We start from the raw sequence: 71,301 nt of genomic DNA on the forward strand, positions 1-71,301 counted from the left end.
GAGCCAGCGTTTGTCTGCAGACAGTTTTTCCGGGTCATGTGGCCAGCATGACCAAGCCACTTCTGGCGCAATGGAACACTGAAACCAGAGCAGCGCATGGAAACGCCGTTTACCTTCCTGCCAGAGTGGTACCTGTTTATGTACTTGCACTTTTGGCGTGCTTTCGAACTGCTAGGTTGGCAGGAGCTGGGACCGAGCAATGGGAGTTCATCCCATCGCGGGGATTCAAACCGCCGATCTTCTGATCGGCAAGCCCAAGAGGCTCAATGGTTTAGATCACAGCGCCACCCGTGTCCCTTTATCAAGGAAAACTGAATAGTAAAATGGTTACACCCTATTTGATAACTAAACAAATGTTCTGTAGGATACATTAAAGTAACAGGACTGTTTCTTCAGATTAAGTGACATAGCTCAAGCTTGGCATGAAGTTTCCTCATTCCATTATGACCATTTCCTAACTGATATGCAACCTTCAATGGTCTAAAGACCTACATTTTGCCTATTTAATGTAAAGCTTTCCAGGTATCCATAGACCAAAGGCATAATCCACCCATACAGGTATGCAGCTGTTTATGTGCTGAAAGGTCAGCATTGGGTTGACCAGGGCCTTGTTTTCCTCATTTCCCTTCCCCTTGTAGAATATAGTCTTGCATAGGCAAGAGAGATAGCTGGATTGGCTTCCCATTCCTGGCAAGTGCCTATGTGCCTGTGCATACAAAAGGAGGAGAAACAGGGCTCTTACGTCAGCCCCACTGCAAGTGGATGGGCCTGATCTTCACATGCATAAGGGTGGTAAAATGGACTGCTCTACTTCAGACTGCGGGGGGTGGGGTGACATTTTCAGTGTTCGCTTGCTGCTGCTGTTTATTTCTACCCTGCCTTTTATGGAAAAACCAAGGCATATTAGAATTGAAACATTAAAAGCAATACAGTTGTGCCTTGGATTCCGAATGCCTTGCAAGTCGAACGTTTTGGCTCCCAAACACTGCAAACCCAGAAGTGTGTGTTCCAGTTTGTGAACGTTCTTTGGAACCCGTATGGCCGATGCCGCTTATGCGGCTTCTGATTGGCTGCAGGAGCTTCCTGCAGCCAATCGGAAGCCACACCTTGGTTTCCAAACGTTTTGGAAGTCAAATGGACTTCCAGAACGGATTCCGTTTGACTTCCGAGATACCACTGTACAAGTTTGGGGGACAAATCATCCTAGCAAAGGTCTGGAATCATGCACCTGGAGCATAGATAGACACACACACAACCTTAACATGCACTTAGCACAGAAACACATCTGATGCATAGACACTGACAGGCATGCACATACTTACACACAGGTTAATGAAATGGCAAAGTCCTCCGCTCAAAATGGTTTGTGTTTTTGTTCCTGACACCCACACACCAAGAAACAAGCATTCAGAGTATTCACCCGTTTTCCAATTGTCATTTAAATCCACCCATGGAAATGGGAAAATAGGAACAAAAGTACTGCCTGTAAAAAGCATTCTGTCTACCTTCCCTAGCTTGCCCATGCTTGAATTGTTTAATTCTGATTTATTATAAAAGCATTTCTATAAAAGCATAATATTTAAAATCTCTAAGCAGCATACTAAAACACAAACATAAAAACATTAAAATGGTATCATAAAGCACAGATAAATATATATATATTATAATGATAGGGTCTTGTGTGTCAGGGAAGGCCTTGACAAGAAAATAAATTTTAACAAATAGCTGAAGTGAATTACCGGTATGTTTCATGTATGGCAGAGGGAAAGGCATTCCAGAGTGCAGGGGCAATTGTGGAAAATACCCATTTTCAAGTGGTATTCTGTAGGTCATAGTACCATGAGTAAAATCTTCCCAGGTGATGTAAGTCATCTTTAGAAGTCTATACAGGCCTCATCTACAAACTGATTCTATACAGTCAGGTTAGATATTGCATCAAGCACCTCACCAGGCTATATGGGGTGACCAACTAGGACTCACAACAGATATGAGGAACCTGGCTTGCAGAGTCAGGAGAAGAATGAGTGAAGAGCTTCAAAATGCAGCTTTAAACAGCATCTCTTCCTGCTGACAATTGCTGCTTCCTGGCATCCCCAATTACTGCCAAGAGAAGGGGGCGTGAACATGAGGTCAGCAGAGTGCTTCCAGAATTGAACAAGTAGTTCTGATCACTAAATGTAAGCTCCAACTCCTAGGGGGCCAGGTCCCTTTGGCCCTCGCAGTAAAACATTTGAAGGGATCGGGGCCCCAGAGATTATAGGCATTGTTACCTTTCTTCTCCATGCTTGGACTTCGTTTCCCAACAAGCGAATTTGGCAAGAGAGCTGGGATTGGGCAAAAACCTCTGACATCGTTTCTTATGGCCCTAATGATTGGAGCAGGGAGACAGAGAAAGAGAGAGAATGCAAACTGCTTGCTCCGTGGGGCAGGTTCACAGAGCTCTGGTAGGATAAGAGAGGAAGCGGCTCCCGGTTACTTATCATTAAAAAAAATTAAACTAGGAGGGCCTGATTCAGATAACTTGGAAGTTAAAGCTCTCAACCTACTGTTGTTGTTACTGTTGTTGTTAATCCACCCTTTACCCCAAGGTCCCAGGATGGGTTACAACAATTAAAACACAGTATTTAAAAGCAATTTAAAACTTGCTGTCACAGAAGTAAGGTGGGTCCTAAAAATATGACTAAGCAGGCGAATGCATAATTTTGCAGCCAGCCCTCATTGATTTGGGGCAGGGAACGCAACCAGATACCTAAAAACTTGGTATTGGGGAGAGCTGGATTCAAGCCCCTTTTTAGCTTTAAGAATTCATAGTAGCCCTGGACCAGTTGCTGTTTCTGAGACCAGTCAGCCTCAAAGAGCTGTTGGGGGATAAAAAGTAAGGGTGGGAATAAACCGTTTCACGAGCACAAGGTACCTCCATTGTTGACAGCTGCTCACAACAACTTGCCATAATTTAAGCTGTGTTTCTAACAGTCATAGCAGTTTGTTTCTCTCTTCCACCCTGCATACCATCCTTCCTGCCATGCTTTCCTGCCAACTTTTCCACAGACTACAAAGCCACTGTTGTCCATATCTTTATATAGCGGGCTATATTCCAGCCAAATAAAGCACAAGCTGGTTACTGGGAGGTGGTGGTAGTGGGGAAGCTGTGGCCCTTTAGATCTTAGAATCTTAGAGTTGTAGAAGGGACCACAAGGGTCATCTGGTTCTACCCCCTTGCACTGCAGGAATAATTCACCCAAAGTGGTGCTGGAACCCAGAACCCTGAGATTAAGAGTCTCATGCTCCACCAACTGAGCTGTGTTGCAGCTTCAGCTCCCATCAGCCCGACGCCAAAGGTCAATGACGATGGCAGTTGTAGTCCAGTGACAGCTAGAGGCTCACAGGTTCCCCATCAACACTTTGCATGGATGTGCACTCATACTCACTTCCTCCAGGCAAGCAAAATAAGTTATCACAGTGCAAGGAAACATTCCGGCCAAGCAAAAGGACTCATGGAGGGTGTAGAGCAGGCCCTTCAGGAGGTGTTGCCTGGAGAAGATGCAGAGCTTGCAAAGAATCCTGAGAGACTTGGCCACATTTGGCCTGAGGTTCCAGAGCAACTTTACAGATCAATGAAAAACAATCTAAAATAGATGACATATAAGGAAAGGAGAATGGGGAGGGAGGAGGAAAGGAACAAGCTCGGGTACTAGTTCTTCCTATAATGACCACTTGGGATGGAAACAGTGCAGGGAGCTTGATGGAATGAGTGCTGCTAGATGACAGTTGCAGAAGAGCCAAAGGCAGCTCTGAGCAGCAATGATAGAATAACCCAGCTTCCTTTCTCTCTCTGCTCTGCAGTCTGGGGGAATCTTGGTGTTTGCTCAGTACCATGTATGTCTATTTCCAGCATGGCCTACTTTTAAAATGTTGCATTCTAAGCCCTGATGTTTCGCCCCTAGTTTCATTTAAAGCCACACTGTCTTCAAACAGCATTATTATACAAGCATCTTTTGCTCATTGTTTTTCTGCATTCTGACTGTGAATGCAAGAAAAATGTATTGGGGGCACAGCTTCCAGCCAGATCCTCCTAGGCACTGTGCGAGAGCATGTAATCACCTGCACGTTTGGTGCACAGTGGCGGCAGTACAGATAGGATTCATGTAGGGCTTACTCCTTAGCCTTTTCTTCTCCCAAAGATATCCTGAAAGGCTTAAGATTGGGGTTTTGCTTCTCCTGGATGGGCCCCATCTGCCCTTCGGCATGTGGGGAAGTTTGTGCACATTTCTTACAGTGCCTCTGTATTTAGCAGTCTGCTCCTTCTAGTCCTCCTGTATATGAAATACAATTCTACCAGTCCGGAGACGCTGGACTGTCCAGCCTTGTACTGTACTGTGCACAGAGATATCCAATGTTTGGGGATGTTCCATATCTGCAGCCTCATAGACTAGATGTTGCCAGCTTCCATGAACTCAATGACCACTATTCTCTAGGCAGGGAACCAAGAGTGGTCAGTTCAAGTATAACACAGAGGCACCATAAAAAAATGACAGCATTCAGAGAAAATGATGGTGGTTGTGGTAATGATGATGGCACCATCTACAAGAGCTTTGCAATTATGGAGTAATTAGGTTATAATTACATACAAATATGTACATTTGTATATTGCAAACAGAATGCTAAGGACAGGCTTAACGTTAAAGAGAGACTTATTAACAACAAAAACAAAAAACTATTTAGTATAGACACTAGGGAACAAATAAAATCGTTTTGTAGGTAATATCAATTTCAGGGGAACCCCACCACCACCACTGGCCATTCCCATGTGTGGGTGTAGTGACTGGAGTGTTAGCTTTGAACCTGGGACAGACCAGGGTTCAAATCCCAACTCTCCCATGAAGCTCACCGAAGAAGGACCATGGGCCAGTCACTGTCAGCCTAACATACTTCATAAAGTTGCTGTGAGGATAAAACGGGGACAAGACCTACAGTATGTACTCCACCTTGAGCTCCTTCAGGAAAGGAGGGATGTGCATGTAATAAATAGAAACACATAGAGTAGCTCCTTGATTTTGCCACTAACCTTTGCAGAGGTTTGGACTGCAGCCTCATTTTCATACGTCTTAGGCTATTTTGGAGCAATGATGCAACAAAAGATGATGTGAGTGGATATATTTCAGTTGGGACCTCCTGGGTCCAATTCCTCCCCTTTCTAACAAAAATGGGGGCAGGAATCACAGGGCAATATTATATACTTGATGCCCCACTCGATGGGGCTTACTGCCTGAAAAGTGTTTATAGAATTGCAGCCTAAATCCCTGATGAGGATTGCTCCATTTCACATTTCACATTTCTGCATTTTGTATTCTGTTATATGCTTAAATGTGTTTGAAATAGTATTAAGAAAATGAATAAACCCTCCCAGACTAGGGGAGTGGAGGAGGAGGAGGAGGAGGAGGAGGAGGAGGAAGAGGAGAGAGCTAGCATATGTTACAAGAGGCTTGAGCTTCTTCAACATATCAATTTGAAAACTCCTAAATGTATTATAGATTGGGGTTTTTATTTTTATTTTTTCAAAATCACTCTATAGGTATTATTAAGCTGCTTTGGCTTTTTTTCAGACTGGTAGAGTGTTACATAAGTAACCTGCAATAGTTTTAAATATGGAATATTTAAACAAGCTAAACTATGGAATTAGCTCCCACAAGATGCAGTGGTGGGTACTAATTTGGATGGCTTTAAAATATGATTAGATAAATTCCAGGATCATTAAGCTATCAATGACTAGCCATACAAGAATCTTAAACCTGACGCAATAGCATACGCTCAGTCAATGCAAGCTTTTGCACGCTGCAGTTGTGCTCTGGTGTCAGTCTGCCCTATCAATAGTCTGGCCACAGTGTTTTGCACCAGCTGGAGCCTCCAGATGAGACCCAAGGGCAGCCCCTCATGGAATGCATTGCAATAATCTAATCTTAAGGGTACCAATGCATGGATGTCAGGCACTGGCTGGACGAGGAATGATGGGAGACGTCAAGCCAAGGAACCCCCCCAAGGGAAAACACAGAAGGGGAAAGCTCAGAGCCCGGGAATTGGTGGTGGGACACCAAGGAGAGGATGGGGGGAAGATTGGGAGATGGTGCTGGATACTGACGGGACAACAGGTTTTGGTGAGCAGGAAGAACCTATGACAAGGAGCAGTTCAGACGCTAAGGCTGAAGCGGGGGTGGTAGTCAATAGACGGCTGAAAAATCCCAGGAGTCTGCCTCTCCTGCTGTGACGAGCTCCCCTCCTCCCTGGTCTCCAAAAACACACAGGATAATGAGGAGAGCAGAACAGAGGGGGAGATGAGCAGGTGTGGTTTGAGACTGCTTGGGAAACATCCAGGAGAGGAGTAGCCTTAGAAGGAGTGGGTGGCAGGGACCTTCAGTCCTGGCAACTGTGCTATAGGGGCAAGACCTACTGGGAAGTGTTGCTGCGTTGTATGCCATTTCCTTGACTAAAGGGTTAACTTCACTCACAACTGACTCTGCTTATTCTTGCTGACCTGTGTCTGACTCCTGCTCTGACAGCAAATCACCATGGCCAGGCTACCAATGTCCAAGGCTGGCTGTAGTTAGCACACCAGCTGTAGCTAGTAAAAGGCATTCCTAGCCATTACGGCTTCCTGAGTCTCCAGCAACAAGGTGCCACCCCCCCCCCCAATATAACAAATCTGATCTCAATCCAGAACAGGCAATTTGCCAATTTCCCAGACATGGGGAACGCCCCCCATCCACAGTACAGTGGTACCTCGGGTTAAGTACTTAATTCATTCCAGAGGTCCGTTCTTAACCTGAAACTGTTCTTAACCTGAGGTACCACTTTAGCTAATGGGGCCTCCTGCTGCTGCCACCGTGCAAATTCTGTTCTCATCTTGAAGCAAAGTTCTTAAGCTGAGGTACTATTTCTGGGTTAGCAGAGTCTGTAACCTGAAGCGTCTGTAACCCGAGGTACCACTGTATCTTTATGTTCAAACTCAGTTATGGCCCTCATCCACTCCACCACTGAACCTAGACAATGATCCAGATCTTGCACAGCTTCTCCTGATTCAGTTGTTATGGAGAATTAGAGCTGTGCGTCACTAGCATACTGATGACACTTTGCCCCCAAAGTCCTAATGAACACTCCCAACAGCTTCACAAAGATTGGGGGGGGGGGGACCATGCCCTGTGTCACACACACCATTGTGTGAAGACCATGTGGCTGTAGCACAATCTTCCTGTGCTGTACTCTGGGCACAACCCTGTGGGCTGAAGCAAACTGTGCCCCCAATATCCATCCCAAAGAGCAAGTCAAGGAGAACACCATAGTGATAAGTATCGAAATCTAAGTGACTGAGGAACATAAGCAGAACTGCAGTATCTCTGTACCACTCTTGGTACTAGTCATCCACCAGGGCAGACAAGGCTGGTTCCTCCCCAACACCACACCTGAGCCCAGATTGCAATGGATCCAGATAATCCATTTCCTGCAGAAACTCCTGCCAACATTCTCTTCGTCAACTTGTCCAAGAAGTGGATATCGTTGCAAGGGTCCTGTCCACATCATCCGGCTATATAAAGTGAAACCAGCCCTATAGAGTATGCCTTGGACACTGGTGTCCTTGACCTTGACCAACAACTATGGCATCCAATGCACAACAGAGCTGAGTGCCATTCAAATTGCTCACTGAGAATTGCCGCTGAATACCAGTTGCTGGGAATCACAGGAGAGGAAGTTGTTGCGCTTATGTCCAGCTTGCAGGTTTCCTATAGGCAGCTGGTTGACCAGTCTGAGAACAGAATGGTAAACTCAGTAGGCCTTTGGTTTGATCCAACATGATTTGTCTTATGTTCTTGTGCTCTTAATACCATGTTGCAACTTCCCTAAAGAAGAGTGCTGCAATTTTAGGGCTCCAGTCAGCCTGGAACAAGAGCCTTGTAGTCCTGTTCAGGCTTCTGAGGTAGGGCAGAGGGCAGTTTCAGCAGTAAAGAAAGGACTTAGGCCTCTGTTTTCTCTTCCTATCTCTGGAGGCCTTCTCTTGCTGTCCTATATAACACTGGAGTAGTGCCAGTCCCAAACCTGAGCATTTTATTTATATATTACAAGTGGAGACTTAGTTCTAGAAACTAAACCATCCCTGCATAGTTCACAGGAGGATTTTTTAAATTTCACAGCATGCAACCCTAATCCCTTCCCCCATAATACCATAAGCTGTCAGGGGCTTGAGGAGGCCCATTACCTCCTTCCCCCTGTCCTCCATGTTGCTGTGGGGGCTGGGAGTGCAGCACATTATTTTCCAGTGACATTCCATGTCTCAACTGCTCTTACACAAAATACATTTGATAACCTTTCCCCAACTCCATGCACACTCCGTTTAAGGCAGATTCCGCTGACCAGAAAATTAAGCAAAGGTTTAGAGTGGAGGGATTGCAAGTTCAAAACAGCAGAGAATAACATGAGCCAAATTCAAGAGTTTGCAAAGAGTCCTGTTAAGGGTTTTGCTCTTTAAAAACCACTGAACAAAATTGTCTTGCAAGTTCATTAGCTATACCTAAGGGTTTGCAAAACCACCACCATTTAAAAAAAGAAAAAAGGGCCCTGAAGCTTGTACAGTGGTACCTCAGGTCACATACGCTTCAGGTTACATACGCTTCAGGTTACAGACTCCGCTAACCCAGAAATAGTGCTTCAGGTTAAGAACTTTGCTTCAGGATGAGAACAGAAATTGTGCTCCAGCAACGCGGCGACAGCAGGAGGCCCCATTAGCTAAAGTGGTGCTTTAGGTTAAGAACAGTTTCAGGTTAAGAACGGACCTCCAGAATGAATTAAGTACTTAACCTGAGGTACCACTGTATTTCAAAAATAACATTTAGAAATTAGAAATGTTAGCTGCCTTTGAGATATAGGAGGTACATAGGTAGATAGGGAGTTAGGTTCTAGTAATAAGTGAAGTTTAGCCAGGGGTGTGAAGTTCAAAAGTGATTGCATTGCACAGCATACCAAAAAGCTAGAGATCCACAGGTGCAGTAGTGCTTGTGGGCCTCCCCTTTTCCTCCTGGTTGGACAGGTGACCAACACTGACTCCTCTTTCAGCAACAGAGAGTCTTCCTTGAATCCCTCTTCCCAAACTGGGAAGCTTGCTTCATCAGAGCCAAAACCATTTGTACGACGTCAACAAAATAGCTCCTTGTGTGGTAGAGTCCATCACTGTCTTAAATCCTGTTTCTGTCTATAAACTAGTCCTTGTGAGATTGAAGGTGTTGCAGCCCTTTGAAAAGCAAGTGAAGCAGCAGCTTGTGGCATCACAGTTGAAAACTGTGTCTCCAAAGTTGCAAATGAATTTTCATTGCTTAAAAAGAGAATGGAAGCAAAGTACCAACTGAGTCAACAGCCAGACATTAGTGAGAAACATGATCAACAAGTAATGACCAACTCTGATATTTCACAGCTAAATAACTCTAATAGCTAAATTACAATGTCGGTGTCTCACATGTATTCATTCACCAAAGTCTTCCCCAGTTCTTTCAAAAATGTCTTCTTTTTTCATTTTCATGCTGTTTGGTTGCTGTCCAAAATCAGGGACAAGAGCCTGGTGATCAAAATGAGCAAACTGGAAATTCCTTCTTCCTTTTAAAATTAAATTAACTCAAAATGTAGTCCTAAGCTTTCCAAACAATGCTGTTGCTATTTAAAAATCATAACTATTACCCAGACAATTCACAAAAAAATGCCTGTTTCCTACATGCAATCTCCAAGACGGTCCTTTGGACTCTTTTCCTTTAAGTATCCAGACTGATTGACTGTGGAAAACTGAGTGTTTTACTTTAGGAAAAGAGCTCTTGCCCCACAACCAACTCAAACAGGTGGAGCAAAACATGTGCTTGTTTTTCTAGGTGAAAGCTATATGGCTGTTTAACTCTTGTGAGCATTCCACACAAACACAAACAGAACCAACAGGGAGGACAGTGTTAAGTGTATGTCATCATAACACCAAACTGTAAAAAGAGCTTATCCCCAAATTTGCACTAAACCCTTCGGGTGTTGCTTGGAGAAAATTAAATTGCACAACGTGATTGGAAAAGGGCAAATCAATCAAAACAGAGCAGTCACCAGGCCATGTATGTATGTGCCCATCTGAGATAACCTGAGATGTCTGGCTGTTATATTTTGATTGATCTGTCCTTTTTCAATCACATTGTGTTATTGGTGGGCAATTAAATTTCACGAAGGTCTGAAAAGTCACTGGTGGACAGCACTTGTAGATGAGTCTGGAAATGGGTTGCCTTTCTGCACACAACAGGAATCACTTTTTAACACAGCAGATGGGTTGGTCCTCTGCAAAACATGCCCTGGAAGGCCACATTTGGAGCCAAATAAAAGATTGCTCATCTGTAGTCCAATGGAAAAGACTGCCATTTTTTATTATTAAAATGTTATTACTCTTTTGTAAGGGAAATAAACTCTCATGTAAACTGATAATTTACACTGATGTTTTATGAGGGTTTTGTTCACCTTACAAGTACAGATTAGAAAATTATGATTTAAAGTATTGATGGCATTCTTGCCAATTACCTAGTTTTCCCAATTCCATTGAAAGAAATAACTCTTTAAGGCAGTTAAACTCCTAAACAACATTGAAAAGAGAAACTAGCATTTGAGTTGGGTGCAATGCAATGCCACGCTGCTTATATTGTGCAAACCCATTTAAGCAAATGATCTGAAGAAAATGCAAAATTTCTGGATGATTGAAAGTTTGGATTAAGGTTTTCATGTGACTTTCTTTTCAGAAGAACATTTTTCTTAATTAAAGTCATAATCCATGAGAATGGGTTTTCCTATTGACTAATGTATCTTTGTAAGGTGTATTCTTTCATCATTCCGATTTATTTCAGTAGCACTTAATCAATGGGGTTACCTAGTACACTTGCCTTTAAAAGCCCCTAGACAACTTTTCTTGGAAAAATGTAAACTATGTGGCCTGTTTCAAGAATGTTTTTTTTAATATTTTCAGTGCCATCAGTTCTGAACTCCTTCACAGAAAATGTTTCCAGTAATAATCCTATTTAAAATCATGAAAAATAAGTTTTAGAAACAGGTCAATTGATTCCACCATTCCTACTATTTTAACAGAATTACATTGACATGGTGGTGGGTATGAATTTGGCTACTCAAAACTTAAACAGGAGGAATTCTGCTGTAAGCCTGTGAATATTATTGGCATCAAAGCTATAAATACATAAGCCGATTGTTTTCTTCTCCCTTGCAGAATATTGCCTAGAACAGAACATTTGAAATAAAAGCTACAGCATCAGTGAACGAAAGCTTACACACTGTTTCTCATCTGTGTGCCTAGAATGTACTATGCCTCAAGGCTATGTAGGATAACAGCAGATATAAAATGGAAAACACACAACAGGAGATGCACATTGCTGTGTCCAATATATATATATATATAATGGCATTTTCCAAGAAAATCAATGGCAAAAATCCCCCAAAATTAAATGGAAATGGGTTCAGTGTCACAAACAGATGCAAGAAACACTTAATGATGGTTAATAAGTGTCAGCCGGTAAACAAACGAACCGCTTGCCAAAATGTAAAAGTAGTACCAACGCACAGACTTTCTCCCATCGTGCTTTAAACCCTGAAAATTGTGCTGTGTCCAGTTAGATGCTTGGGTTGCTGCAGAATCTCACATGCCCCTGAGCCAGGAGCCAGGAACTGGCATGCGAGCTCAGGCATGTTGAGATGTTGCAGCCTCTCTCCCTGCCATCCCACTCCAGGCGATAGACCCCTGTCAGGATTCTAGACAAGAGTCCTCCAGCACAACGCTGCGTTCAGCTAGTGTTCTCTAACCCAAGATGCCCTGTGGCTGAGAGAACCGCAGCTTTTCCAGGCAGGCAGCGCTCAGGGGCTCAAGTGGCCTCTCTTCTGCCTAATGAGCAGTGAGCCAAGGACTCTTCCCAGCCTCTCTCCCTTTGACAAGGAAAAGGATCACCAGCCAGTGAGCCATAAATGCCTCCCTTGCTCTTAATAAACTCAGAGAATGTACTGCCACTCTGGTACATGATGGTTGTAGATTGTTCTTCAAATTATACCCCTGGACAAGGGACAAAGTATCAATAAAATAAAAAATTAGGTAATGCAGATAAGCCTTGTTACTGTACAGATCCAACCTGTAGGAGAAAACTGAATGCCTGCCTAGAGTAGAAAGAAGCAAAATTATTGGGGGACAAAGGAAAGAAGAAGAAGAAAGCCTTTGTCTTTGGCTCTTTTCACTAGCTCCTTTGGATGAAAGCACCAGGAAGGAGTTTCTTTGTAACTACAGTATAGGCAAGGATGCTGCCCCACTCAAGTTTTCTCTAACTTGAGCCCTGAAGTTATCTACTAAAGGTTTCTGATGACACGTTCTTAAGATCATTTAACATATGCTACCCATTAACACATTGTAATAACCTGTAATCAAGACGGTTTAAAACTTAGGATAGGTTTCCCCCCCTACACACACACACTTTCACTTTCTATTCAGATCTTCCATGCTGATGACTATAATCTGTTTTAGTGATGCTCTGAGTACAGAACCAGGAGGTGGTAGTTAGATTAATTAACCTGGAATAAAGAGTGTGATCTTGTGATGTGCAGTAGGACACGATTTGGCTCTCATGTTGCTGCAAACGAGGGGGAGTAAAAAAGTAGTTTAAAAATTGATCAAAATATTACTTAGGTTGAAAAGGGTATAGCTGTCTGATTTGGATAAGTGTGCGAGGGGTCAAATTCATGCCTATCTAATACGGATATTCATGTTAAGATTCGCACACTCAGTCATGTACAAGGAAGGGAATTCCTTGGTAGATGGCTGATCCACAGGAGAGATTATCTTGTGTTATGAAGAATCAAGTAAAGCAGAATTCTCCTCTAACCTCCTGCAGTTAATTGAGCTGTTTGTATAGGACTGATTTTCCTGATGCCTGCAATTACATGCATGTCATATTATTTTATGCATAAAATGCGTACTCTCTCTCTGAAAAAATATTTAAAATGATCAGCAGAAATAAATAGCTGACTTTTATGCAAAACATCTCTATTAGTTGTGATTCCTAGGTTGGGTTTTCCACATTATTATAGATATTTATATTTCAGAAAAGCCACCATGCTCATTTTAAACTCATGGGGGGGTGTTTGTGTGTTTTAATTAAAGCCATATTATTATAGGTTATGCTTTTCTGCATTTGTCACGAAAGAAAATTATGCATCTGGATGCTTTTATGGTATCAGCAAATTGTCGCAAAGCAGCCACAGTGTCTCCAACTTATAGGAAAGTAGTATTTGATTATGTTATGGCACACTGAACAGAAGAGAAATGTTATTCTCTGTCTTTTGTGAGTACAGCTTGTGGTGCTTTCTCTTTGATTCCAAATTCCCTGTGCTTTCATACATCATCAGATCTGTTTTTCCTTGCAACATTGCAAGTAACAGCTGGACCACAATGAACCTCCTCCATAGATGTGGGAATGTTTATATTTAGCTGCCAATGACTAAAGTCCTCCGGCTTTCACTAGCCAGTCACAATTTGCATTGTTCTTGCCTGTTTATTTTCCTTCTCTCTTTATTTCTTGACATGCACCTCTCCACCCTCGCCCACACTCATGCAAAGTGCATTGAAATATTAGCCAGGTTAGAAGTTCATTGGGAAATTACACTAAGAATGTGCTTTGAGAAGGCACATAGAGAGATCGTTTCCTCAGAGAGCTTATAATGCACCAGTTTAATCATTTAAAAGGAAAAAGTCTGAGGCTGCAATCTTGCAACCAAATATTCCAGTTTAATCCCATTTGATTTAACCTGGATTTATTTGAAGATAGATTGCTTTAGGACTGCTGCAGCACTGAAGTAAGTAGAAAATGTTAACCCTTTCTATAAATCCACATTTATGCAGCATAATTCAAAATGCAGACCTTCCTTAAAAGTTAGCTAGATTCCTCCCTATTAAACAACTCTTTCCTTGCATACACTTCTGTGCAACAGGATTTTTTTTTTTCCTTTTTATAGCTATTATAGAGAGACTTCCATATACAGCTCTGGTGTTCCAGCAATCTGTTAACTTTTCAGCTAAGATTCCAAACCAAGCTATAGAATATATTAAAGTGATTTCTTGAGGACCTCCAATATTTAAAAACAGAAAATAATGTCAAAATAAGATTTGTCTGTATAAAAAATATATATATTAAAACCTAACAAGGAAAAAAAATTGGCCACACCACACTATAAGGTTAAAAAGAAAATAGTATAATAAAGGAAATACAAAGGCTTTGGCATGGTTTTTACAATCAACAATGGTTAATTTTGATATGTCGTTGTGAACAACTTCAAAACACTTAAGTTTAAAACTCTTGCAAGCACTTTTAATTGATTAGGAATGAATTTTAGATGCACAAAAATGATTGGACTGTGAACAGTAGTACAACTTCAGCTAAGAACAATTAACTTTTGCTGACCAAAAAAGAAACGTTTGATGCATGAAAATGTGTATAAAACATCTATAGAATATTCTTGTCAAATATAAATGAAATTAACTTTATTATAGAAATCATTCTGGGAGATTTCTAGGGAAGACAAATACTTACATTTTGACATAAAACAAATTGGATTATATCGAAGACACAATCTATCCTTTTCCTATCAAACTTTTCTTCTTTGAAGTTCTCTCTTGATCCTTTGTTTGCACATAAGCATCATCTGTTAATAACCTTTGGAAATCCCAACAGATATTTTTCTTACAGAAATCTAATGCCGTATTGTTCCAGGTTGAATTATATGCAATGGAATGATACAAACTTGGAGCATCAGTCTGAAATCTATGAACAGATTGGTAGAAGTATTCGATATAGCTTGATAAAACTCTTAATTCGTGGCAAAGCTTGTTGATCATGGCTTCCTTTTTTAAAAATAAAATAAAAAACACAACTTCATGACCAACACAAAAGCAAACATCCATTCAGTCTACATTGTTCTTTTTTCATTATAACATACAAATGCCCATTTACAAATAATACATCAAAATGAATAAAAGTTTGGATACCAAAATGAAGATTTGTTCCAACTGATATAATGCCTTCATGTATACAAAGGTCCATGTTAAAGTCTTTCTCCATGTGTTATGTCGTAGGGCACAGTTGCAGTACAGACGTACTCTGAAAGCCGTTCTTCTTTTAGAAAACACAGCCAAACCTCCAACTGTTGTCCATAGAGCCATTTACAAAATCAACACATGGTTTACTGTAATCTTGGCCAATATTGAGACATATCAGGTTCACTGCCGGGAACTTGAACAGGAACTGACACTCCAGGGGAAATAAGACCTTAAAAGAAAAAGAAGAAAATTTCTGTAGAACCAAACACACATATATTCAGCTTCTCTGTGGCCCCTATTAAAAGGGGGCTTTCTTCTAAAGCTTCCAGAGCTCTGTTAAAGAAGTCAATAATATCTTTCCCCATTTGATCATTTCCTAATTTTAGGAAATCAGTTGACCTAGCCATCTGAAAGCATATTAGAAAATACTTTTTGGCCCCACAGTTAAATGTCCAGTCAGTCTGCTCTAACATTTTCAAATTGTAATGGGATGCAGTATTTTATTTTTATGTTCCAACTTTTTCTAGAAGTGCTGAGAGGAGGAAAGATATAAACTGGAAGGAAGAAACAAAACAATGTTCTGTTCATCATTCCTTCCTTCCTTCAAGTGCAGCCCCCCCAAAACAAGTCAGGAATGGCTTCCCTATTTTATACACAAAGAGTTGAGCAACTATGTTTAAGCAACTGCTGAGTTTTTAACAGGGAACTAACAATCACATTTGGATAGAAAATTAGCAATAACTTTCTGAATAAATTGTTGAGATCAGACTGGCAGGAGAAACAACTCCTTTAAATTCCTTTTGAGAAAGAAACAAAGGGGGTGCTTACCTGTTGAAGTTGCGCCAGAGGCGCCCATTGGCTGGCTGTTCATATGTGTCTGCATGTGAGGAGGGGTATATGTATCATAACTCCTCCCATTTACTGACGGACTTGTGGGCAGCATGCAAGAGTAAGAGGAAGTCTGGCTGGGTACCGGGGGCTGAAAGAACAAAGCAAGGCTTGTGAATTTCAGCAGCATCATATAGCCATTGTTTCCTTGCAGGGAGAGTAGATAGACTCTACACACAAAGAAGTTAAACATTCATATTTAGTGCCTTGTTCCACGGAGTGCTCAGTCTTCACGGTTCCCATCCCCAAAAGAGGGCAAATGATTCCCCATCTATATTCCATGGCATGCAGAGAGCAGCTTCTTCCACTATTAGTCTTATTTATTATATTCATTTAGGGGCTACTTTCTTTGAGCACTTCACTTCCCCAGATTTGAGCACTTTCAGATCTGTCACTGGGTTGGAAAGTGGAGAGTGGAGCATCCTTGCTCAGAAGCATTAACAGTGAATTGGGCTATGTTTTTGTTTATATTGGAATGCATGTTAAAGGCACTGAGAAAAAAAGGCATCTCTCAGAAGTGCCAATCCTAATGATTTTCTCAAATTCAGTAAGAATTATCTATCTTCTTGTTTGTAGCAGGAAATCGGATCAGCTTACCAATCTATAAGCCTTACAGTGAAAACCAAAACAAAAACATTTTCTCTCTGGGTCTTGTCCCACAAGCTTCCCACAAGTTGGTCTACCATTTGGGAATCACTAATGCAGAATATAAATTAGGGTGTGCATGAAAGCCACATCCCTGAAGAAAAATATTGCTTATAAGAACCGATATCACTCTCAGTTTTGGGCAATGTAATGGTTTAGGTCTTACATCCCAGTCCAATTTCTGAATCAGTGAATATGTTAGACTTCAAGGTGACAAACCAGTTTAAACCCATGAGGAATAGCAACTTAAATCTAAATATTTTATCTTAGTTGGGTTATGGATTGGCCTGGTTTTCTAGTTGTTTACCTATATTTATTCAGAACAGCATGGATATAGAAGCAGCAGATATAATACAACAGGCCCATTGGTAACCTTAATAATATACAATCCACTAATTTATACCTGTATTTATCCCCAAACTGATTGTCATTTGGACTGAGTTATTTTTTGGGGAGGAGGGGCTGCTAAAAGTAATTAGGTTCCTAATTCCCATTACTATTCCCTGTGATTTGGATATTTTACTTTCTAATCTCAACTCTCTGTCTTTCCTTTGAAAGTACTGCTGTTACATTTTTGTGGATATTAGGTTACAGTTGCACTCTGTGTAAAATCTGTGTAAAAGTGCTGCTTCTTCCTCAGCAATCCACATACAACAGAAATAACAATTGCCCTTATTTTAGGAATATAGTTTTGCTTGCACAACAACTGTCAGGTTCTTAAAGGACAGTATTTTGAAACATTCTGCATTTATCTTTTATCCAGAATTTATCTTTCATATATTATCTTTGGATTACTTTAGAACTCTTATCAAGCATGCTCAGAGTCCTACTCCCAATAATCCTGGGTTCAATTAACAAAGAGTTCCCAACCCAAAATGCAACTCTGGTCCAAAATACAATTCAGATGCACATGCCAATTAAGTAACCAACATAAACCCCTTCCCAACATTTACTCATGACTATGTATTAATATACCGGCTTCAGTTCTAAATTCAAGAGGCATGCCATACAGACATACTGTATTTACTGCAAATGTATTTGTATTTGATTGATTGTGGGGGTGGGGGTCATAAAGAACATAGCAACCTATTCCATTACGGCCAATTCTAGTATGATCTGATTTCTCCAAGCTCCAGCCTGAAATAGCTGTACCAGTCAATGCTTCATGGAAAACCATGGAAAACCTATAGCTTCTGTATCTTCCTATGAGCTCCATCGCATGTGCACAATAATGATTGGGGACCCTAGCATTGTATCCCACCCCCCACCCCCGCTCAGCCAGCTAGTTATCCACCTGCTTACAAGCATGAGGTTTGGCAGCTCTGTTCACTTTAACACAGCTATTTAGAACTGCAGGTGCTGTTCACATCCTCCTCTCCCCCTTGGGTATTTCTAGGGTGCCAATAGCCACAGTGTCTCATCAGCCAAGGTGTAATCCTGCTAGCATTTTAATAAGCCTTTTCTCCTCACCAATGCTATACTAATGAGTTTCTCTGGTTGGGTACATTTTTTTTCTTAAACAGATTCTGAAACTTTTGCTTTATGAATTCAAATCCATGAGCGCCAATTAACTCACTACACATATTTCTCACAATTTTATCAAGTCCTTTATTTCTCTTTTCCAGTCCAGATGATCACATTCCAGGTTTGGAAAGCTCTTCCCAGTGATTGTGTACCTAACTATCATGTTCCATTGCAACAGTCCTTTTATGTTGGCTCATTCTACAACTTTTAGATCAATGGGTTGTATGCTGCCCTCCTATTCATGGAAGGCTCTTTCATCCAGCGGAGGTTTCCATGAATAGAAAGAAGGGGGAAGATGTTTTTTTGCAAATTCCCCTTTTCTCCCGCAGTCCCCAGCACTATCTTCCATGAGGGTACTCAACCATTTTAGGGGAAATCAGAGAAAAGGGGGATATCACAATGCCCCGCCTTCCATTCACAAAAATATCTGCTGAATCAGAGTGCCTTTCTTGAACAAATCAGACACTTTAGAAGCCCTGATTCAGTTGAAATCACATGTGCCCTACTAGAAAAACTAGTCATAGACCCAAAATCTAAACATATTAGCCTTCATTCAGAAAATGTTCGCTGCACTTTTGTTCTATGGAAATCAATCAAGCAATGTATAACATTTTCTTACGATATAGCATGCCTATTCAAAGAGATCCACAACATTTATACACAATGCATCAGCCGCATGTAAAGAACTCTCAAACAGATTGAAATCAGTGAGACAATTAATCACAACTGACTGAAATGCCATGGGGCTTAAGCACAATCAACTCTAACTGGATCAGGACCAACCACCATGATTCAATATAGATTTAATGCATGTTTCATTCTGCACAAGACTGTATCCTTTAGGTGGCATTTAGGTCTATTGATTGCCTTGCAAAGTATACAAGATCAGGGTGCCAGTTGTATACCCAATGGGCAAACTCCCATTAATTACCTGGATGTTCCTAATGCACTCTTTGGCTATAATTTTCCTATTGCTCTGGGAACTTTGCCTCTTTGAAATCAGAGTATTATGCAACTATTTACCAGGCGTTGAATACCCAAGAATATTGACAAATTTGCCTTTTACTCATAGCCTATTTCATAGGTATGGTCCCATTCTTTTAATTAATATTAATCAATTACAAATTAAATTATTCTGGATTAACCACTGTCACTTTTTTTTAAACAGTAAAACATAAGAAGAGTGTGCTGGATCAGACCAATGGCCCATCTGATTCAGTAACCTGTTATCTCAGTAGCCAATGTATATCAATGATCGTGGACACCATTTAGAATCATGCTGTAGTCAAAAACAAGTCTTCTTTAAAAAAATGTGGGGGACTCCAATAGTGAGTTAATAAATGAGGTTAATGGGCATTAGAGAGTGTCTAAACTGTCCTTGAACACTACTGTTGTGAATTAGAAGCAGGTTCCAGCCCTGCTTCCACACAGCAAAAAGTTAGCTGTGGATAGGGTTAATGCTAAGACTCCCAATGCCACATATGGGGGCAAGACTATGATGCTCAGCCGTGTGGAGATCACTATGGAGAAACTCAGAGCAATGCCACTTAGCCAGCAACTTCCTGCCATCTTGCCCAATGTTCAATTCAGTTTAGATATTGTAAATTGGGTTTGAAAATCCCCATGTCACACTAATACAGGACTTTAAAAAAAAATTAATTGCATATGGCAGTACCAAAGGAACAGTGCTAAAAATTATTAGTCATTCTTTTTATTTACTTATTCTGGCCTTCACTCCCAAGCATTACAGTTTTCTCTTGGTTTAGTCTCACAAAGGTCCCTGGGATAGTGATTTGTCCAAGGCCACCCTGTGAGTTTCATGCTGAATAGGATTTTGAATCACGTCTAAACACTATCCACCAGTGGTGCTGTCAAGGTATAGCTTTGGGGAGAAAGTGCAGGGCCCCAGTCATCAAAATGACCAGGAGGACCCACCAAAAATGCCATAGGGCTGACTTACCACACGTTGAAATAATGCACATTGCCATATGGAGGTGACAGTGGGGGAGGGAGAGAGAGAGAGAGAGCCATAATTTCTTCTAAAACTACCTAACTCACACAACTACTTTCCACAACAACAATTCAGTGGCTTCTACAGGATAGTCTTGCCCATACAAAAGGAACAGAGTGGCAAACATAAGAAATCACTGAATTTAAGCATCCCTGTGAAAGCTCAGAAGGACCAGATTAAACTATTGATGTTTTACTCAGGAGTGGCCTGATTGAAATAAAAAGGAGAAAACTATGCAGCATAGAAGCAAACTCCTAGGGGCCGAGGTCCCTTCACCCTCCCTCCAATAAAATATTTGAGGGGGCCGGGCCCCCTGGAGGTTGATGGGCATTGCCATCCGAACGGTGTCGGTCCACCAAGTCTTGTGGTTGATTATGCAGGGCAGGGCTTACTCCCCCCCCCCCAATTTTTTATTCAAGTTGGTACCCCCGCTTTGGCGTAGCCATATTGGAGGCTGCTGCCTTGCTCCTTCCAGGGTTTCACACCCAAGAGCACTTTACTCAAAATACCCTTTAGCTCTCTGTCAGAATCAAGGTGGTTAAACCTTGGCAAAAATGATGTCCCGAGGCCTGTTTGTGGATAAAGTGGAACTTCTGGCCGGCATTGTAGACTGCTAGCATAGAGCCAGGCCCTGAGTGCTACTCCACGTTAATTAGCCCAAGGAAGAAATCTTGATGAGTGGCTCAAGCACCTCCCATTAGGCTAATCAGTCTCAAGGAGGTTCCACGTTGACTTCACAAATTTGAAGATTTCATAATGGTGTGAAAACAGAAATCCCCTTGACCTTTGACAACCTCCTCTTTTGGCTTGGAATTGGCATTCTCCACCCCAGCCATCGAATGGGCAAGGCTCTGCCCAGCTCAGAGAGAGAACGAGAAGGTGGGGGAGAAAGAAAGAAAGAGAGCATATTAGTGGATTATACTTACTTGCATAGGCAGGTTGTTAGCCATTGTGAAGCTAGGCATGGGTGGCAAAGCACTGTATGTGTTTGTTAGCGCGGTGTCTGTTCTGCCCAGCATTGAACCTGATGTGAAAGAGGAAACTATAATAGAATAGATAGATAGACAGGATGGACGTATTAGTTTACGCTTCAATCAGATGACTGTATTACTGTACAGAGCGTTCTGTTCTATTGCCCCAAATGGGTGACTGACTGATCAATACATTTCTGAAAGCACATTACCAGGTGTTGTGGGTTGCGGGATTGGTTGGTAGACACTTGTGCTAAAACTACTGCTGATGGGAATGTGGCTGGGGGTGTTGCTGGCTTGTCTTCTCTGATTCCTTAGCTTCTCTTCCCGTCTCCATTTTGCCCTCCTGTTGGAAAACCACACCTGCAAAACGCAAGAGCCTTTCTGTTAGCACTGTGAAAAGAGGGCCATGTCCTATCACGCATCATTCAGAGCAGAAGACCCAGCTACCTCTCTAGAGCTACTCATAGGAAGCCTATATAAAGACAGAGCCTCACTGCAACCTTTTTTCATATCTATCTATTATCTGTTTAACAAAATGACTGGGGAATAAACATGGAACCACTGATCTACAAAGTCATCTGCATGTGTGACTGGCTTCCCACAGGGCAGATTGGATGCACATCTACTACACACCTGCACACATGGGTTTTTGTTAGGGGGGCAGAACCTCAGTTTGCTATGTATTTTTATTGATTGGGGGGCAGCTGCTCCTCCCTTATGCCCATGCCTGCACATATATAGCTAACTAGGCAAGATCCAGATGGAACAACAAGCACTGCTTGGGGCTTTCCTGTCCTCATGCATGGGAAGGGCTGTAGCCCAGTAGGAGAGCATCTAGCTTGGAATGCAGAAGGTCTCAGGTTCAATCTCTGGCATCTCCAGGGAGGGATTGGAGAGGCCCCTGCCTGACAGAGGGCTGCAATGCGCACAACACTGAGCCAGATGGACCAGTGGGCTGACTCAGGATAAGACAGCTTCATATGTTCCTATCAGGCTGCAGATGGACAGCTTTGTTGGAGACTACGTATTTCCCCCTGAAAACATCAGTGTCTCCTTTACAGGGTGCGCGGGGGAGGGGAGGAAAGAAAACATTACATAGTCACTTGAGTACCTGTATTCTTGCTTCAGGCAAGTCTATTTTGGCAGCTAGTCTCTCTCTGGCAAACACATCAGGATAGTGAGTTCTCTCGAATTCTGGTAGAAAGGAAACGTGGCGGAGTTAGTTTTAAAAACAGATCCCAGAAAGGACGGCCGCTTCCTGCTTTCAGCTGTCTATGTTTGAGTGCACTTTATGCTTTCAATCTTTTATGAGGAATCTTTCCACCAAAGTGCTCCTATGATTTTTATTCCTTTCCTTTAAGAAGAGGGAGATGTCATTGTTCAGTGTTCACACACACATATACATTCTCTCACCCTGCTAGATAAATATGTGATTAATACCAGACTATGCAATTATAGGAGTAGATTGTTAAGAAGGAATTGACCAGAGTTCCTCTGTGTTTGGATGTATTTAGAGCAGCCAATGCATAAGAAATGAGGGCCTCCTTTTCCTGTGCTAACATTTGAACATGAGTAAGTTAATAAGTGATCATCTAATTGGATTTCAAGCAAAGCGTTTGAAATCTGGGCCCGGAATCAGAGATGCATCCAAAGAAGCAGAAGGACAACTGTCCTCTGGGGCAACTGGTGATGCCAGGACAGGAACTGCAGTCTCAGTATCCTGAAAGCAGCCCGTCAAGCATATAATGTAACCTGAGAGAAGGGCGAGGTTGGCTGCAGTCAGAAGTCTCATCACCATGACTCAGCCAATATGCGCTGCCCAAACTGCGGCACTGTGGAGCAGGTGGGTTGTCAGTTTAGAATGCTGTCCTTATCATGTCACCTCCAAGCATTTAAAAGATGCCTTTGGTAGGAAAAGCATGTGAGATCCTTGTCAATGTCCACTGAAGAATTTCTTTGGAACTTGTCAGGATGGCCCAGAAGAGAGCAGAGGATGTGAAGCCCTTCCCTAGTTTTGACTCAGGCACATGCAACATACCTTTCTCAAGCGCTTCGATTTGTTCTTGGGTGAAGGAGGTCCGATTTCTTTGCAGCTTCCTTTTCAGCTGAAGCCTCATCTGGGCCTCGTCTGAATCTTCTCCATTGGAACTGATGGAGTTGGTGTTTTCTCCCCCTCCTTCTTGTTGCGGACAACCATCTGCAACAGAATGAGGAGGCCATCCTGAGAAAGACCAAGCTGGACCACTATGTTCTAGCACAAAAAGTCAGCCGTGACCAAGAACATATCTTCTTAACCTTGCCCAAGTTACAACCACTCATCAGCTTACTTGAGGGTGAGATGAGGCCTCGTGATAAATTGTATGAGAAGCCTCTTATTGGTCAAGTTGTTTCTCAGTTAAACCAAACATATTTGAGGTCAGCGTATGCCCAGACCCAAAACATGCTGCCACCTGATAGTTCTGCAGTACATGTATCTCATTGAAGTTACATGAAACTTCCTTGCATATAATCAGCTTGATTCAACTTCTGCTGTGGGACATATAGCTGTTATACCCAAAGGAGGAGTGCAAAGTGGGCATCCAAACAAAAGGCAGAGGGGAATCTGCACTTCCAGGCTCTGAGTGTGCATGGCAACACTTGTGGAGTTTCAGACTGAGATTGGTGTAATAGGAATTGGGGATCAGAAGCCCTGGTACTGTATTCTAAATGGCTTGTGGACTAGAGTGTGAGGCTTAAGCCCTTGGTCCATACTGAAATACATGGACTACTGTGGGACAGGTGATATAAGGACAAACAATGGCTTATTTAAAAGGTTTATCAGTCTTGAAATCTTGGGTGGGATAGTGACTGAAGAAAAAGGTCACCCCCCCCCCACTTGCAATACAGAGGAGTTCAAAGGAATATGGAACAAAACACAAATTAGTATGTAACAATGGGGGACATATATCATGTTCAAATAAAGAATATTCAGTTTATCTAAATAACAACATATTCCCACTGTATGAACTAAAGATCAATAACACATTTTAATTCTATTAGTAAAAGACATCACTTCTCCCTCCCATACAAATACAACAATCCAATAAATTATTTCAAGTGGAGATGGTTGTAACTTTTTGAAAATGCCCTGCAAAAGATCCTCTCTGTATGGAATTTATTTACCTATTGCTGCACTTAAAATAGTGATGTTCAGTATTTCAGATTATCTATAATCAGTAATTCCTATCTAATCAATTAGATGTTGATAGGTTTGCAGAAAATGCTATTAAGAAACCAAACCAAGCTTGTAATCTTTTTAAAAAAATATTTATCTAGTTTTGATTTGAATTCTGCACAGTCAATTTCATTTTAAAGGTTGTGAATTTAGAAGTGCCTTCATTGTTCTGCAGTTTTATTCAACTATTGTATGAGTGTGCATTGCCTTGACACCTATTACAGAGCACAGCTGTAATTATATCATCACCAAGAACAGGCTATAATTGCTGAAAATGGAATTTTATATTTAGATAAAAGGACTGTCCATTCTTTGTAATGTGTTGCACCAGAGAAAAGTAAGATTTCTTTAAAAATTTTAACATGTAATTTTAAAAAGAAATAGTAGCGAGTTCGCTAAGTAGCTAAATATGTTATTCTGCAGCTGAGCGCCTGGCATATCATTTAAGTGGTACATTTTTAATTAGGGCATTTCCAACACTTTTAATGTAATTTCTATCATTAAACAAGAGAAAGTTTTATTGTTTTCACATTGCTGCTGGAGGTAAAGATATGCTCGTGGTCTAGCTGTCTTTCAAAGTGTCTGCAGACACTGAGGGAAAAGGGAAAGGAGGGGGGAGAAGGGTGTTTTACAAAAGGAATGGACATTTCTGTAGAGGCAAAGGAGAAGTTGTCAGTAAATTAACTCTCCCTTTCCTTTCAGAGAATAATTTGAAGCGTTTTGATGTTGCTAAATGAAAAATAGAAGAAGGGATTCTTTTGATTCTAACACTCTGGACTAGGAAGGAAGAGAGGGAGAAAAGTTATGCTACCAAAAAAAATCCACCAGCAGTTCTCTCTCTCTCCTAAGCCTGGAAAAAATATATATATTTGTGGGAAATCAACTTTAAAGTAATATCGTTTATAATCGGCTCACAATGGGGCCCGGCCTTCAAAGCCTCAAGAGAATTGTGACAGGATCTGGTAGGGATCTTTTCAAACACTTTGAAATGTTTTAAAACCCCAACTTTCTCCCCCATTTAAACAGTTGGATTCATCTCCAGTGGTCACCATATGGGCGTTTGGAGATCTATTGAGATGACCACCAACACTTGAATAGCGAGGGGGCTGCTTTTCACCAGGACACAATGCCCGCAGAGTAAGGGAAACTATTAAACTCTTGGGGCAAGGAGGAGGGTTGGCAAACTTTCGTGGGCAGAATTTTGAGGACACAATCAGGCAGGCCCAACAAAAGGATTCTCTTGAGGCGTGCAGCGGCCCACATTGTATCACAAGGATCCCAGTCAACAGACTTTTCAGTGAAGTATGTTAACCTTTAGGCACTACTATCATTAATCACTGTCCCCTGGGCTGGGCTACTCAATGCTATTTAGGATTTTTTTTAAACTTTCTATAGGAGCTGAGGAAGAAAGAAAGAACACCCCTAAACTGGTGAATAGGCCAGTTCCATACACTGAGCCTGTTTACTCAACACCAGGAAGGGGGGAAAGAGGTGGGGGTTAGAGGAGAGAACTACTTAGCTAAGATTAGAGAAGCTTCAACTAGCAGAGGAGAGTCCAGGACAAGGGCCCTGTTTTTATTTACTAGCTAGAGTTGGTGGCTGGCTTTTTAAGTTAAGGGCACTGCTAGGAGCCTCTTCCAGGAGTCCTCCGAGAAAGGCAGCCCACTCAGATCTTCAGCCCTTCTGCTTTTTCTCAGCAAGGCTGATGGACTCTGAGCCCTACGTTACACCTTGCACGCAGACTGAGGTAGTTGAGGAGATACTTGAGCGCAACCCAGGCAAACACTGGTCGCCTTAGTCAATGATGCACGTGTGAAATTGACTGGGGCCCCAATCCTTTCCTGGATTTAAAGGAAGGGGCACGGTGTGCCGTTCAAAACTGAAGCCAATGTGCTTATTTGTAATTAAAAGCACTTCGGAGGAGAGTGCTTGGGCTCACCGGGATTTGCATCGGGTACTTCAGCCCAAGATGAATTCCCTGCTTTGAAATGACTGCGCATTACGCAGGCGAGATCCAATCAAGAGGCGCATTTGCTGCGCAGACTTTAGCCGAGGGTCAAAAATGCCTGCGTGGTCGGGGATCATTCCTTCCGCGCGATGCAACCTGAACTCATGGGATAAAATGGCCCGAAATCCAAACGCTGCAGCTTATAACCAATTTTGGAATCAGGCAAGAGAAGCGCTGAGCTCATTTTAACAGACAGCTCAGCGGCACTTAGTTCGGAGCAGCCGCTCGCAGGATCGCGGCGCACCAGTTCCCCGGTCAAATCGCATTTCTGGCCACCTGGCTGAAAAGATGATTGGGTTTCAACCTTTTTGTCCCACTGATATCTTATATGAACGAAAGTTAAAAGGATATAAACTCCAACGGTTTGTGCTTAGCGCGTGTATATAACCAAACCAAACCTGCAAGCGGCAATGAAGTCCCAGTGACCCAGAAGGAACAACCTTCGGTATAATTGGGACATTTTGGGTGGGTGGGAATTGGCTACTTTGTAGTTGTGGTCAAAGGGGTGCTCCAAAAGCACGCAACACTTTCGGATCTTTCCAACTCCGTTCCTTATTGCTGCGCCCTCCCTCGAAGATGGTGCCTGCGCTGGGCAAAAGCCCAAATCTGCCCGTTTTCGGCGCGCGCCTTTGGAGGGTGCGTGCGGATGGGTTTGTGCGGGTGCGCAGGAAATTTTCGTCTGCTGCGACTTGCGGCTTGATCCCCCAGCTCAGCTGCTTGCCAAACCTCTCCGGGGAGGCGGTTTGGGATCCTAAGGGCCCGCGCGGAGACATTTTTCAGCTCCTCTTTCACCGCTTAGCCAAGGCAGTTTGGGAGAAAGGGCAGGAGCCGTTAAAACTAAAGGAACCAGATTCAATCCACGAAAAGCAGGGATCATTCTCTCCTACAAGGCGAAAATGGCCCCCAAAGCAGGATGTGTTTTCTTTTTTCTTTTTTTCCAGGTTAAGGGGGATTTAAAAACAAAAAAGGAGGCAACCTCAACCCGCTCACCATCCATTCTCCAGTCAACCTCCGCTTCTAATGACCCGCAAAGCCCCATGGATATCAATGGGAGGGTCCCCATTGACTTCAACAGAATGACGGTCGCGCCCGAAATCAAGAGCTCTTCCTTTTCTTTAAGGAGCACTTATGGCAACTTTTTCGCTTGTCTTCATTCTGGTTTTTTAAGTCTCTTTTCTCCCCCCGCCCCCCCTCTGCCCCTCAAAACGGTGTCAGTTTAAACTATTTTAAGTTTTGCTTTGGAAAGACAGATATATGTGTGCGTGTGTGCTTGTTTTTAAGGGAAAAGAAATGCCAGACAATTAAGATATCTTTCTTTCTTTTAAAATGAGACTTGAAAAAAAGAAGAAGCTTATAAAGGAATGAACTCAATAGCCCGTTCCACCTTCTAGACCTAATCCGTAAGAAAAAGCGAGTGAATATGCTGTCGCTATTATCCTATAGCTAGACCATCTGACGCTGGGTATAGGATTTGTTTTCCAGGAAAGGGGAAAAAACGGGGGGGGGGATAAAAGACGCTGGGAAATAAAATCATTCCTTAGTTTCTTAGTGTCTTAATCAGTGAGGCGGAAAACTAGCAGAGAGGGGGGAAAGAAAGAAAGATAGCAAACCGATTGCGGCACCTTTCAGCTGTGGAGCTGGGATCAAAACATTGTAGCATCTGTTGAAAGAGAAAGTGTCTAAATCCTATAGAAGGCTTTAGTCTTATAAGGAGGGGCGAGAGGAGGCGGAGGGGGGGGGAGATAAGAAACAGTGTCTCAGTGATCCCTAAAACCGCTAAATCACTGGAGAATTTCTCCCGGATAGAGATGTCTCTTTTTGTTCTGTCAGCCCTCATGTATCCATTATTTTATTCACTGCTGCATGGCGTTTATCAGATTGAGACCATATTTGTCCCCCTCTGAGACCTAACCTTGCCTTATGCTTTTGGAGTAATGGACTCTTAAAATCCAGGAACACAGAGGCAGCCCGGCGAGGGGGGGCACCCGAGTCCCCCGCATGAATATTCCAGGGCAGAGGCATTTTATTAATTTTAATTTAGTGGTGCAAAGGCTTTAAGTGCGCGTCTCTCTCTCCTCTTCTCCCCCCCCCCAGCGCCTCAGCCAAGGCCTCTACGCCCCCTCCCCCGCTTTCCTCGTCCACATTTTTTTGAGGTTGACTCAGGGCCAAGAATATAGTAGCAGGCCCCCATCCGCAAGCTTTATTCCCATTCATTTGTTTTAACTATATGGCAACTGGTGATTAATGGGGGTCTCTGAAACCCTGGCACCCAGATCCTATACACGTTGACTGGAAGAAGAAGAAGAAGAAGAAGAAGAGGAAGAAGAGGAAGAAGAGGAAGAAGAAGAAGAAGAAGAAGAAGAAGAAGAAGAAGAAGAAGAAGAAGAAGAAGAAGAAGAAGAAGAAGAAGAAGAAGAAGGCCAGTGGGCCTTACTTCCATGTAAATGTGCTTTAGGGAGAGCAGCTGAATAAGCTCTGGAGGAAACGATCTAGCCACAGTTAAGGACTTTTGAGACTGGAGTCCCATGGGCGTTTAATGGGAGGCTGGACTCATTGTCTAAAACGGAGCTTTTCTTCTGAGTAAACCTCATACCAGCAGATCTCACTGGTGTAAATGGGATGGATTGATCCGCGCGCTCCCATTAAAACCGGTGGGATTTGCAAGGGCTTAACTACAGTGGCTGAATCCTGCCTCTCGTCTCCTTCCACGGGCCCTAGCCAAATACTGCCTGAAATCCAGCACAAAAACCGAAAACAACATTCTGTGGATCCAGCGCTCCTGGCTGGGGAATTTAGAGAGCAAACTCGCGCCCTGTCCCGCACCGGTTAATCTTTAACCCCAAGGATCTCCTCAGTTTTTCTGCGGGGGAAGGTGTGTGCTTCGGTTTAAAATTTAAATTTTAAAGGATGAGGGTGGGCGCTGCTGTTTCAGGAAACTATAGAGGAATAAGACACCGCGTCTTTTCCGAAAGGGCTTCAGGCCCGAGCCCCAATGACTTCTGCGACAGATCTTACTTCCTTTCAAAACAACAACAACATCTGGGAAGGGAGAGAATCCCGATTTTAAAATAACTAAATACGCGCCTGGCGATGAAATGTGCCCTCGGTTCAGATATTACAGCGACGGACTTCAAGCAACCTGTTATCTCACTGCTGCAAACACGCCCGCACCAACCGGGGTGGGTGGGTGTGGAGGAAGAAATATTGAGCCCAACAAACTGAGGGTGAGATATCAAAATTGGACCTTCCGACACCCAGAGAGAGTTTCTTGACTCCCCCCCCCCGCACCCCGTTTACCCTTGGTGGGGCTGCATATGTTCCTATGCCCTGGTTTATGACAATGATCCGCTTTGGTATAATATCCGATATAACATTCAAATAAAGCCAAGTTTCCCAGCTTCTGATGAGATCTAAAGTATCTGGAACCCTATTAATTGCCAGCGATCTCCCTCACTCTCTCACACACACTTCCACGATCTGTAGGCTATACGTATGATCTATTTAAATAATCCTCTTATTTGGGGTTGTGACTTGTAGGTTGCGAGTCAGGGCGAGCTAATCTGCGCCTGTGTGCTCCCCCTGATCCTGACAGCAAGTCCCATCCATCTTAGAAAGGCTAAGGTTGCTATTCTAGAACATAGGAAGTCAGAGAAGCCAGTGTTAGGTGGCTTTAGCGGGGTTGACTAAAGGTTGGGATGCAAGTTCCATTGGAGCCATTCTTAGCCTCGGGCTGTTTAGGGCCCTAGCCTGAGGGCCGGATCCTTACATCAGCAATCTTAAAACCGAATCCGCAGAAATCCTGTGGATTGCAGTTCAACGTGTTTCCCAGCTAGAATACGGAGTTTTGCAGCTAGCTAGACCCTGACTTGGGACTTTGTAAATAATTTTGATCTTCTTCCGGGCAAATGCGCCCAGGATCGTGGCACTGTCAGCCTGAGATTAGACGTCGTGGGGTTTAACTGCAGAGTTAACACACAACCAGGAAAATTCCCCGTGCAAGACCCTCGACGAGCCTGGGGCTGCCCTAGCTCTCTTCCTTATTAATTTCAGTCCAGGGTGGATCGTGCCCGAGGCCGTGGGCCATAGCAAGAAAAGGAGCCGGGATGCCAGTGTTGAGAATCTCCTAGCTTTAAAAGTCCGAGTTATACACACAAAGAAAAAAGAAAGGCCGATTTAGCCTTTCTGATATTCAGAACTGATTTAAATCGGTTGGAATCCGAATTCTTCCATTGCTCTGCAGGAATTGTGAGTGAATCTTTGCGCCTGGGACCATCTAAGTTATATATAACGCGGCCTATAGAGCCATGCAGCTTACAGTTCAGGTAAGGGGAAGGCGATTCCTTCATATCGCTGTTACTCAGATCAGCTGTTACTCAGATCAACAACCACCCCCGCCTCCCCTCTGTCCGCATCCCGAAGCGAAGCTCAGGCGCAGGTTCCTCACGCCACCATCCTCAACGGAAGGGTCCTTCCTCGCTTTGCTTCGCGTGTCCCTCTCCTTACTCCAGAACTTGGCAGCTCTAATGAATTGGAAAGACCTGGGTGCTGCTTTAGAGTCCCGGAGCCCGATGTCCAGTTCTGGAATAAGCCACTAAAAGTCCGGTGGCACTTTGAAAGACTAATATGTTTCATGGCCTCCGTGACTCAGAACAAGACCCAGAGCAACTGATGCCACCACAAACAGGCTTGAAGGTACCACAAGGCTCTTCTTGATTGGGCGTGTTTTTCGCTCCTTACACCACATGGACGCCACTCTCCCTTTGGAAGGGGTCGGCAATATGTGGTCTTAAAGACCTGGGTGCCGGATCAGGTCTCCCTAACGCTTCCATCCCTCCCAGGGGCGCACCTACTCAGCCACTCAGAGCACCATTCTGAAAAAGGATGGTTCATTGAAGTCAGTGGAACTCAGTTCCAACTAAGTGTGGTTAGTTAGGGCTGAAGTGTCAAAGGTGCTAACCGGCGGGTGGGGGTGGGGTGGGGGTCTCAGTGAGCAGGCTGGCTCCCCGTCATCCTCCAGCCCCACGGCATTCTTCCTCCCCAATGGGAGATCTGAGAGTTGGGACGGTAATAGGATGCCCCGAAGCTCTTGTCTTTCCAGGGTCCCTCCTAGACTGCTCCCTTCTCTTAAAACTGACATGTCTAATTGGCAAGCGGAGCCATATCGTGTCCAGAGGTCTCCTGTGGAACATTTCTACAGCTGTCTCCTTCAACTAGACGCTTATTCATGTCGCCTTAATGAGAAACAAAACGATCTCTAATGAGCAATTACATAGCGACAGAATTGTTCCCATAACAAATTCTTGCGTGTGACAGAAACATCCTTTGTACCAGATATTCCGCATATTGTTACTGATTTCTTTCTTTTCTCTCTCTCTCTTTCTCTCGCATCTTAACCTCCTTTTCGGGATGGAAAGAAAAAAATCAGGTTGTTGGGGAGACACCTCTCCCGAGAGACTGACCAGAGCCAGAGAAAGGTCTCGTGGCCCACCGAGAAGCCGCCTTGGCAAACAAAAACAAACCCGTCGCGATTATTACAGCATCTCTAGGAGCGAAGGAGCGCAACCCGCCCCGGAGCCTCCGCATTAACCTCTCGCCATTCCCTACAACAAACACCTATTAATCTTCCGCGTAAACAGGGACCCACATTGGCCAAGTGGGAGCACGTCTAGCTGAGGAGCGAAGGCGCCCCTGGATCGGGAGCAGGCGCGCCACAGAAAACCTATGCAGAACCAGCTCCAACCTGGAGCGTGACCTTTTCAGTGACTGCACGCAAGCACGCACGCAACCTGGAGGAAAATCCAGCCGACCCACTTCTCCTCTGCTTTTCCCGCAAAGGCTATTACACCTTCCTAATTCCCTCTCCTACCCTTGCAAGCAAAGAAAAGACACGCCGAGATGGAAGCCAACCAGCTAACCAGAAGCCAGAAGCTTCTCTTGCTTCCTCGTCCATCTTTCTAGGTGCTTCCTCCACAGAGTCACAAAATTTGTCAATTACCCTGAAAGCGCAGTCGGATACAAGGGTGTTTTCCTCGCATTCCGTCAGCGCTTGAGCGTCTCAGACTCTAAGGAGAGGGTGGCGTGGTCGTTGGTCTGGTTTGTAAACTACTTAAAGCCCATTTTTAATCATGTGCGCGTGTGCTTATAGGGAGTTTTTCGATCCAATGTGTGTCCAAAGGAAAGGGTAGGGTTGAGGGCTGCCAAAAAGATCCGGTTTAAAATAAAGCTGCTGCCTTTCAAACGCCTCTCCGACTGTTGCCCTCCTGAGTATTCACACGACACCCAGCCACCCACCCCCACCCCACCGCTGACCATCTCGAGATAAAGTAGGAGGAGGAGGAGATTGCCGCGGAGGTGGAGCCACGAGGCAGACCAGCGTGTCGAGCTTTACCACTTTGGACTTTGATGGGTCATTAGAAAAATCGGATTGATCAGGGTGGGGTGGGGGGAGGGAGAGGAGGGAGAAGAGGAGGAGGAGGAGGAGGCTTGCTCTTTCTCTCTCTTCTGCTTACCTTGCGTTGGCTGTCCTGGCACGGAGGTCCCCGGGTACCACCCCGGCCTCGTGCCCCACGTCCCGGTCTGCCCGTTCAGCATCCTTAGCTTGTCATACATTCCATCTGCCCCCATCTGTTGCTTTTCGCTAGCCAGGTTGCGGAGGACTCTGTTGATCGAAGATACCTGAAAAGGAAGCGACATTGAACGCGATGGTAGCAAGGAGAGGAGCCGCTTTGGAAACAAAGCGGCGACAACAGCAGGAGCAACCCCCCCTCCCCCACCCGCTGACCACAGATCTCTAGAACCACTGGGACGTTGCTGTCAGTCCCAGATGATGTGTGTGTGTGTGTGGATTGTGTGTGCGTAAGAGGACTTAAAGAAAACCCAGCCCCCAAATTTATTTACAAAGAAACCATTCCCACCGATTTCAATAGGAGTCGCTTCCAAACAGGCCACCGATCGAAACCATCGCGACCCTTTTGCGCGACTGCTGACTGCAGCAGGACTGCTCTGTAGCAAATGGGCTGTGAGAATGGCAGCCGGCTCGCGTGTTCAGCAGGGCAAGCGAGGCGGGAGATGAGAGGGCTGCGGTCGCCCTTGAAAGCCAGGACGTGTCCCCTGCAATACGCGGGGTTCTCTCGCCAGCCAACGCGTTTAGAGCAGCAGTCGTCTGAAAACTATTTAGGGACTTAAGCAGGTTGTGCGCAGCAGAGTTCCTTCGTCGGGAGAACTGCACCTTATGGAAAACGCACAACCCGGGCAGAAATGCCCTGTGTTTTTCAACCTAGAAATAAATCCCCCCCCTGCATTGCTTTGCACATTCATAATTCGCTCGAGGAGAGTTCCCAGTTGGTCCCACCACCCTGGGGCGGGGTATTTAGCCTCCCAAAGCCACCTTGGTTTTCGGAGCCCTGTTAGCTCAAAAGCCAAGGATGAGTCCTGAGCATTTTTTAAGGGCACCCATAAGTTATTTGTGCCAAATGTTGCCCTTACCCAAGGGCGGGGGGGGGGGGAGAAATTGCGGGGGAGGGGCTCCTTCGTGCTAGAAGATCAAAGAGAAGGGGGAGTTAGCGACAGGTCTCCTGCTATTGTTCTAGGTCAGAGAGAGAGAAAGGATTTATTGATGAACTTACGCTGGGTATATTATCGTTGGTACAGACCCCCTCCGATAGTAATCTGTCTCGGATCTCCCAAGCAAAGATGGAGGGGCACTCCCGTTTATACTGTGCTATTTTGCTTACAACTTCTGGAGTCGCTACTCTCGGTTTGCTACCTCCGATTGCCCGCGGTCGGATGGAGCCAGTTTCGTAATACCTCCCCAGAATTTTACTCACACAGCCATTCGACACCTGCATCAGGGAAGCGGACAGAAAATCACATTATTAATAATTTCAAGACAAAAATAAAATTGTTTAAGTATGCATTAAACAATGACAAGCTTACGTTTTGATTGTCCAGCACTTGGACTTTTGCATCTGCATGGGTCTATAACACAAAAATATACCTTAAATGGTATGAGAACTTACTTAGAGAGGTTTTTCTTTTCTTTTTCTTTCTTTTTCTTTTAAAAAATATTACATTTGTGGCCCTACACGCTACAAAGGTGAGATTTTTTTATTTTTTTATTTAAAACCCACTTTGAAGGGGGAGGGGGATAAAAACTGGAGAAAAATGTCAGATATTGGAAGAAATGTTAATATAGACATCATCAGCTCAGTTTCCAAAATACTCAGATTTCGGGAAGAGGGAAGGATTGGGAAGGTGTGGGTGGATTATAAAACGGGAATGATACTGTATCCCTAAGCCAAATCCCCGGCCAAATCGTTTTCTCATGAGCTTCTAGGGATAAACAGGCAGCAATTTCAAAAGAAACCAGCGTTGCTTATTGCTTATTCACATATACATATATATATATACATACATACATAAATTTGCATGCAGAAACTTTCAGTTACATGGAGGGGGAAGCGGACAGTTTAACACCCCCCTGACCTGCACACGCTTGCTTGGAAAGAAGTCCCTTAACCAATCGTGGGGCTCTGCCTTCCAAAGAAGCGTCCTTAGGATCGGGCACATTGCATCGGTCAGGTCACTCCAGCCAATATTCGCCAATAGAATACAGGCGTACATATGGAAATAAGGCATATCAGGTTGTCAAGCAGCCATTGACTTAAGGAAAAAATAGATAGCTCTATCCCCGTGGTTTTGAGAAGCAGATTGATGGTGATTTAATTTTTTTAAGAATCCTTCTCTCTGCCCCTCCCCCCGCCCCAAATAGGCTGGAGAGGGAAGGTTGCAGCTACAGAATAATACCCTTCCCTCACTCACCCACCCACCCACCCCCAGGATAGGCTGTGTCCGGTTTTTTGTTTTTGTTTTGTTTTGCTTTGGTTTGTTCCTTCCTTCCCCAAGCCAGGCTGGCGTAGGGTTGCTGGAGCTGGGAAGGCGAGGCGCATTTTCACCTGCAGGATTCGGGAGATGTCACACGGCCGAGCCCCGCTGTGGGCGAGTTCCACGATTTTCTGTCGGGTTGAATCTGGCAGCGGCCGACCGTTGACAAACACGCCGCCGAGCTGGTTGACGCCGCTGTGACCTGCGTGGTGGGGGGAGGAAAACAAGGACAATGGAAGCCTCGGCTACCTGAGCTGGAGAAGGACGACCTGGGGCGCCCCAGCTCCCTCCTCCCCGGTCAAGTTGCTGCTGCTGAGACAGAGAGTGGGGGGGGGGGAGAGGGGAAAGGGGTCGGGATGGGGGGTTGGTGGGGAACAGATCAACAACCAAACAACCCAAATCAGGCGCTTTTCTGGTTTCTGCTTAGGAGTTGGCAAAGAGAAAAGCCCCACTTAGCGCGGGCACAGGCGAGCCAGACCTATGGCTGTGGATCTCAGGTATGAAGACTGCACACACACACACACACAAGATGCACACACCTCCCTAGGCAAAATCACTGCAGCCAAGTAGCCACCGTTACTCCAACAACCATCTATGTTACCAGTTGCAAAGCATGTTCTATACAGGAAAGTCATTCATTCATAGATAGATAGATAGATAGATAGATAGATAGATAGATAGATAGATAGATATAGATAGATAAATATACATATGATCATCAAAGGAAAATTCCACCACCACAAAGACTTTCTCCCCTTTGAACTGGTCTCCTTCCCCCCCCCCAATCCTCCGCCATCCCCCCTTCTAAGCTCGACGCTGACTCCTTTCTAAGGCTCCATTCACGGTCCCAGCTCTGCCTCTCAAGCCCAGAAGAGCAACATTTGGTTACACACTTTCACTCAGAGACATCCTTTCAGCAGCCTTGGCACCAGCCGGCGAGTGAAGGGCACACAGCCGACTGTGGGGGAAAGGGGGTGGCTGGGGGTGGGGTGAAGGAAGAACCGTCCCCTCTCTCTTCCATGGGGCGGCGGGAGGTGGAAGATGCCTTTCGAGACCCAGCAGCGCGTGGACCCAACGCAGCCTGGAGCCCATCCACAGAAAGTCCACCTCGCCCGCCCCACCACAGAAAGCACAAAACCTGCCTGGATCAGAAACTGGCTAAGCCAAAAACAGGCGCCTCCTGCCCTCCGTCTCTCTTAGCCCCCTAAATGCCACCAAGATCCCCACACCCCAAATTCCTGGTATGGAAAAGAAGGCGAGGGAAAAGGGAATTGTTGCTATTATTTTTAAAGGAAAATAAATCCGAGTGGTCTATTCTGAGCTTTGCGACAGTCCCTAAAGCATCCTCCTAGCTACAGCTCACTTGGCCAAAAGCAACGCGAATGGATTTCTTAAAAAAAAAATGGTTCGAAAATAATTCCCCAACCTGCAGCTTGAGGCTTTGGAGGCAAAAGGCTCCCTGGAGAAGGTCTGGGCTCTCTCTCTCTCTCCCTCTCTGTGTGTCTCTCTCTGTTCTGCTCTCCTCCTCTCTTTGGAGCCTCCTGCTAAATTGACTCCAGGAGCCTCGGCTTCTTAGCAATAAATAAGCTCCAAATATAGAAGAGGGGGAAAATATGATGAGTCTCTCTGACATTTGTCTTTAAAATAAAACTAGCTGCACGTCAAGTTTGAGCTTAATTTCTGGAAATAGGCGGAAGTCGCCCCGGATCATGCATGGAAGGCTAATTGAAAAGATCAGTTGGAGCACTTGTGGCAGACGTGTCACTTTATGACAGTGCTCCGCTTTTGAAAATTGCATCGTCACGACAAACAGGAGCATGATAAAAACGACCCTTTCTGTCCGGATTTGGGTATCACTCCGACGAGATTGAACTCTACTCGTTTCCCCTTCGAGGGGAAGCGACTTTTTAAGGTAGCCACGGGGCCAGTGCGGACACAACCGAGGGGGCGCGCTGCCTCCTCGATAGATCCGAAGTGACATGCGGTTTGGAGAGCGATGGAGGGAAGGGAGGGTGAAGGAGGAGGGGAGGGGTGCGGGGGGAAAGAGACAGAGGCATGAGCGTAAAAGCCACTAGAGAACCGACCAACGTGTGCGGTTTAAGAAATATAGGGGGGGGGCACAAGGCACAGATCCTCTTTTTCTCTCTCTACCTCTCGGATGGCCCTGCTCATCTCCCCCCCCCCAAGTATGTGAAGAAGGGGAGGGAGCTTCCATCCCCGGGTCGGGGAGGTGGGGCGTCAAATGCCCCCCTTTTAATCCTCCCAATCACCACTCCTAGGTTAGGTGGTTCTGGACACATTCCCCTTCCCCACCCAACTCCCTGTTTCTCCCCCTTACCTTCACCCTCCCTCTCCATTGCCCTGGACTGTCGTGGAATCTGGGTTGCTCTCCTCTCCAGTCTCTCAGGGACCCGATCCAGCCTCGGCAAGCCCTTATCAGAGACCCATTGTTTTTCAGAGGGGTGGTGGGGCGGGGGGGGTGTTTCAGAGAGATGAGCACATGCTTCATTCTCTCTCACGGAAACCAATGGGACTCCCAATCCCGTGGCTGTGATGTTTCCTTGGGGCCTGAGGATCCACGGAGCAAGATCTCTCTCTCGCTCTTTCAGTCCCACACACGCTTGGGGCTGTGGACAGGAGGCCCTTTGCCCGCAGCCCCGCCAGAAATGTATCTCCGCGCGCGGCCCAACGAGGAATGCCAAACTCCCAAGTTGCGCGTAAAAAGGTTAAGCCTTAATCAATGCCTTAATTTCCCTGGAGAGGGGAGGCAGTTCGAGCCCAGTGGCAACGATTAAGCGCCTCGCCTTTCTGGGGCTAGGCTTCTAATAGGAAAGCATATGGTGTCAATTTGGAGCCCCGGCACCACATACACCCAGGAGTTGTTCGCACAAAGCCTGCAGAGCCGGCGGCGACCTTTGCGCAAAACCCGGGCTTCACCCGGACGGGATCTCCTCGCTCCACTCCTGCACGGGCTGAAGGGGAGGGGGAGAAGAAAGCGAGCGCCAAGGGCCGGCATCGAGGCATCTTCTGGCCCTCCGGTTAACACTTTGGGATGAGCTGTGCCTCAAGGCCAAGGGCCCCGGCTAGGAGAGAGGAGGGCTCGGCCGCCATGCCTGTCTCCCTGCTCCACCCTGACCGCGTCTCTTTCTGATCAGCGCTAAGCCTTAGCAAGCCGTCGGTTTAAGAGGGATCCCAGGAGAAGGAAGCAACAGAATAAATACAGGCCTTCCCGGCCGGAAAAGTTTATCATCACGCTGCCACGGTCCGCCACGCGGAATCGCCCAAAAGAATCCCAGCACACGGGGCAATTTAAAGGCGCACTCGGTCCCCACAATCCGGTTTGTATGCTTAGAAATGCGTCCACCCCACGCCCTTCTCCCACAGTCCAAGAGCTGAGCGCAGGGCTCCAACCTTCCTGCAAGGACCCCCAAGCCCTTCCTAGGAGGAAATCGAGTGGGGCCTCGGAAAGCCGACGCCAGCAGCTCTACAGCAAACCGCCTTTGGCTAGGGAATCCCCGCCAAGGATTTCAACTCGACTGGCGGCCAGAGGGAGACGAAGAAGGGCCGCCGTCATGAAGACCCGGCCCCGCTTACTCGGAAGAAAGTCCTGCCAGAGTTCAATGGGGCCAACTCCCAAGTAAAGAGAGTGGCAGCTAAAGAAACCCTGATAATCCCGGATCCTGCGCAAAAGCCAGAATAAATGCCCAGGCCGAGTCAACTAAACTCTGAAGTACCTTCGCTCGAGGAAGAAATACTTGGCCGGCTTTTGACTTCAAAGGCAGCACCTTTAAACATGACAGCAACTCGCTAAGGAGCTCAACATTATCTCACGGAAGGGGCATTTTCTGGGCAACCAGGCCCCGTTCCAGCCATCCAAAGCTATGCACTTTTAAGTCTCCCTTGGCCCCAGCAGGAGAGATTTAAGTAGGTGCTGCAACTCTCTGGTGGACTCCTGAGAACTTAAAAGTGCATCCCTTGTGACTGCTGGGTTGTCCCTTAGCCCATCCGACCTCCCTACACCCAGGAAAGTCGACGGGACTTAATTTCCCAATCAAAGTCCGCGGGAAGGCGGCTGATCTGCTCCGCCAGCGCCCTAAATATATTTATTAGGAAGTGTCACAGATTTCCTTTCCACCAACACGCTGAAAATCAGCGGAGTTGATGGTCCAGAATGCGGGTCAAACTGCCGCAACCTTGCGAGACTTCGCTTGGAAATCCAGACAAGGCCCTCTGAGAAGGATTGCTTTGTTTGCGAGTTCTACGCAACTGACACCTTATCCCAGTGGGCTGATCCACTGTGGGTACCATCGGGCTCCCCCAAACACAAAGAGGGCTGGGGGTGTGGCGGGATTGCGCCCGGTCCCTCGGCTTCTAGAGGAATCTACGTCCAAATAAGGGCGCTTTGTGAGAAGCCGCTGTCATTGGGGATTCCCTCTCGGGAGTGGGGAGAGGATAGCAAGACAGGCCTATGTAGGGCGTCCCTCACACGAAGCCTGGCCAAACCAAGTCCTCTCGGAAGGCAATCCTACAGGAAGCAAAGGGTCTCCCTTCTATTAATTTGACATCCAAGCGCACAGCTTTATCAGGAAGCCGTTAAGCAGCTGCTGCCAAGCTGGTCTGGAAGACGATTGAAAGGGACAAAATCTTTCATCTTCCTGAGTTTTCATTAAGTCTGGTGGGTTCAGCTCCAGGTTTCGCTTCCCAGCCCAAGCCCCCGGCCCCAGACCACCACAAGTGACCAACATTTTCTCAGCCAAGGCCTTCAGTCTCGATCGCTTTGACATTCGCCCCTTTTTTGCAAATCCCCACATTCCTCCAGCCAGAAGAACACAGAACACAGTTAGTGACATGGGAACTTCTTGCGCGTTTGCACCTTGCTTGGCGGACGATTGATTGTGTGCAATCAAGGGAGGTTCTGGTTTATTAAAAAAAAATCCGATCGAGGCAGTTAATTCCAGTTCGAGGTCGCCTTGGCTTCGAAACATGTTGGAGCTGATTGCAATGAAACAACCACAGACAGACGCGACTGTCCTCTGAATCCGGGTTCGGTGACCCTCGCTTGCCCTGCCTCCTGGACGGCGCTGGAGTTTATTATGTCAACACATCCAAACTGTGAAGCTATTGGGGGGCTCTCCCAACCTTTCCGCTTTGCCAGCCTCTACAAATCTAACAGGATGGATCTATAAGCACCCATCGCCGCAATCCTAAACACACTTGCACAAACCAGATCGATTTTTAATGAGACTGGCTTCCAGAAAAGTTGCGCTTTCTCACGGGAGCATTAAATCGAGTTGCATTCTCGACGGACTTTCCCGCGGCCACTCAGATTTATTTCAACTGCACCACAACAAACTGCCCCCTCGCGCAACCCAGTAGATCTCTCGTCCTGGGTTACAAATCTATTTAATCCATCTACCTTTTTCGCCCCAAGAATTTTCAAATCTACACAAGCTTCCCTGCGCCAGGACTTTGCGCCAGACATTTAGGTCATCGAGACTCCATCACCGCGAGATTTTGTGAGGAGAGTCCAACCAAAAGAAGACCAAAGAAAATGATCCGATCATGTCTTCCCTTCCCATTCAGAGGACTTTCCTTACATCGACACCCCCCCCCCAAAAAAATCCCCAAACACTCACAAAGAGCTGATTTACTCCAGTGGCTGCAGATCCGATCCATGAGCAGTGGGATTCTGGAGTGGTCAATTCCACACTCAATGGGTGGCCAATCGCTCCAGGCGCGCCATCCACAAAGCAGCTCGCTCACGCCTCCATCTTCCCAAGCACAGTTACTTGGAAGTAAGTCCCATGGAAACGAGAAGGGCACTTACATCCCCTCCCCAAGTAAGGGTGCTTCGGATCACGGCCTCGGAAATCTCCATTCGGGAAAAGGAGCGCGTCGCTGCACCGTCTCCTGTTGCAAGAACTACCAGCTGCCTCTCTCCTAGGCGAAGGACTCAAATGGCAGCCACCAAGCGCCGGGTGTTGTAACTCTCCTAAGCTTCACAGCCCCCCTTTTCCAGAAGGAGCCACTTCTGCTATGATTAGTATTTTGAAAATGTGAAATTCTATACCTTCCCCCGCCTCTCTACCCCCCACCCCACCCCACCCCCGCCCAGCACACACAAACACTACCCACCCCAATAATACACCGACATCCTCAAGCCGGCAGAGTCGTGAAATAAGAGGGAGAGTCACTTACTGTTCTGCATGGTGGATTGATGGAGCAAGATCCCACGTGGCTCGCGGATAAGATTCTATGAGTAATAAAACAGGCTTTAATCAGGGGAGGGAAGCTCGCGGGCAGGTAGTTGCGCTGCGCTGAGTGCCCAGGTCTCCAAGGCCTCGATGCTTTCTGCTGGCCTCCCAAATGGTGTCAAATATTTTATATATATTTATATATATCATGCGAAAACCCTCCCAGCCCCAGAGCCTATATAACAAAAAACCTGGAAACGTTTCAACCTAGCAAGTCTAGTTCTTTAAAAAATAAATAAACATAAACCAGCCGTGGCCTTCTCCTCGGCAAACTGGCTGTGGCAGTGAGAGTTCGTGAAACACCAAGGAAAATGGGTCGCAGTGTGAGCAGTCTTCTAGTGATGGGGGACGGGGACGGGGAAAGTAGAAGGTGCTTCCAACTTGCCTGATTTATGAGCGGACTCTCCTCTCTGGCAATTTAACGACTCACACATCTGCGTAGCGCTTGTTAAAGTCTTCCCGCTAGGATGAGGGGAAAAGTATATTAAAAGTATATTAAGCACTTTTAAATTTGCGTTCCCTAACCTCCTCCCCGCCACCCACCCCAGTCATAGCCGCCTCGCATTTGGAGGTGGGGGTGGGAAGAGAAAGGCAGTTCAAAAGATTCAGAAACACACAGAGAGAGAGAGAGAGAGAAAGAGAGAGAGAGAGAGAGAGAGAGAGAGAGAGAGAGAGAGAGAGAGAGAGAGAGAGAGAAAAGATGCCCAAGTTTTTTCCAGCACGCCTTACTGGAGCGCCTCCTGCCCATAGGAAAGAGTTCTGATCTGTGACACCTTTTGTGTCCGTATTTACAAACAGGACCTCGACTTTGGTTGGGCTTGGTTTGGCTGAAGGGAGCCGGCGCGACGTCCTCGCGCTGCACTTTGGGGCCAAAGGACCCTTTCTCTGAAAAGAGGTGGCCAGCAGAGTTTGTTGGCACTTTCTCTCCCTGGGTCCCCCTACCCCAGCTGCAACCTCTCCAGGTTGCTTATGGGCAAATCCTGCTCTCTTGCATGGGGCGTGGGTGGGTGTGCTGGGACACTTCTTTCCCTTTTTAAACCACACATGTTTGGGAGCTACTTCACTCTGGTGATTCTTTTCGGGGCACTACTAACCATCCTGAAAAAACAAAACCCGAAGAGGGAGAGAGAAGTGGGGAGGTGGTGGTGGGGGGGGGGGGAGAGAGAGAAATCCACTTATTGTGATTAACTTCTTTTTTGGTCTTTAGATCTTCCCCTTTTTCACTGTACTGTGACACACGCTGTCTACCTCGCCTCAGTGCTTTAAAAAGTAAGGCCAGGAGGGGGTGAGGGCTGGGAATACAAAGCCTCCAGAAGGCGAACAATGGCCTCCATTTTACTCCCCTACCCAAACGCCGAGCGCAAGACCCCAGCCAGGCAGCCTCCTCCGGAACGGGCCGCGGCGCAGCCTCCCAACTCCGCGTTCCCAACAACCCTCCAACTTACAAAGGAGCGGGTGGGAGGGGGGGGCACACAGCGGCCTTCCTCCTCCCTTCTGTAGGGCCCGCCTTGACCCACGCAGCCTGGCCAGCCCCAAGCCCGGGCTTGGGTTGTTTTTGTTTTTAAACCGGCCTTTTGAGGAATAAGACGAGGAATAATGCAACAACAAAAGAAGTTCTGCAGTTCTTGATGTTCTGTGTTGCATGTATTTATTTATTGGGTCCCAGCGCTTTCTTTTTAGGTTCCCAGCCTAGCAGGGGGAAAATAGAAAAGTAATTTCTCGTTATAAATATCTGGAGGTAATTATGTTACTGGTGTGAGTTGTTAGGGGTTGTAAAAAGATACAACAGCGCAGTGGGGTGCTCAATTGGGGTGAGACAATTACAATAAAGAACCTATTCAAGAGGTTTTGCTTTTAAAAAAAAAGAGGGGAGAGAAGACTGAGAGAGAGAGAGAGAGGAGGTAAAATAATGAAATAGTGGCAGCCTTCATTTTATTCGCCCCCAAAACCTCCCCCCTTTTTATTTTTTTGGAAGCTTTAAAAAATCTCTTCTCTTTCCAGGCTATAATGAATATTAATTTTATTCTTTCTACATAGAAAAAGAAGCATCTTCTCCCGGGTCCAAAACGACTCCGGTATGATTTTTTAAAGTGCTTTTTTCCCCAAAGCCATCTACGTCCCATTAAAAGGGGAAAAAGAAAATCAACACGGAACAAGGACTCCTCTCTCAGCGTGAATGAGGCGCGCGGTGGTAAATATTTACTCCGCTTTGGAGAGGCACCTGATTAGCAGCCGAGCCAAGCGCCCTGGACCCTTCTCCGGAAAAAGCCGGTGCCTCCAGTCGCCCAGAGTTTCCAGAAGGCGCCCCTTTAACACACCAAACACGTCTGCCGGGACACACGCTTGCACGCCGGACAACCGCTCCAAGACAGAAAGACGCCGAAGCGTGAGAAGCAACGAGAGAGAGAGAGCCTTTTTCGCCCAGGCGCGGGGGACTGTTATTGTGAACACTTCCCAGTCTCTGCTATACCAACTGGCGAAATGCATTTTAAGGAACTCACTTTGGCACTTATTTGGGGTGTTAACAAACAAAGACGGCTAGCTGGTTTCAGGCACCAACAAACAAACCGAGGCGTTATTCTGATGAATCCGTGACAGCAAAATTGGGGTAGGGGGGAGTGAAGAGATAAAAGAGAGAGAGAGAGAGAAAGATTTGGGCTTTTGGGCTATTTTAATTAGAAGGTGGACTGAGCTCTACAACCACCAGCAAAACCGACCCTTCTTCCCTTCCCCCACCCGGAAGCGCAATAATGGTGGAGTTTCTCTCTTTGCCAGAAAGTAGCTCCTTTTTACCGAATTTTTAAAATGAAATTATTCACAAAGAGATGCAGGTAGGCAGAGAGCAGCCTCGATCGAATACCCCGGTGAGATTACAAAACCTAAGCGAAACGCAACGTCTCCTTGGTCCCGGCTAGGCCTAATCTGCAAATTCCTATTTAAATCTCCAAATCTGGATCTAATCTGATCGTCTTTGAGATTTGATCCTCCCCTCCGCTGCAAACATAATTAGCTATTAAGATGACAAACGTTTACAATCCCGGGCCGAATAAGCAAAAGATAAACGCTAATTCATTGGCGTGGAGACGTTTGCTAAAGGTCACCGGCTATAAAAATTTATTGCCAAAGACCACAATTATTATTTTAGGCCTATAAAGACGCTCACCCTCCAGCCATAATGAATGGCTTCACTTTCTGGAAGGAACTGCTCGGTGCTCTCGACTGGGCCTGAAAAGTTTATTTGTAAGCCTGGTCGCATCAGGAGTTTCTCCCCTCGTATTTTAAACCCCTGATTTGAAGAAGCCAGTGGTTTATTATTCCCTCCCCCTAGTTAGATTAGTTTAAATAGAGTTAAAGAAAACATACAGAAGTTTATTCTTGCACTCCTGAAGCGATCACTTGTGCAGCCCTTGCCTATGCAAGTTCACTCAGAAATGCTTTTTGTTTCAGTGACGTTTATTCTCACATGAAAGTGTGCGTAAAATCTCAGCCTCAATGTATGGCGATAGAGGTGGAAACACTGAAGAAGCGAGGAGGTGGGGAATGAACTTTTTTTGGGGTCGCCCTGCATTTTACGTGAGTCTGGGCGAAACTTCGAAACATCCACCCAACAAGGAAATGAGATTTCGAAAATCCAAAATCAAACCAAAACAACAGCAACAAAAAACCCATTTGCTACTTGAAAAGGAAGCAGGCAACATTCTCTAGCCTAGAAACTTGTGGAGAATGGGGTGGGGGGAGCTATTGATCGCAGATTCTTTGGAGCGCAAAACTCAGGAGACTTAAACGATCTCGGAGATTTGAGTGAAGTGCTGGGGGGGTGGCAAAGAGCGCAGAGAGAGAAATGTTATTTTTTTGTGGCTGTTTTTGTTTAAACAGTTTGTACTTCGAGCCAGGTAGTGATCAAGTTAGAAAGTTCTGCTCATTCCTAGTCTCGTCGTGGACAAGTTTGGGGAGATCTCGCGGCTGCTTGATTGAGAGTGACAGTCCTTCAGCTCCGCTCAGACCTTCCCGGATACAACTACTGAGACCTGACTTGGCCTAGAATGTGACTCTGTGTCGTCGTCCCCCCCTCCCGCCGGCCCGCGTGTCTCTCTCTTCCCCATTTCCTTAAGGTCGGTTAGTTTGAGGGGGAAAAGAGATATAGACATAAATAAAGGGAGAAGCGAGAGTTGCCTAAACGAAAGTCCCTCATCAACACACACGCATACGCACACACAGCTTCAGCTTGACGGAGATACAAAGCAACCAGGGAAAAGAAGCGGGGGAGAAAGACGCTGAGCTTGGATGGACCCAGCTTCCCAAGAAAGCAAGCGGCCGAGCAACGCAGTGTGGTTCATAACGCCTCCTTCACAACAACCGCAACAACAAATGCCCCTCATAGGAACCAGGTGTGATGCATTCTCGTGTGTGTGCGCGCGCTCAGATGATCCCTACAGCTTTGGCCGTCCCTACCGCACTGTGCTAAACGGAGTAAGCCTTTCGTGGGGCTCTGTCTAGCGGAAAGGCCGGGCGAGTCTGCTGCTGTTGCTATCCAGAGAGAGAGAGAGAGAGAGAGAGAGAGAGAGAGAGAGAGAGAGAGAGAGAGATGCTTTCTCAGAAAACAGGGGCGGGGGTCGGTCCATGAAGGAGGAAGAGGAGGAAAAAGAAGAGGAGGAGAAAGAAGGCTGGAGCGAAAAGGACAAAGTTTGGAAGCCTTTGAGACTGGCCTCTCGTTTAAGATCCTTTCCCGGAATGTAAGAAATGGTGTGTATGTGAGCGAAACAGGGGGGGGGGAGAGAGAGAAAGGGGGGGGGAGAGGGAGAGACCTGTCTAAATATTAAAATGAACTGAAGCGAGGAGAAGAAACGAGCAGACTCACCTTTCTGAGGCATCCTGTCTTGTTGTCAAAGCTCCTGTCAATAGTTTTAAAAAGCGCCCCTGATTTGAAATGATGGTGCCTTAAAAAGGGTTGCCAGTAAAAGAGTTTTTCTCCACTGAAGCTGCTGGTTGTGTGATCTTGAGTTCCTGGGAAGGAGACAGAGATTGACAATAAAATGGGCTGTCACTGACTGGAGAGGGAGAAAGAAAGAGGATGTGAGCGAAGTAGGGGGGAGAGAGGGAGGGAGAGAGGGAGAGACAGAGCACACCTATGCTGATTGGTGATGGTTCAAGTGTATTAATGTATGTGTGCGCCTGGTCTCTGCCTCGCCTCCCCTGCTCCCCACTGGCCCATTAGCAAAGCCTGACCTCTGTCATCATCTTCCAGCAAAACACTTCCTCCCTGCGCCTGAACCAGAGCGGGAAATGAGGCTGAGCCAGGGCTCGCTTTTCAAACCCACTAATCACTCCACGCATGCAAATGCTCCGCTCGCTCCCACACAAAATATTGCTTTATGCAAAGCAACGCCATTGCCTCCTAGCTGCCGATTGGACGCTCACTCGCACTGCCTGGTTCAATTGGCCCATTTGTTTGAATATGAATGCACTGGCTTCTCTCTCTCTCCCCTGCTCCCCCCCCCAGCTCCCCGCTCCTCCTCGCTTAGATTCCACCGACCTCTCTCTCCCCCTACACCCGCCCCCCCCATCTCCAGCCCTCTTTGCCCTGAGTTCCTCTGCCACCATCCCTGGGCTCAAATGCGAGGCTCCGGGACGCGCGGTGAGCGGACAGGCACCCTCCGCTAAGGTTTCGGGGTTTTTTTTTGGGGGGGGGGACACAATGTTTTCCTGGTTAGGGTTTAGTCATGTCTCCCGGCTGAACTTTTTTATTTTTTGCCTCTTTGCCTCCTTCCCCACCTCAGAGATCCCCTCTGTTCGCCCCATTTCCTCCGAGATAGGGCCTGGAGTAAATAAATAACGTCGCTCGGAAAAATAAAAACGAGGACTGCCCTTTTCTTTCCAAGGCGATCTAGGTTTGTGCGGGCGGGCGGGCGGGCGGGCGTGTGTGTGTGTGTGTGTGTGTGTGTGTGTGTGTGTGTGTGTGTTTGAGGGGTGGGATGGGAGAGACAGAAAGGGAGGGGGGCGAACTATTTGCATTTAAACAGTTCGCTCCCAGCAGACAATGGAGATAAGGAAAAAATAACATTCAAATGGTAACGACATAAATATTTGGGAGACAGGCGCTTTGTCAACTGGGAATCGCCTGGAGGTAGCCAAGTCCACAGTTGGGTGTGTGGGTATTTTTCCCCTCCCCCCCCCCCTTCCCTCTCTCTCCTCGAAATGTGATGGAGAAAGGAAACTCTCTCTCCCCGCTGCCTGGAAAGTGCAGAGCAAATACACACTTTACTTTGTGTATTGAGGACTTTCGTGAAGGGGCCTGAAGAGTCCTTTCCCAAACACCCAAACTTCTTCCACGTGCCGTTTGTTGACTAAGTGCTGTTGTGTTTCTCTCCCCCCCCCCCACCTCTCTCTAGCAGACACTCCAAGGAGGGGGAGGAAGAGAGGAGGGAGGAGTGCTAAAATATCTCCACCGCAAGGGTCGGCGTGTGTGTGTGTGTGTGTGTTGGAGAGGGGGTTTTGCGTGTTGCTCTCACCAGATTTAGCTCACTCATGTGCGCAGGGCGATTCTCTCTCTTTCCCTCCCTCCTTCCCTCTCTTTCTCTCCTGCCAGGGAAATCAGGGGCCGAAGGAAAGCAAATGACTTTGCTTCTCTGACCACACACCACCACAAGTTCATTTGTTGAATGGCGGAGTATTAAGACACACCTCAGTACACTCCAAAGCAACCCCTCCGCGCCTGCATTTAAGGTGACACTGGCAGCACCAGTTTGAGCTCAGGGTGTTCCGATCGTTTATGGCGAGTGGTCTGGGAGGCGGGGAGTGGGGAGGGGTGGGGGAGATGAACTTCTGCACAAAGAGGGAAGGGGAAAGGAGGAGAGAGGGAGGGGGCAGGGAGGCGACGGGGGGGGGGAGAGGAGGAAAGAAGGCAAAAAGCCCCAGAAATTCCAAGAGGCAAAAAAAGTGGGGAAGGGTTTCGGGTGGGGGTGGGTGGGACACGAACGCGCCAAGCATAAAATGAAGTCGTAGCCCCGCATACACTTGACTTCTCTTGACATGTGAAAAGTGCTAAAAGTCAGAGCTCATCAATAAAGTGGCTGGCGATTGAATGAGGGCCCTGACAACCATTGCATTCTTCAATAAAGTACAATGAGGAGACAAACGACTCTGCCAAGGAGTTTGCATGGGAGTGAAAGGACGCCTCAATAGGAGCTGGATAATGGGCTGCCAGGCCGTCATGCACTGTCATCTCCAGCCCTGCAGAGAAGCTACCGCGGCCCCTAATAGCACAAAATGGGCTCTTAAGAGACTACCGGGCGATTCCTCTCTGGGATGTGTGTGGATCTCTCTCTCTCTTTCTGTGTCCCCCTCCCTCTCTCCCTCCTTCTTTCCTTCCTTCTTGTGCCAATTTGCCTTGATGCTGATTACCACTAATGTGTGGGGCTGCGCTTTTATGGGTCTTGCTTTCTATTTATTTTAATTTTTTTAGGGGAAAGAGAGGAGGCTGCAGCAAAGAAAGGCTGGGATTTAAAATCAGGACTTTCTCCTCGGTCCCCTCTTTTTCCAGGCCTCCGGTTCCAAAGTTTTTGGTGTCTTTTTTGCAGCAAATGGGAAAGAGTCAGAGAGAATTGCCCAGCCTAGCTGGGAGGGTTGAGACATTCTTCTGCAAACGCCACTCAGGAAGACCTCTCTCTCTCTCTCTCTCCCCTCCCTTTCTTCTTTCCTTTGCTGATCCAGATTTTTTCCCACCCGGGCATTGCCCCCCCCCCCATTTTTTATTTGTTTCTCTATCCCACATTGCAGCCCGCATCGATAACCCAGGCCACTTCAGTTTGCTGAAGGAAAGAGATCCGGTGGGTTGGACAAATCTTTTACCTCCAGTTCAGGCCTAAGGCGAGCTGCACCCCCCTCCACACTTGCTGGAAATATCCTTTTTATTTCAGTGTAATCGGAGCCGAATAACTATGATGGAAAGCTGGGGTGAAAAAGCCAACCACACGGGGACATTCTAATAGGATTCCCCTTGAAAGGTAGGTAGGAAACTTGAGAATTCTCATAGCTGGGATGCTGCTACTAATAGAGGTGTAGGACTGTGTGTGTGTGTGTGTGTGTGTGTGTGTGTGTGTGTGTGTGTGTGTGTAGTTTGGACGATTTTAGTTCTGTGTTTAAATTTATTATCCTTTCGTTTTGCCCTACTGTTATTTTTGAAGTGTCTCCAATACATTGGAACCCTGCTAATTTCTGCAAAGCCCCCGCTATCAATGGCTAAATCTTACACGGCAGTCCTGCTCCATTCAACTCCATGGGAACTTTGCTGTTGACTTCAGCGGGCGCAAGCTTTTTCAAAGTGCGCCAAAGGAGATCTTTGCAGAGAGATCAAAACGGGAAGAAAACATAGATTACCAAGCCAATGTCTCGCTTGCCTCGCGGGTTTCACCGCATAGAGTTGCCGCTGCGGGATAGTTTAGCAAAGTGTCTTGAAAAGACCCCGCTCCTTCAAGCTAGTCCTCTGCAAAGCTTTTTCTTTTCTTTTCTTCCTGTTGTCTGAAAAAACTCTCCCTCTTAAAAAAAAGATCGCAAAGAGAATAAGAATAATAACAAAAATAATCCCCGAGATCCTGGGGGTTTTTGTTTTGTTTAATGTGACTTCTAGTCTTCTGGAAATCAGACGAATCTTTTCTCTTTTTTTGTCCAACAAACATTTTTTTAATACTTTCCTCAAGTGGAAACGGGAAAAAGGCAAAACAACAGGGTAGAAAGGTGGGGAAAATAGAATAAAATGAAGAACTCATGACGCTTGTTTTTAGGGGGGACGGACACGTCCAGATCTTCAGGCAAATTTCATTTTTACAACCATTCAATTAGCCTTCGTTTGGATTAGCACCTCCTTATATGCTGCTCCTTCAGAATAAAGAAGCCGTAATCTTGTTGCTATTTCCCCCAGGGCACAGTGGGCCTTGTGCCCCTTCCCTCTCCACCCCCTCCCGCTAGTTTTGTTTTGTTTGTTTTTTAACTGCGGGGGGGGGGAGGAAATAATAAGGGGAGGGAAACGGTGAATAATCTGACGTCATTGCAGAGATGGGAATGGAAGGAGAGAGGAAGCAAGTCTGGGAAGAAAGGAAGAAGGGGGGAGAGGAGAGAAAAAAGTGCCACAAAAGGTGAAGAAGAAAAAGATTGGGTGCCTCGCTTTGCTGCTGATTTATCAGGACGTTGGAGACGGGAGGCCGAGGGCAGGCGAGGGAGCCTCCGAAGCAAGGAAAGCAAAAGTTGAAAGGGAAGGAGGGGCCGAGGAGAGGGAGGGAGGGAGGGAGGAGGAGGAGGAAGACAGGAGCGGAGCGGAGGGCCTGCATGACAATGTGCATGTGTGAAAGAGAAAGAGGAGAGGAAGAGGACAAGGCGTGTAGAATGGGGGTGTGAGAAAGGAAAGTGGGATTTCTGCGGAGAGGCGAGAAAAGGGGAGGAGGGACAGAGCAGGGCGAAGTGAGAGTGTGCGAGTGTGCGTGTGTTTTAAAGAGCGAGGGAGAAAAGTGTAAAAATCTTGTGAGGGAAAAAACACAACTTGGGATGAGTCCTGGAGTAGAGTAAAGGAGGCGGGGCAGGGGGGGGGAATGGGGCCAGGCGCGCTTGCTTAGGAGTAAGCGCCGTGGAAAGAAGAAGCCCGCTTCGGATCCGGCTGGGAGAATCGAGATGGAAGAAGACGCGCGCGTGGGAGATCCGGGCGAGGGGAGCAGATTCTCACGTGCAGCGAGAGCGCACGTCGGCCAGGGAGCGACGCCCTTCGCCTTCGCTCAACTTGCTCTCGCAAGCAGCGTCTGGGGGCGAGCGCTGCCAGCGACAAACCCGGGAGCCTTTGAAATAGTACCTGCTCTCCAACGACCAGAGGGGGGAAAAGTCCTTGCCAAGTTGAGCCACAACTCGAAGGGCGCCATTTTAACTCTGGGTTGCTCTGTTTTGTTTTGTTTTTAAACAACAACACAAGTTTTTTTAAAAAAAAGCACGTTCTGGATTCCCCCAGGTATATACAGGTGTAAACAAAACAAAACAAAAACAGAATAAAACACGAGAAACCCCAAACTCCTCTGCCCTGTTCCTTTTTTTTTAGTCTTTTGTCAGCAGCTTTGAACTTGAGAATTAACTTGCTTAAAGCGGCAGGCACACGATGGAGCAAGGAGGGATGCGGCCGTGGAAATGGTCGCGAGTGGGGTGGCAAACTCAAGCGTCCTTCTTGCGGGGTAAGGGATGATTACCCCCACCAATTTTGCATGTGAAGTGGAAATGAGGAATGAGCGCGCCAGGGTAGATTGGCTGCAGGGGAAAGAAATGGCCCTTTTCTCCAGGGATTTCTCTTGACCACAGGAGGGAAAATAAGCGCTGAACGGAGAATCAAATGCATTTGATGCTCACCAGGTTGGCACCTTAGCAGCTTGCCCACCAGACCTGGAGGGACCGCCGCAACCAGAGGACTTGAGAAGCAAGGGTCCGGATCCCAAGTGGATTTCTAAGTAGACACGTGCACTCCACGTAGATTCGGAAATGTCATCGTGGATGGATGGGGCGGGGGGAAGCTTATTTACTCCCCAAAGACGCGCACCTAGGATGGCAGCTTGCGCCTTTTCTAATTTGGCAAGAACGAACACCAGACGGGCAGCAACAGCAACGAAGAGTCTTGTGGCACCTGAAAGCCAAACAGATTTATTGTGGCATAAGCTCTGTGTGGAGGGGAGCCAACGGAGTCTGATGCACGACGTGTTTGTCTGTAAACTGAGTGCTAACTGAGGATAACACTTCCTGCCTCTGAGGAAGAGGGATCTGCACCACCAAAGCTTATGCCGCGGTCCGTCTGTTAGGCTTTATTTCGAAGGTGCCACTTCCTGTTTTTACTACAACAGAGTCTGGCTCATTCTTCTGAGCGTCTGGTGGATTCAGAGTGGATTGATCAGAAATGTCTTGAGCAGTTACGAATACTCCTGCGGTGGGAAATAACTCTAGGGATACCGGTTTATATCTTTTCTTTTTTTGGGGGGGGCGGATGGAATGGGGAGAATATGATTAATTCTCCCTCGCCTTATGTACCAGTGTCAGGTGCATTAGTCACTCTGCCTTTGGATTAAACTTATCTTTGCCTTGAAGTGTGTGTGTGTGTGTGTGTGTGTGTGTGTGTGTGTGTGAAGGGCACAGGTGTTCAGTAAGTGGATTCAAAATCACTCGGAAAGTTAATATTAAGATGAGAGAATTACAACTGAAAAATTATAATCCTTTGCAATTTAACCCCCCCAAAAAACCCCTTACACCCCCTTAAAAGAAACAGCAAACATCTCTACTACTTTCTCGCAGAAAGCAAACATATCAAGGAAATGTGACTAAATTAGATTCATTCTCCCAATACTGCCATTGATTGCAGAAGTAGGTATTTATTTGTCAGGGACAAATAATAAAAAAAATATTCTCCCCTTCTCCGCTTCCTTAGAAACAGGAGTCGCTCAGTTCAGTGCTCCTGGATCGTCTCGTTGTATTAATATCTGGCTCGCGAACCTCCTTTTTTTAATACCCAGAAAAATGCTTAAAGTCCTCTTGTCCACTTCAGTCTCCCACTGAAGAGATACACAAACCCTGACGTGTTAGACTACAATGCGTTTGCCTCCCGGACACCGAATGCCGAGTCGGATATGGAGAAAGAGCGCTTGAAACCTCTAATGCGCCGGACATTGAGTTAAATGGAGCTTTGGCGAGTTTAGGAGCAATCTGCAAAAAGTTTGGAATCGATTTAACCTCTTTTACGTCGGGCGTTTTGCAAGAAGGCGCAACCTTTTGTGTCGAAGGATTAAAAAAAAATAAAGGCGAAGGGGAGGGGACAAGAAAAGGACTCAATTTATGGACTCTGAAAGAAAAGGCAACATCCATGTTTCCCCCCCTCCTTCATCCAGGAAAGGTTTGATATTTATCTTGGTCTGGTAGATTTTTCGAAGGGACTTGCTGGAAAAGTCTCCCCCCTTCAAAAGAAAAGCGGAAGGGGAGCGGGGACTCGCCAGCAAAGCGCATCCTGACGGGCTTTTTAAACACTATTGATTGGGACAAGCTGTTCCAAACCCCAGTAACAGTTAATCTGCCTGTTAATCAAGGCGCTAAGGAGCTCAATGCGAGTTTTATTAGCGACTAGAGAACACAGCGGCAGAAAGGATCAAAAGACTCGCCCCCTTGATATTTGTCAAGCCAGACTCCCCCCCAAAAAATATATTTTCAATTACAGAGCAATTCTTAGCTTATCATCGCCGCCTAACAGAAACACGCAGATGGTTTCACAAACGCTGCCAGAGAAACAACTGCAGCAAAGGCAGCGAGACCCTCAGAACTGCAGCCTCCGAAAACCCCACGCCAGACCCAGCCCGGCACTGCGCGCCTAGAAAGGAGCACTGGCTCACCTCAAAGCGAAACCAGCGTAGTTATTTCTCTCTGTCTCCCCCGCTGCCTTTCTATTTACCACCGGAATTCGAGAGAGAGTGGAAGGCAGCACCTGAAAAGCCTATGCCAATTTAGACCATCCTTTCCTTCCTCACTTTTCTCTTTCCCCCCCTCCTGTGCCTGTTTGCGAACGAAGAACTTTGGAGTGGGTTTGCAGTCAAAACGGACGGAAAGAATTTGGTATGTTCCTCAACACCACCTCACTCAGATTTTTTTTAATTAAAAAATATTTTAATTTTTTTTTAATAAAAAAATTATCCTGAAGGGGAAAAGTTGAATGGGGGGTGGTGGTTCTTTTTTTTTTTTTAATGGACTGGCCCGACGCTCAAGCCCGTCCCTCCCCTCGAGCTGAGTTTCAATTAAGGTAAAGGTGGAGAAATATTATCCCGTCTGCGAAAATCAACATTTTGATCTTGTCATTTTTAATGCGAACCGATGGTGCTGGATGTCAACGAGATATGCGTATAAAAGACTATGTGGTCAGAGGTAATTATGTCACAGCTTTTTCTCGTCGTGACAGCTGGATAAACACAATCTCCAATAAACATCTCTAATTAGGGAGGAGGACCTGCGAGGCTGGGTGTCTGATTTATTACTCACCCAGAATGTCCATTTACCGGTGGAGATTAAAGTGGACTCCCCCCCCTTTTTTTTGGTGCCAAAGCACCTTAAGGGATTTGGTGTAGGAGCTGAGGGGCTGGGAAGGCGAAGTCTTACAGCTTGATCCAGGAGAGTGAATGGAAAAGAGAGAGAAAGAGAGGGAGGGAAGGGAGAGCCATTATCCTACTAATCCCTTTTTTTCTAATTAAGTACAAAGAAGAAGAAGGAGAAGGAAGAATCTAAAACACAATTTACCTGCCTTGGGCTGCAATCCTAGGCGCCCTTCTATTTCCAGCTGCTTGAATTTACTCCCAAGCAACCGTGCGCGCAGGATACCGAGTTTTACTTCTCAGGAAGTGCGGTGCGGACTTCTCCCTGCGCAGCTCAAGCTCTGTTTACTCACGAGTAAGTCCAATCGGTTGAAACAGAACTTTTCCTTACAAATAATGGGTGCCTAAGATTGGAGTCTCGATTGTGCGGCTGAAGTTGCGTTTCTGAACTTAAATGCACCGTACAATTCCCCTTGCTTTCTCTTCCACTAATAAACCAACCATCCAGAGTTAAGCAAAAACAAAAAACACAACGAGAGGCTCCACCAGGCACCAACCAGGGTATTTCTGCACACCTTTTCAGACGTTCGAGCAACCTAATGGAAAAGAAAACCATCACCACGCCGCAACCTCAAAGGAAGTTAAACGCGCGGATCCAGGAAGCAGTTCCCAAAGCAGAAAGTTTTAGAGACAGTTAACCTGACGGCAACAGATGACAGGCGCAACAGAAAAACAGCAATCTCTTCTCTCTCTCTCTCTCTCCCTCCACCTCTTATAATACACCGACTGCATTTTATGCAGACCAGGAATACTTAGCAGTATACTTTAACATACAGCCTAGCATTAAACACATCATATGGAAACAAATCCTATGGATTTCTAAGGGACTGCCTTGAAAACACCGACGTTTCCGGCTAAGGCCCCAAAGCTCCTTTACTCCGGAGTAAGTCTTACTGGGCCGATTTACCTGTGCTTAGAAAGGAACGTCAGTTTTAACTCCAACGGAAGACGTATCGATTTCGGCTGAAGTGGTTTGTGGATCGGGCGCGAAAAAGCGCGCTTCGCAGGTTGCCTTAGTAAAGGATTGTTTACCCCCTCCCGCTCACTCTTTCCTTGGTACAGCTTCAGTCTGGGAACAATGATCTAGCCGAGACATTACCTTGCTGGAAACGTGGGGACGCCCCAGAGTTGGTGGGTGCCCCAACGGACAGCCCCTCCCGGCTCGCCTAAGCGCAGAAGTCGCCGCGAGCAGAGCCATCCAGGACGGGGAGAGAGGGGTGTGGATATGCGCCGGTTCACAAACAGACCCCAGTTGGCAAGTGGTTACCAGGCACGTGAGTGAACTGACCGGAGAGTGGAGCAGGACTCCAGGTCAGACTGGGGGAAGGAGAAAACAAAAAACCAGCCCCTAACTCCGCAAAACCCCGAAAGATCCACCGGACCCGAGGATCTGTCTGCGCCAAACGCCCCCGACGTCTCTGCGTTGCAGAGTCCCTTCTGAAGTGCCCAGAAGCTCAAGGCGAGCCGGGCGTGCGTAATCCGAAGCCCCTTTTCGTTCTACCTCAGTGGAAATCGTTAATTATTAGGTCTTCCCAAGGAAAGCTCAAATCACACGGTCTGGGGATTGAAAATGCTACCCAAGTATGCGAGCCGCATTCTTTCGTTCCCTTGCCTGAACTTCGGGAGCGCCCTAGCGAGGGCTAGAGGCCGTGGGCGAGGTCAAGGACCAACTTCTCCCTCCTCTCTCGACCCCCCCCCCCGCGCACCCACCCCATGCCTCTCCCCACACATCCCCAAACCGGTGGCAGCGAGCACATGAGCCGGTGTTTCCATACAAGACGCCTCGGTTGCCCAAGCGGGGAGAGGTCAGGGCTGCTCCAAGCCTCGCGTCTGCCTAGCCACGCCAAAGCCCAACTCTCTGCCCCGCGCCCTCTTCCTTCCTCCCACCTGTTGGCACTGCGCTTTCTGTGCGCGCCCCGTCGAACCTGGCAGTTGGTCACGAGCCAGCGTGACCCCCTTTTATGCCGCTTGTAATTAACACTCCGCACAAGGCTGGGAGAGATGGGAGGGGGGCGGAAATAAGAGTTTTAAAAAATAAATAAATAAATCCTGGGCTTGGTAATGGAAACGAGGAGGTCAGAGAGAGAGAAAGAACGGGAATGAAAGGAAGGAAGAAATCTAGACGAGGCAGAGAAGGAGAGAAACAAACGCAGCGGCAATTGTTTCAGGAGGAATCCGGCAACTCCCCCCGACGCTTGGATAAAGAGCATCAAATGTTTACCTGTTAGAGAGAGGGCAGGCAGAGGCTCATGATCCGCGGGTTCCCAATTGCGCCTCTGAGAGTCGGTAACTGGCAGGTTTGATCGCCAATTTCTACATAAGAATCTGCCACACAGTTTAAATGTCAACGACAATAAAAAAGAGGGTGCCTGGCTTTGCACTAACTTTCCCTTAATATCAGCGCCAGCGCCTCTCCTATTGGCTGGGCTGCCCCGGTGACGTCACGGCGGACAGTAGTTAGAGCTGAGCTCATAAGAAATTTTAGACAACAAGAAGCTCACCCGGGCCGGGAGATAATTCACCTTCCCGTGACCACTGGAGGGGCTGAGAGGCGAGGCGCACGTGGACGTGGGCCAGCCATGCTGGCTTGTTCGCTCCTGCCTGCCTGCCTACCTCTATCCATCCATCCAAAAAAGAAAAAGAAATAGGTTTCATTATAGTCAGATCCCACTACCAGACAAGGTCCTCCTGGCTGATCCATAGAAGCGACTCTACCATAATATGTGGTCTGTGGAGGACGGCCCTTGCAATAATAATAATAATAATAATAATAATAATAATAATAATAATAATAATAATGCTTTAAAAAAACATCACAGCGATGATTTGTGATTCTGAGTGTTCTTTTGCCTTTGTCTTCCTCTTGGATCCTCATACTACGACTGCCCTTCCCTTCCCCCCGGTCTTTCACCCGCACAAAAGGAAGATCTTTTCTCCTTTTTCTTTCCTTCTGTGTATACAGGAAAATCCGCAGGTTTAATTATGACGCAGCATCTTCGGCACGGCGGACGCAGAGATGTCCCTGGACGTGTGTGTGTGTGTGAAGTTCTGGAGAAGAGCTACCAGGTGTAGCAGAGCCGCCGACTCTCAGTGACCGTCCAAAGTCGAAGCCTGGGTCTTTCTACCTGAGGCTCCAGATCACACACACAAAACCCCCACTCTGCCCACGGCTCAGTTATCAATAAAATCAACCTTTATCACTTGGTTCCTAGGTTTCTGTTTATGGAAGGGCTCCAGTCAGGGGGAAAATCCAATTTGTACTTTTGGATGGCTACCTGGCTTGTAGCACTGGCGAAGAGGAGGCTTATACTGTATATTCGCACCCAAGCAACCGATGCTGCCTTCAGAGGGGTCTGGATCTAAATTTTATTTTATAAGTGTATAAAGTTGTCCAGTTATTAAAAGTCGACCATTAAAACAAATTGGAAGAGAAATTCAAACTGCGCGTGGACTTTCACTTCGAATCACTGAACACCTCAAACACCGAGGTGTAAGAGGTGAGTTGATATTTTGTGGAGGTTTTCTTCCAACCGCGATTCAAAAGAGGACCAGCGGATCCTGTCTATCTCTCTCTTCTCCCCTCCCCACCTTTCTCTAATCAATTTTTAAAAAGAAGGGCGTTCGTTTTAAAGTTAAGCCCCAAGTTAAGTGCCGCTTATTTCAATGAAAGAATGGCGCCCTCGCTCATCTCTCCTTCCCACAGAAATGAATGGGACCTAGAAGACCATAGCGCTGCTTTTCATTTCAGAGGGCTGACACAACCTTTACACAGAGACCAGGCCTCATCGCACTTTTTTGACCCAGAGGGTGGTGTTAGAATAATCATCAACATCTTGCTTTAAGGCCCCTTTCTTACAACGACACCGAACATGTCCCCTTTTCCTCAAAGTTCTGGAGAAAACGAAGTTTTCTCTAGGCACCTAATAGTGTTCCCTCGTCCAGCAATGTTTTCTGAAAGGCAGGGAAGCTACCCCCTGCTCACACTTTTGAGGACACAATCCACTGGATAGTTCTCCTGAGTAAACAATGGGGGTTGGGAAGGTGAGTTATGTTCCGAAGAAACCCACGAGATTTAAGTGATGGGGGAAACGGTGGAGATCTTCTTTCCTTTGAAACCGGGGCAGAATTCTCTCTGCAGGCAACGTCAAGCAGGTAACGTGGTCTGGGATTGCGGGGGGAGGATCAGAATAGTTTTAGTCGCATAGTAACACCCCCCCACACACACACACTTGTGGGTCTCCCCTCGGCACCTTCATCCTGTCCCCTTAAAGGCAAAAACACCAGGGCGGGTGGGGGAACACACTTGTCGGAGTGAATACTTTTGTTTGTCAGGAAAGAAGCGCGCACGCCAGAAAGTCGCTGTAGCTTTGATTGAACCGCGCGTCCGTCTCTCGGGAGCTGGCAAAGGTTTCTCTGGGCTTTGTTTGCGGCGGATCCCTGAAAAGGGGGGCGTGGGGAAGAAGTCGTCCTTGATGCACCCACACATCTAGAAATACCCGTCGGGGAGACCGCCCACCGCCGAGAAAGGGTAGCTTCTCTTTCTACGTGGTTTTCAGTAGCTGCGTTGCTCCCCACTTCTCCTTCTTAGGGACCGTCTCCCCGTTGGTTCACTTACGGCTGCGATCCCCAGCACTCTTACCCAGGGACAAGTCCCGCTAAAACCCATTTAACGTCTGAATGAATAAATGGAGGATCGGGATGCAAACCAGATCTTGATCTAACAGGCGAGGCGAGGGAGGGCTGTCTACCACCCGCATCCCACAGCTTCGTTGAGCTCCCTGGTGCGTATACATATATGCATACGTGTGTGTGTGTGTGCATGTATATGCGCGTGCACGCGCGCACCCACCCCTGACCTAGAACTTATGCCTGACGCTCTAAACTGCTTCAGAGCTTTGTGACACTCCTTTGGGGTTTTCTGTTAGGGATTAGTCGGGTTCCTTGTAAGGAAGTCTATCCCCCAGTGTTACATAAAGATTTCCAGACCAGAAAAAGGAATGAAGAAAGGACACGCAGCCGATCCAGCCAAAGCACCAGCAATCTGTTCCGAATGCAATGCGCTTCAGAATCGGATCGCAGCTGCAGGGGATTTCGAATTGGCCAGCGGCGAACCCTTAGGCCTTCCTGCCAGCGCCCTGTGATGTCCAATGCACCTTTTCCCTTGTTCTTTTTGGGCTGCGGGGAGTGGTGGAAGGTGCCATCCTAAGAATCTTAGTTTGGGGGCCAATCCTGCCGAGCTGGTGGGGGTTTCTGTCCTAGTATAAAGGCCGGCGTGGAAGCTGGGCTCAGTGGTACAGGCAGCCCATGGGCCGCCAGGATCAATCCCTCGCATCCCGGGTTGATCACATATTGCTGGGACCCTTGAACATATAGATCATGTTGGGACCGGAAGGAAGTTCGCGTGTGGGTTGGGCGAAAGTTCATTTGATGAATGCGCTTCGATTTAGGACCGGTGTAGGTGCAGGCTCACAGAATTATACAGTTGGAAATGACCCCACGGGTCATCTAGTCCAAACCAGGCTGCAGCTTCAAGGCAAATGCGGCCGAATAGAAAGCCAACCCGTCAGGCGCGCGGAAGGCCAGCCTGGTAGTGGCGCTTCTGTTTCGGGATCAGGCTAAGAGGGCGATCCTATAGTTAGGACAAAGGCCCACGAAGCCCTTCTGGGGACTAAGGGGAACTGCCCGAACCTCTCCTCTCTCCCCAGTCTTCAAAAGGCGCGCACGTGGAAACGCCTGCGGGTCTCAGTGGAGTTCAATTCGCCGAAGAGAGAGATGTTCCCGAGTAAGAGTGGAGACAGAGCGTCCTCTGGGCAGGCTACTCTGGGGTGGGGAGGGGGTTAGGAGGAAGGTCCTGCATCTTCTTCCCTTCTCACCCCCCATGACCCGCTCCCTGCCTCTTATTCCGGCCTCCTCTTCTCCCCCCCCCCCAGAAAACCAAGGCTCTCCCCGACGGCCCTGCGGCAGGTCAGGTTGGCCTAGGAGGAGCAGCAGCGCCGCCGCCGCCGCCCTGTCTCTTGAGCCGACGCGGGCAGGCAGGCAGGGAGGGAGGGAGGGAGGGAGGGAGGGAGGGAGCCGTGGCCAAGGGCTTGTCAGGCGAGAAAGTGTGTTTGCCTGATTGTTTGGAGTTGCTGCCATTAAGGGAGCCGGGCTCCCTGCAACCCAGCAGGGTTCTCCAAGGAAGCGCTGGAAACGCCACGGCTCCCGCCTGCTTATCTGGCTGTCAATAAAAGGAGATGGCTCCGAAAAGCAGGGCCAGGTGCTGCCTTGCCTTCTCTCCAACCGGCGCGGCTCTTCAGAAACTGATCAGGCGTGAAGCCAAGTCTGCTTGGCCAGGCCTTCGGAGCGAGCAGACAAACAGTCCCCCGGCCAACGCCCGAGTGTTGCCCGGGTTGCCTTCCGAGCTCCGGGGGCGGCGAGTGTGTGTGTGTGTGTGTGTATGAGAGAGAGAGAGAATTAAACAGAAAAAGGCAGTCAGGACACACAAGCGCGCACACACACCGGGTGATAAATGCTGCGGCGTGGCTTGATGATCCGGATCCGATCCGGATTTGAAAAGGGAAACCAGTCGGTAGGCATGATCTGGATGCTGGGCTGGGGCGCGCGCGCGAAAAGCCCCCCCCCCGATCTTTCGGACAGCGCAGCCACCTCCATCGGATCAGATGGCAGTTTAATTACACGCTTGCCTTTTCCTCGCTCTTTCCCCCCTCGAACAAATTTTCAGGCGAGCATAATCTCAGTCACTCCGCATCTCTGCGGCGTGGAGTGACATGGCTTTGGGAGGAGACCCTCTGCCACCCCCTCCCCTCCGTTCCCTCCAGGCTCCTGTTGGCTAGCCCCTTAAGCCCCTTCTAAATTAAAACAGGAGTAAACAAAGAGGTGCATCTGTGACTAAGAGGTGTGTGTTTTTGAGAGAGGGAGAGAGATCTGAACTCCCCGTCATCATTTCCTAACTTATTCGGGAGAGAGAAAGAGGAAGAAATCCCACAAACTTCAAAGTGAGCATAAACATCACCTGAACTGGTAATGTTTGGGTCTGGAATACGTGTGTGTTTGTGTAGAGAGAGAGAGAGATCGCCCCCCTCTCCCCGCTTCGCAGGTCTTTCACCGTGCTGGAATCGTCCTCCAAGGATCTAAAAAGCTGGCGCCGTGTAAACGCGGACGGGAACTTCCCTTTTCTCTCTCAGAGTAACATTAAGGGGAAATTAACATGCCGTCGAGGTAGATAAGGCGCTAATGAGGGCGCTGAGCTGGCAAGGAGCGGAGCCCTGCCTTCAATGGAGGCGTTTTGCCGCTCAGCCTTTCTGATGGGCAGGAGGCTCGAAAGCTGTGAAGCCACTTTGAATGGGATGCAGGCAAGAGGCAACAATAATGTGTTACAAATTTATAAGCATTATACATATTTGATTTACACAGCGATAGGAAGCCTCTCTCTCTCTCTCTCTCTACAAGGATGCCCCAAACCCCCGTGTGTTCGCTTAGATGGAGCAATTCGCAACCCACACACACAGACACACACACACGGGCACACACACACGCGCTGTAATAATGAGGTTTAATTCTCTACCCAAGCAGAACTTGAGCAATAATAATAAGCACATCAGAACAATTTGTTTACTGTGGCATCGCACAGACGGCAAAATAAGGTCCGAGAAGGACTAGCTGCTAGAAAAGGGTGTTTATTGTTTGTTTTTTTATATTAAAAAAAAGAGGGGGAGGAAAAAAATTAAATAAAACAAGCCAGGGACGAACCTAAATTTCACAGAGGAGGGGAAAATATTGCGAGCAGAAAAGTGGCTTGAATCGAAGGCAAAAGGGGGAAATGCTTCGGTAGAAGGGATCTGGTGCCCTTGCTCAAGGTATGTGTTTTTTAAAATAAGTCGATTACTTAGTAAATGCTTTTCCTTGGGTCTCCTTGGACTTTGATTTCAGAACGGTGGGGGGGGGACACCTCAAACCCCCTCCCTGCTGTCTCCTGGTCTTTAGTTTTTCTCGCACACATTTCCATTTCAGATATGGATGTCTTGTTGTTTTTTATCTGTCCCTTACCTACCTGCCTACCTGCCTTTCAGGCTAACTTTTAGGATGATTTAAACCGATGTAAAGCAAAGCTGTGTCTGCAACAAGAGAAATGAGTTGTCATCGGATAGATCATGCCTAGGTGGGCTTGCCCGTGTTGACGTGGGATCCAGCTCGGATTCAAATCGATAACAAAAGCCCTCCTTGACTGCACCTGGTCAGGGTAGGTCTAGGTGACATCAAGAATCCGTCGGCAAGCCTGGCTAGGCAAGTTGAGAAATAATTCTCTTCCTGGGTCTCATGATACCTTGTTAACCATCTCTCTCTCCTCATACCCTCCGAAAACATCGCCTAGCATTTTTCAGTACTTGCAAATGACAGTATTGCCCGACACCCCTGTCCTCAACGCATGATGGCAAGGCAAGTCCAGCCCCTTTGATATCTGCCGGACCGGCTCTCAAATAATGTTTTGCAGATCAGGCGGTAAAAGGGCTGCAAGGTCTAACAGGCACCTTTCCTGGGGAGCATGTCCCGTTGAACTCATTGGGACTGGCTTCTGAGTAAACATGCCCAGGTTGGTTCCCTCTGCAAATGAAAGCAACCCCCTTGGAATTGGATGACCAGACTTTCCAGTCGGGAGGCGAGATTTTTCAGGGGGCTTCGACTGTTGCGAGCCACAGGCAGAATCTCAAGCATTGCCAGGAGGCTTGTGCCATTGCGCCCAAGTTTTGCAGAACAGAAAGATCCAAAAGTTACACGCAACGCTGTCATTCTGAGAAGGACGGAAGGTTTGCAGCGCCCTGATTTTCCCTCTCTAGTTTGTCAGGCGCTCCTAGGAAAGGAAGGAAGGAAGGAAGGTAGATAGATAGATCCTGGGAAATTCCGTGTAAGGTTTGAAAATAAGAAAGGGAAAAAAGTTCCTAAGAGGCATAGTGCGAGCCTACGGAGTTCAGAAGTAAAAGTACAGCCTTAATTTAAGATAGTCTGAGGAGGGGAAGGTAAGGAAAATAATATGGGGGAGGGGGAGATGAATCCGACTCCCCTAAACTGGGTTTTCCTTCCCTCTCCCCTGCCCCCTTCAGGATTCTTAATGGTATTAATTTGGCTCCAACATGATCCCGGCTTGTCTTATATTATTTGCCCCCCCCTTCCCCCCTCCTTTAAAACATTCTCATAATAAGCGTGATGCTGGCCAATGTTGTTTGATTTGTTTTTCTGCCCCTCATCCCCGAGCTCCCCCCCCTTTCCTTTTTTCTCCCCCGACTGAGACATTAGCTGAATTCCCTGGGGGTGATTGGATGCAGCTCGCTGAAAGTCGACAGGCACGTCCTGGATGTTAGAAATTCACTTTTCCTCGACGTGACAAGGCTGAGTTCGATCTACAATTGTATTTGAAAGGGCAACGAGCGGAAAGATCTCCCATCATTAAAGCTTCTCCTCTCCTTTAGCGAAATAACAAGATACTTCATTTGCACACAAACACTCCCTTTTAAAAAAAATAAAAATAAAGACAGAAGACGACACCTCGACCCTCGATAATAATAATAATAATTTTAATAATTTTAATAATAATAATAATAATAATAATAATAATAATAATAATAATAGCTCTTGCTGCATAAAGGAAACACATTGAAAGAAAAAGTGGGGGTGTCCAGGATCCCCGCCCTCCACAAGCGTATCCGAGCTTCCCCAAAGCGCCCATGTGATCCAGTTGACTTTTTTACTTTAAATCTTGAATAAGATGTGAGTTGTAACAAGGGGATTTGCACTTACTCCCTGACCCTTGTAATTGGATTAAATATAGACTGAGACGTACAAAAACAGACCAAGATTGACACCTGCCAACTGGGCTTCCTTATGATTGATTGTGATGCTTCGTGCTGGCAACAATAATGAAACAAATTGTATGGATAAAAACGGCGCGTTTGTCATTTCCGTGCCATAAGAGGAGAAGAGGCAGCGTGGCTGGCAAGCTGTTCGCTGACAGCCCAGAGCGGAGCGGGCACGTTGTGCAGGAGAGCTCAGGCCAGCGAGGCCAGCCGCTGACAGGGCAAATGATCCCTTGTCACAACCTCCTTAAATCGACCCCCCTCCCCAAAGTTTGCCCATTAACATATAGATTGCTCGGGCAAGAGAGAGGAGGGCTTCCAAAAGTTACCACGCGCGGAGCAAGCCGCCGAGGAAAGTCTCGGAGCGCGGAGAGCCTGGTCTCCAACATGGCTCCTTCCTGCGCGCGTCGGAGGAAGCAGAGGCGGCCGAAAAGTCGCTTCTCCTTCGCTTCCGTGGGCTGGGCGGCGGCGGGGCATTTCCCCGAGGCAGCAACGGGGCCCTGGCGCTGCTGGGGTGGGGAGAAGGCGCAGGCCAGCCGCGGGGAAGGGAGGCGCCTGGAGGAGCCCCCAAGGTCCCCTCTCTCCGCAGGACCAGGCCGAGTTCAAGCGAAAGGCCCCGCCGAGTCCTGGAGGCGGGAAGGAAAGGGCGCTGCTGCTTCTCCTCTCCGGGCTCAGGCTCCCCGCGCCCACAGCGAGCCGCAAGTTCGTGAGAAAGATCGGGGTTCCTGCTCGCCAGCAGAAGCGAAGTGGCGCCGATTTCGCGGCGGGGAACCGATTGGGAAATGGAGGCGCCGAAGAGCTCCTCGTGGCTAAAGCGGCAGCCCAGGGCTGAGGCCTGGTCCTGAAAGCAGCATCCAGAGCCGGGTTGAAGCCCCGCTGTCGCGCGGTGAATTTCGGGGTCAGGCACAAAGCCGTCCGCCTTCCTGCTCAGTTAGGCGGCCTCTTACAGCCACCCGGGGGATCACTTCCTCCTTCCTGGGTGTCTCCTAATTCCTGCCTCCCAAACGCCAGAGGGAATCCTACTCTCGCCCTTCACCAGTCCAACAAGTGGTCCTTATTTCAAACGACGCCATACCAAGGGACTACAACTCCCATGATACCTGAGCATTGGCCTTGCTGGCTGGGCTGGTGGGAATTGTAGTTCGCCAGCGTCCGAAGGATGCCACGTCGGCTTCTCTGGCCCTAAGCACTCTTCCTGCAAGCTATTCGCGATTCTTAACATCACCCTGATCTTGCTTTACTCACCTGCAGTGCGGGAAACCGAAGGTGCGGTTTTTAGCCGGGCCCATAAAGTGGCTCTTTTGTTTACAAGAGCATAGGAGACGCCTCTGACTGCGCCCAGATCTCCCCTTGTCTCTTGGAACTGCAACCTCTAGTCCCCTGAGCCAGAGTCTCTTGCTTTGCACCTTGGCAGCGGCGTGCGATTAGAAACGGTGCAAAGCTTTTAATCGGTCGTCTGAGACGGATACTTTTAAACTCCCCTCGCCAGCTCACTGATGCTTTTTTCCCTGCGGCCTGCTAAAGCACAGTGGCAGCGAAGGGTCGTGGCTCCGGTGGCAGAGCATCTGCGTTGCATGCATAAGGCCGGGGGTGCATCTCCAGATAAGGTTGGGAATGGCGCCTTGTCTGGAAAAGCCTGCGGAGCCGCTGCCAGCCGGTGTAAGCAGGGCTGAGCTAGATGAGCCACTGTCTGTTATAGGTTCCTATGATCTTGATTAAGGCTTATAGCTTAGTATAAGTTACTGTTCCATATTAAAACTTATCACTGGGCACACTTGGCCGAGTGAAGTTGGCCACCCCATTTAGAGAGCCTACATCAGTTTAAATCACAGTTTTATCACTGCCTGAAGGCTTTGAGTTGTTTCTTCAGTTTATACAATCTCTCCGCTAAATCTTCTGTTCTGTCTGGAAGAGAACATATTTTCATCAAAACACAACACTCTTCCTCTCTCTGGTGTAACTGCATACAGCAAAGGGTCTCCAATAACCCAATCCACAAGCCAGTTAAGCCCAAGTAATGTAATGGGTTAAGGCTTGCATCCTTCTATGCAAGTGCCATTGAAAAAGGAAATGATAATTTACTTTTTTGGGGGGAGGGGCTTTGTTTTTGGAGCAATGCTGAGTCTCCTACGCCTTAATGTATTTGGCTTATTGTTCTGCAGTGTTCAGGCACCTTTCCATTCCCAAAGTGGTGATTGGTGCTTCCTGTAGTCCTTCTGCGCTGGAGGCTCGAGATTTGATAGCTTCTGATGAGTAACTCCAAATGAGTGCATTAATATGTAAATGCATCTTTGTGGTTCTAAATCTTCATGGCCTTTCCCTCAGCCTACAAAGTTCTGTTTGTTTTGTGTTACACACACACACACACACACACACACACACTTGAGCCAAGTGACACTGGTATGGAAAAGGGAGACATTAATGGTCCAATTAAATAGCAACGTGCATGACATTACACCTCTAGCCAATAACTAGGCAGGAGCTCCCCCCCCCCTTTATTTTAAGTACAAAATGCCCTTTCTTCCCTGAATGAAACAGGAATGGACTTTACGGATCCTAGAAAGGTAATGCCAGACTTCACCTCCTGCTCTTCTATGGTGTGGGCTACTAGGTTACAATTCAAAGGGACTCTTCCAATGCTAAACAGAGCAGCCCACATCACAGTCGAGTGAAATGGGGAGTCCTGCAGAGGTTGTCGGTGGAAGAGGGCAGCAAAAAGAAGACCAGCAGCAGGGTAAACTGGGTGCTTTTGTGGCCTATGGTAGAAGGAAGAATTAGTTTGAGCTATGTGGTGGAGAAGCGTTTTAGTGGCTGCAGTTACTGTGAAGGGGATGAAACTGATGCTGATTTCCATTAGGAAGTAGGTTCAGCTGAAATTCATGGGACTCATTTCTGTGGTGTCCTGGGCAGTAAATCGCTCTGAGGCCTATTGGTTTGATGTCCGAGGGGAAAATAATGGACCAATGGCTTCAGATTACAAGAAAGGAGATTGTGACTCAACATCAGGAAGAACTTTCTGACAGCAAGAGCTGTTCGACAGTGGAACAGACTCCCATAAGAGGTGGTGGACTCTCCTTCCTTGGAGGTTTTTAAGCAGAGGCTGGATGGCCATCCGTCATGTATGATCTAGTTGAGATTCCTACATTGCAGGGGTTGGGCTACATGACCCTTGGGCCCTTGCAGCTCTACGGTTCCATCAGTCCATGATTCTATAAGCATATACACAGAGTGGACAAATATATGACCCCTTGGCCAGCTAATGACACCCACTGCTTTCTGCTGTGCTGTTTGGAAGCCTGCCCACAACACTGGGACAATTTCAAACATGCATGTAAATAAGTTGACTTCTCTATATTTGGCTCAACCTTGATCAGCACTGGACTGGATATCAAGGCTGCTGCCATCATTAGGCCATATTGGCAGCTGCCTAGGGCATAGGCCTCAGAGGGGTGCAATACAGGCCTTTGAGAGACACAGTTTTATGCAGATTAGATTTTGTTAGACCTTATACATTTTTGGAAATATTTTGCTTTTATAATAAATAATAATAATAATAATAATAATAATAATAATAATAATAATAATAATAATTTATTTATACCCCACCCATCTGGCTGGGCTTCCCCAGCCACTCTGGGCGGCTTCCAAAAGAATATTAAAATACTATAATACATCAAACATTAAAAGCTTCCCGAAACAGGGCTGCCTTCAGATGTCTTCTAAAAGCCTGGTAGTTGTTGTTCTCTTTGACATCTGGTGGGAGGGTGTTCCACAGGGAAGGCGCCACTACCGAGAAGGCCCTCTGCCTGGTTCCCTGTAACTTGGCTTCTCGCAGTGAGGGAACCGCCAGAAGGCCCTCGGTGCTGGACCTCAGTGTCCAGGTAGAATGATGGAGGTGGAGACGCTCCTTCAGATATACTGGACCAAGGCCGTTTAGGGCTTTAAAGGTCAGCACCAACACTTTGAATTGTGCTCGGAAACGTACTGGGAGCCAATATAGGTCTTTCAAGACCGGTGTTATGTGGTCTCTGCTGCCGCGTTCTGGATTAGTTGTAGTTTCCGGGTCACCTTCAAAGGTAACCCCACGTAGAGCGCATTGCAGTTTATTTTATATTTTGACGAATATTATCATTTCTACATGACCTCTGCTTTTGAAAATTAAGGTTAACGATTTTTTTAGTGTGTGTGTAAGTAATTAACCTTGCAAAATAGCCAGGCTCCAACGCTGGGTGATAGGAGAAAGTCCTGCTCTCGGGGTTAGATATGTGGTGGTGCATTTACCTAGTCAAAATTACTGGATGCCTCTATCTAATGGACATACATGTGTGAAGGAGCCAGTGCTAATGACACCTAGCTCACTTTATGGTCTCGAGGCATGTCATTTGATTGCATCCTTCCTGGTGCCCTCCAGATATGTTGGATCACAACCCATCCATCATCCTTGGTCACTGGCCGGGCTGGGTGATCTGATGGGCTGCAGATGGAGACAGGTTGGACTACTGGGATCACTAAATATTTGGGTTTTGGAAGTCTGTTTCTTATTTTATTCACTATATATCCACTTGGCTGGATTTCTTGATTTTGTATTCTTTCCAGCAAAGACAAAGTAGATAAATCTGCTGCCCAGTTTGCTTGAAAGCAGCTACTTGGAAGTGAACTTTCTTGTCAGGAGCGGGTGGGATGGGGATAAGGAATGCAGCCAAATGGAGGGATTCCCTAGCCACCGCACCCCTCAGTGGGAAACGACATTGGTCCATGATCACAAAAAGGTCAAATCCAGCCAAAGGACTCCAGGTATCTGCCAACATAGGAAGCAGTCCTTCTGTAGGCCTAGTTAGGATCTGTCCTTTGTCAAGAGCCAGAATGGTTCAGCTGGGGAAAATCATGCCCCTCTCTTTAAAAATACTGTCTTATCACCCTCTCACTCAAATCAATCTAATTTTAGTTTATAAAGCATAAAAGAAGTATATTTGGAGCATATTTCTGGCTGCTTACCTATCATGGAAAAAGACAAGCTACGAGATTCACCCTATCCCCAAACAGCATAAATTGACCTTTCCAGTTCTCTGTAATTGCTACCAAGCTCATTCCTAGAAATTAAAATGCTGAAAGTGATTTGAATTCTGGTAAAGTAAGGGAAGGGGGTGGAGGGGAAGGAGGCGAAAAAATAAAAAATAAAAAAGCAAAACAAGAGAGGGACAAAACCGAAGTTCCATCGAATTAGTTTTAGTCCGCCTGCTCTCCCCAGTGACTGCATCTATTAGCATTATAATCTCAAACACCATTTTTTATGTAACACTATTGTTAGTAAATCAACTCCTCAGGTCCACAGAGACGCTGACCCCTGGCAATTCAGTGAAAGTGTAATTATCTCCCCGAATCTTGGACAGATTTAAGAGATTACATTGCAACTAAATCTATATCAATGCTAATTTCTCCCCCCTAGACTCCAGGTGCCGGGAAAGAAGGGGATGGTGCGCCTGCCCAGCGCAACGGCTTACAAAGGGGGGAAGCGCTTGCTGTGGAGAGGGCCAAAAGAAACGGAGCCCCACATAAAATTACACCTATTTCCCCCCCTTTTGCTACAAAACCTGGTTCTTATGAGGCAAAGTTAAACAAAGCAGCTATGCTAAATTAGCGTTAAATAAAGGCGAGTTTAATGCTCGGCTACAGTCAACTGGTGTATATTTGATGGCTAATTGTCTATCAAAATTAAAGAGAAAAGAACAAATGATTCGTTATAAGAAGGTGTTAAAAGCTCCAACAAAGGGGGACATTTCACAAATATAATATCTTTGGATGGTGAATTTGAGTCTTTCGGGTGGTTTGGGAAAAAAGGCGAAGTGAGGGGTGGGGAAAAGATCTGAAAGTCCGTCAAAACAGCACGAGTTTTAAACAGGGAGCCTTTTAAACCTCAAGAATGGGCTCTCTGAATGAAAAGAGAAAATCGACACAATAAAATAGGGCTTATTTTTTTTAAAAAAAGATAGAAATAAATAATTGCTGAAAGGAACTAATAATGAGCAACAGTACCTGCATTCGAAGTAAAGGTACTTCAGGAAACCACGCGGGAGAGGAACGTGATGCTTTTGGTAGTTCTTGCAGTTATTAGGAAAGGTATTAGGAGTCTGGGAAGTTCTCTTGCGCAAGCCCCAAGGAAATGAAGTGGGACTATGCAAAGAGTAGTGTTGTTGCAGAGGAACAGAGATATAATTTACAAATCAGCTCCGAGCAAGAAGGCATGTTGGGGAGACTTCAGAGTAAAGCAGTAGCTCCTTCTGCGGATAAATTTATGTAGTTTGTGTACAGGGGTTTCTTTATTTTTTTTAAAATTTAAAAGGTAACTTTGGAATATTCATCATCTCTTCTTCCATTGGGTTCCCTACTTTTGAAAACTGATTAACAAGCGCTCTCCCCTCATCATGAGAAGAGTTTTAAGAACATCCTGAAATATTTCCTATTGGGATTAATGCGGCTGAAAAGTTCCTGACGCTCTCTGAATCGTGCCCAAAGGAAGCGGGGATAATAAAAAAGTAAAGCATAAATTAAAAATAAGACACGCTGTCTAAGTTCAGCAAACAGCAGAAACAAAACAAAACAAAAAAACAAAATACTCCTTCGTCCCCCCAACCCCCCAACAGAAAAAAAGTCTCGACTAAGGCGTCAGAGCGCAATGGCCACTGATGAACTCGACACCAATTTTGTCGATCTGCATTAGAAGAAGACGTAGGCGAAAGGCTTTCGTTGGAGTAAATGTAAAAGAAGCCATATATG

The 71,301-nt window shown here is 46.7% G+C and overlaps 1 protein-coding gene across 13 annotated transcripts; it reads right to left on the reverse strand.

The window, feature by feature from the left end:
• Window positions 1-14,297: 14,297 nt before the first annotated feature.
• PAX6 (paired box 6) lies at window positions 14,298-57,085 on the reverse strand. 13 transcript variants are annotated; one of them, XM_083511945.1, is made up of 14 exons: window positions 56,901-57,085; window positions 46,396-46,541; window positions 41,923-41,999; window positions 41,482-41,536; window positions 35,355-35,485; window positions 34,336-34,377; window positions 34,026-34,241; window positions 32,910-33,075; window positions 23,217-23,375; window positions 22,290-22,372; window positions 21,388-21,538; window positions 21,131-21,246; window positions 15,965-16,115; window positions 14,301-15,365 (listed from the first exon to the last, which is right to left on the reverse strand). In XM_083511945.1, the coding sequence occupies exons 4-14, from the start codon at window positions 41,489-41,491 to the stop codon at window positions 15,280-15,282; spliced, it is 1,311 nt and encodes a 436-aa protein (XP_083368071.1). In that variant the 5' UTR covers window positions 41,492-41,536; window positions 41,923-41,999; window positions 46,396-46,541; window positions 56,901-57,085; the 3' UTR covers window positions 14,301-15,279. The 13 variants fall into 13 exon arrangements, with proteins under 13 accessions (XP_083368070.1, XP_083368067.1, XP_083368071.1 ...); XM_083511947.1 differs by lacking the exon at window positions 56,901-57,085 and adding an exon at window positions 55,779-55,996; XM_083511948.1 differs by lacking the exon at window positions 56,901-57,085 and adding an exon at window positions 55,587-55,712.
• Window positions 57,086-71,301: the final 14,216 nt, after the last annotated feature.

Source organism: Podarcis liolepis, assembly GCF_965112155.1.
Source record: "Podarcis liolepis genome assembly, chromosome: 1".
Lineage (NCBI taxonomy): Eukaryota > Metazoa > Chordata > Lepidosauria > Squamata > Lacertidae > Podarcis > Podarcis liolepis.

What these genes read in the sequence shown, in the direction of transcription:
- PAX6 (XM_083511939.1), bottom strand. Translation starts at nt 40,959, where the DNA reads ATGGATCGGATCTGCAGCCACTGGAGTAAATCAGCTCTTT. An exon ending in ACATCTCCCGAATCCTGCAG is followed by an intron (nt 34,378 to 35,354) that starts GTGAAAATGCGC and finishes TTTGTGTTATAG; the next exon opens with ACCCATGCAGATGCAAAAGT. An exon ending in CCCGCAACCCACAACACCTG is followed by an intron (nt 21,247 to 21,387) that starts GTAATGTGCTTT and finishes ATTCTATTATAG; the next exon opens with TTTCCTCTTTCACATCAGGT.